Source organism: Mercenaria mercenaria, chromosome 2 (assembly GCF_021730395.1).
Source record: "Mercenaria mercenaria strain notata chromosome 2, MADL_Memer_1, whole genome shotgun sequence".
In the NCBI taxonomy this organism is placed as follows: Eukaryota; Metazoa; Mollusca; class Bivalvia; order Venerida; family Veneridae; genus Mercenaria; species Mercenaria mercenaria.
The window spans coordinates 80,776,697-80,838,463 of NC_069362.1; the positions used below are offsets into that span (position 1 = coordinate 80,776,697).

The window sequence follows — 61,767 nt, forward strand, 5'->3', positions numbered from 1 at the left end:
ATGGTCATGTTGAGAAACTAAACAGTACCAATAACACGACATAAAAGTCGTGCTGAACGATCTGAGAAGATCGAAATATAACAGCCTTGACATAAGACATGTAATGGCATTACACGAAGTTGCTGGCAGGCAAGTTGGCAATGCCTGTACCTGCAGGCAAGTTGGCAATGCCTGTACCTGCAAACTTGTGCAGAGTGTTTGCTCATTTAATGGAATCATCCATACTAACAATAGAAGATATAAACTGTACATACCTGGGATCACTTCGAGCTTCAGCATATGTGCCAGTGCATCAGGCATTTTCAGACAGTTCCGGCGTGATCGTCCTGGTGGTGGTGCAGAGCTCTATCCATTCCAGCAGGACGTTTCAGGGAGACAGTGCGTGCCTTTGAAGAGAGATTAACGCACGACGAACTTGAACTTATTGCATGTTAGCACGTGGGCACCCTTTAACATATAGAAGATTTGAGAGAATCTTGCGAAAATAAAACATTGTCATTGTCTCTCTATCTGGAGACTTCCTTTTTTATTTTATACTTACCCTACTTCCTGTCACCCAATCTGGATAATGTATCCTAAAATGGAGTGTCTCCCGATCAGGTTACATTACATTTAATATCTAATAAATGTAAGTCCTGATAAAAAATGTCTCCCAGTATGGAGACATTCACTCAATCGAGAGATTGTCTCCAATTTGGTGAATCTTCCTTAGTTGATTTTTTGTCGATTTGCCGTAAAAACCCAACTCAATTCAACACAACTCTGGAAAATTTTATTTAATAAAATCTGGAAAGTAGATCTTAAGTAAATCTTAAGCCTGGCACTGTCTACTCATTTTGATCATTTTAAAACACGCAATTATCTCGTCGGCATTTAGCAGATTGTAGATGAGTAATGTTGGGGCCTCAAAATAAGTATACGCATGCGCACTGAAAGCACTTGCAACTTCCCCCAGCGAGAGCTGTCACAACATTCCGTGAACAAATTTAAATTTTCCAATTTTGTAAGTTTTACTTACCGATTTGCAATTGTTGCGGTGGATTTGGCACATAAAGCAAGCGTCTGTGTACTTGTCAACAAATGATAAAAAAGAAAGCTGAAATAAGCGTTTATGCGACTGTCCGGGTTTCTGGGTCGTCCGAAATTCTGGGTCGCCAACCAGTACTAAATCTGGTTTAAAAACCTTAGTAATAATATTTATTTGTAATTTCATGCATTATCCTACCGTTAAATTGATGGTGACTGTTCATTTTCTGTATTACTTCAGGGCCGGAAGCAGAAATTTTTGACTGGGGTGGGACCAGTCTTCGTAAGATCCTGGGTCATGGTAATTTTCCAAATGTATTTGGTAAAATAATAAAACGTTTTATTTAAAGAGGTTACGACCCGACTGTTTTAAGACATACCGCATGTTTGGTGTTCAACCCGTTTACAGTTGGACACTACGCTTCCCTCTTTGATTGTGTCTGACGGAAGAGGGGGAGGACTCTATGATAAGCAGTTTTTAAATCCTACCAGGACTGAACTGTTTTGATATCTGTCTTCTGGCCTGTTTCGTCGGGACCTTAAGGGTGTTTCTCTTGTTGCTCTGTCTTCTGAAAAGGCATTGAGTACATACGTTTTTGGTCCTAAAGGTTTTCTTTTTATATATTTATACACGAGCATTTTAGTGTTTTACATGCCATGCCTTTTTGTTTCCATTACGTGTGTTAGAGATTCACCTGTAGGGGATTACTTTTATTTACACTGTCCCGTGTCTTTGGAACATGGTGGGGGTAAGAGTGAGGTTGGGTGCGCACCATAAACCGGTTTAAGCTCCCCAGTGGTGTTTTTGCCACTGACCGTTCCAAGGCGGTGCCCGCTGTGTTCCTATGTTTGTTCGTTTTGTCCTCATGTGTTGGCTTTGTGTGTGTGTGTGTGTGTGTGTGTTTGTGGTGTGCACGTCTGCGTGCTGTAGGTTTAGTTTTGGGGAGGCTACGATTTTGGTACGTGGCATTCCCTGTTTGATATTTGTCTTTGTTTTTTCGAACGTTGAACGAAGGCGCATAGCAAGGTATTGGAGGGGTGTGCCTTTGCACATGTTAGGGGAATCGGGGGGTCTTCTCCTGTTTTTTTAATACAGATATGAAATGGTATCCTCAGTTGCATTAATTGGTGGCTGTACTCCCTAATATTAGCGGGGTCAGGGGGCTCTCCCCCTGGAAAGTTTTTGAAATACAGGCATAAAATGGTGACCTCTGGTGCATTTTTAGGTATTGTAGGGGTGCGTTACTCCCCTCTTGATTGGGCTGTCAGGGGGCTCACCCCCTGGAAAATTTTGAAATACAGGTATGAAATGGTGGCCTCTGGTGCGTTTCTGGGTCTAAATTTTGAGAAAAAAATATTCCTTTGCCAAAATAGTAGGGTGAATCTTTGATAAGTATAGGTCACTTCTCAGCTAACTGGAGGGGGGGGGGGGCACGGCCCAGGCCTGTACTTGTATTTTTGACGTTCCAGGAAGTAAACATCCGCCATTTTGTATGCTAGTGATCCTGGCGTCATTCACGAAAAAAACAAAGACAAATATCAAACGGGGAATGTCACGCACCAAAATCACGAGTCTACTTTCCAGATTTTATTAAGTTATGACGTCATCATTTAATTAGATTTAATTCTAAGTATCTTTTTACTCACCACACGGTCCCTGGCTCATTATGTAACGCAAATAATTTTATTTTTTTAATGTAATAATTCATGTTTAGATCTATATTATACATTTTATGGTATTATTTTGAGAAGTAACTTATAGCTCTAGTGTCTGTAGGAAGGTGTCGGATCTGTAGGATTTTTTTCCTACAGTGGCGGATCCGTGTGGGAATCTTTGCTATATAAGCGCTGTTTTACTGTCGGTGTAAACAAAAGAGGTCAACCGTTATATTCAGTTCAAAAGTCGCATTTTTCATATAAACCCACTGGTAAATTTCATTAAATTATCTAAGATTATAGGGGAGACCGGGGCAAAGTGAAACACGGGGTAAAGTGAAATAGTCGCTGTAAAATATTGATGACGTCATGTATGACGTAATTAAACTCGTGCGCGCGCTTGCATGTCTTCAGCCGCCATATTGTAGGAGAGCAATAGCCTTTCTGGTTGTCAGATGCGTTTTTGATTGCAGATTGTTTTTTTAGCAACGTGAGTACATTTTTATATATTTTGTAAGAAAGAGTTGTGTTATTTTTATGCCCCCGAAGGGAGGCATATAGTTTTTGAACCGTCTGTCGGTCTGTCAGTCTGTCCGCAATTTTCGTGTCCGGTCCATATCTTTGTCATCCATGGATGGATTTTCAAATAACTTGGCATGAATGTGTACCACAGTAAGACGACATGTCGCGCGCAAGACCCAGGTCCGTAGCTCAAAGGTCAAGGTCACACTTAGACGTTAAAGGTCATTTTTCATGATAGTGCATTCGTGTCCGGTCCATATCTTTGTCATCCATGGATGGATTTTCAAATAAATGGATGGATTTTTAAATAACTTGGCATGAATGTGTACCACAGTAAGACGACGTGTCGCGCGCAAGACCCAGGTCCGTAGCTCAAAGGTCAAGTTCACACATAGACGTTAAATGTCAAATTTCATGATAGTGCATTGATGGGCGTGTCCGGTCCATATCTTTGTCATTCATGCATGGATTTTAAAATTATTGGGCATGAATGTGTACCACAGTAAGACGACGTGTCGCGCGCAAGACCCAGGTCCGTAGGTGAAAGGTCCTAAACTCTAACATCGGCCATAACTATGCATTCAAAGTGCCATCGGGGGCATGTGTCATCCTATGGAGACAGCTCTTGTTGTATCAGAAATCATTAAGATATAGTATGTAAAGGGAACAATAATAATAGATATGCCTGAAAAGGCAAAACTACCTGGACAATGAGTTGCCATTAGTTTAAGTTTGCAAGGGTGGCTGGGGCAAAGTGAAACAGCATGGCCGGGGCGAAACATGTTTCACTTTGCCCCAAATTGCTTTTGTCAATTCAGAATCTTATTCTTTTCATTTTAAATGTTTACGTCAAGAAAACCAATAAGGGAAAAGTGCCAGCAGATGTTATTAGACGGGCGATAGCATGTGTAAACACGTCTGGTCGATCCATAAGAGCAGTCGCAGAGCAATATGGTAAAATGCGTATGTCATAGGTTGGGAATAAATAAACAAATAAACTATATTGATGATACATATTGTCTATTATTTCGTTTCCATTTTAACTTCAATCTAATAAACACCTCTGATTCGTAAATGTAGTGTAGTAGTAGTACAACAGTAGCTTTTACTATAGTTTAGTAAAATTAGTCCTTGCTTCCCTTTGACCATAAACAGATACGTACTGTTGACCCTCTACTCGGACAGTTAAATCACATGACCTAAACTGACCATTCACAACAAGTAAACATTCGCATTCGCCATTTTAGCAAAACATCAATAACGCCATATTTTCCGTGCTAACAGAAATCCAATATTTTGTAGACATATATACATATTTCTGCAGGTAATTATTATAAACATGTACCGCTAGTTTTTATCTACAACTATATGTACTTATTTGTCGATTGATGTATTAGTAATTATAGAAATGGTCCGATTAATTGTTGACATTATTTCAATTGTCTATGTAAACGGTATTTATCGCGACCCTGTTATTGCTTGACCATCACTATGTTTCATGTATTGCCCAATACAGTACTTGTATTTTTATATCAGTAGCTATCTATTTATTATGGTATTTTGTATATGTTTCAGTTGATTGATGGTTGATCGATTGGTTGATTCATCGATATATATTGGTTTGAGACAATACATGTCAGAACAATTATGAGGTGTTCCTCTTCTATTGTCAAGCCCAAACCCCGACCAAACCCCTAACTGGCAGCCGGCGACACGTAGAAAATATTAATATAATAACATGTATAAAACCTATATTTCTCTGGGCTATATTATCATTCTGTGGGTTGCCAAATGTACCATTAAAACTGAACTTTTACTAACTGAACATTTTTTTATAGACATTATACTGTAGTAAGCTACTGTGAAATCAACAGTGTCATTCTTTTCAAGTTACGTTTACTGCACGATTAACAAATTTAAAAGTGGAACTTCATCTTTATCTTTAGTTAGTAAGATTCTATTACATAGCTACTGTTTTCTGTGAAAGTATGTTTTGTTTTGTCTCGCATATTATATGTTCTACTTTAAAACTTAATGTACGGTGTTTTACTTTGCAGAGTTGAGCCACGTGTCGCCTAGTCGCTATGTAAAGCGAGCAGAGCGAAGTGGTGGTGCCGAAAACATCGCATTTGTGTTAGGTCGTTTCCGCCAAGTATTCAGCAAAGACCAGGAAAACAGTCTAGCGGAATACCTGAAGACTGCAGCCAACATCTACTTTGGATTATCGCCGAAAGAAGTTCGCGTGCTAGCGTATGATTGCGCAACGGTTCATAAAATTCCCATTCCAGATTCATGGCATACAAACGAGCAAGCCGGTGAGGACTGGTTTAGCAATTTCATGAAGAGGCATCCGGACTTATCCATCCGGCAACCCGAAGCAACAAGCTTATCCAGGGCTACAAGTTTTAATAAAAATAACGTACAGTTATTTTTTGATAAATTGGCAGAGGTGGTGGATAGAGATAGCATCGGTTCGGCTGATATTTGGAACTGTGATGAAACTGGTGTCACCACCGTCCAAAGGCCATGAAACGCTGTTGCCCCCAAAGGAGTCAAACAAATCGGCCAACTTACCTCATCCGAGAGAGGCGCACACGTTACGATGTGTGCCGCAGTTGATGCGATTGGGAATAGCACCCCCCTCCATGTTTATATTCCCGAGGGTGAATTACCACGATCACTCCGTCAGGGATGGACCAGCCGGTTGCATTGGGGCATCCCAGCCCTCTAGTTGGATGACTGCTCCAAACTTTGTGAAGTTCCTCGCTCATTTTATAAGTTACGCAAAACCGACTACAGACCACAAAGTACTTCTTAGATAACCATGAAAGTCACATCAGCATTGAAGCCCTGGACCTTGCGAAAAGAAATGTTGTTGTAATGTTGTCCTTCCCGGCTCACTGTTCGCACAAGTTAAGCCGCTTGACAGGACAGTCTTTGGGCAATTGAAGAAATTGTGAACTCGGCCCAAGACTCCTGAATGAGAAAAAACCTAGGCCGCACTATGACAATCTATGACATACCAAGTCAGTTACGAGATTCCTGGCCGTTAGCCTCTACCCCCAACAATATTACAAGTGGATTCCGTGTAGCAGGAATATATCCTTACAATGGAAACGTGTTTGCTGACCATGAATTTGCTCCGTGTAGCGTTACTGACCGACCCGATCCAAATCTAGAATGTCCAGAGGAGGTTTCTAATCAGCCTAACCCATCGACTGGCGTGCAGTATACAATTCAAGAAGTAATGACCAATCTTGGCAGAGAAATAGTTTCAGTTCTTGGCGACGGGCATTGTCTTCTGCATGCGTTTCGGGCAACATTAATGTATGAAGGTATTTCGAACGTTTCTGACAGCGAGATATGAGAAAGGCTGTTGGATGAAGTCACTGAAAATATATAGACTATTATGATGACTTTGCGACCGAGCATCAGACAATTTTACCTGACATGGACACATACATCAAAGATAAGTTATACAACACAGACACGGCAGACAGTGTGCTGAATGCCTTGTGTAACTATGCTGGTGTCTCGGCTATTGTATATCGGCATGGTTCGGATGGAACAGATGACAATAGCGTACAGATACATGCCATCGCACCTGGAAGGCCTGGTGTCCTATTTAGGGGAGATGTACACCTTGTTCTGCGAGGCGATGGGGAGACTGCCCACTACAGTGCTACACGGAAAATACATACAGAGGATGTACGCCAAAACATAGAACAAAGTAGCCAAGCACCAGCAACACCAGAATTTTTAGCTAGGCCACTTTTTTCCCCTGAAAATGTACGACCACACCCCAAAGCAGGCCCTCGGAAGTCCAATAAAGGCAAGCCAAGGAGAAAAACAGCAGTATTAACTGACACTCCTGAAATGAAACTTATTGAGCAACAGTTTGAAAAAAAGCAAATGAAATCTGTCAAAAAGCCGATCGCAAAAAGCAAACCTGTAAAGCATGTAAAACCCTAAAAGTCCAAATCAAATAGAAAGGGGCAGTCGACGAAACAAAGAGATGCAACCACTTCAGACGAAGATGAAAGGTATTGCTTGATTTGTGTCGAGCCATACAGTAATAGCAGACCCCGTGAAGGCTGGGTTCAATGCGACATGTGTAAAGGATGGGCACACGAAGAGTGTGCAGGAACAACTAAAACTCAACTATTCATCTGTCACAAGTGTGATTCTGATGATGATGTGTTCCTCTGAATTCAAAGATTAAATTGACATTTAGAGTTGTATTGTAAAAACTTTATTCTTTGATATTCATACAAGGACTATAATTACATTATGCGTTTAATACAGGGACAATCGCTTATATTGCTATGACAGTCCATACACGGGAAACTACAATTTTATTTCTTTATTTCAACTATTTTTGCATAAATGTACATATAAAAGTCACTAAAATGAATTTATAGAACAAGTAATAATGTTGTCCATTGTCTATTTTTGTAATATTATCCAAAAAGATTCAGTGGTTCACTTTGCCCCGCCCTTTGTTACACTTTGCCCCGTGCACGGAGCAAAGTGAAACAGGCGACCAACGTTTTGTGGACGTCAATGTCAACAGTTTATTGACGTGCCTGATACAATTTATTAGATGAAAATTAAGGCGCACACATCAAACTGTATTGCAAAAAAAAATTAAAATTATGATACGGCCAGGAATATTGAAGATATTTTAAAATACGCACAAATGTGTTTCACTTTGCCCCGGTCTCCCTTACATATTAGATCTATTTCAGCTTGACAGTAAATAGAACTTCGTCGTTTTATTCAAGAACCTTAGCGTTCTTATGTAAAATTTCAGAAAGAAACTCTATTTATAGACAAGTAAATTCTTAAAGTAATAGTAGTTTACTGTTTTAATAAATTATTCAGTCGCCGACACCTAACCACACGCGTGGCTCGTGAATCTTAATTATTTCAAACTGTTTATAAAGAGTTTACGCCGTATTTTGCGTCATATTCGTTAATACAGATACATATCATCCGGAATATTGTTAGGGTGATTAAAAATAAAATACAGAAAACTTGAATAGATCTACGTTTTCCTTTATCTTTCACTTTTGCTTCTTTTGTATTAAATCATTATACCATTGGATAAAAAATTTGTCCCTTGTACTGCGAGTCATCCTTTGAACTTTTGGCCATCGACATTCTTGTCAAATGGTCATCAGAGCAAATCAATCTATCCTGATCGTTTGCGTTGAGTCTATCGGTCATTATGTTGCGGTATGGACTCTTTACATGGTAAAAGTACTTGTTTCATGGCTTCGCTATGCAGAAGGGACTGGAAAGTCTCTTGACCTGAATTTACTATTTCCAGGATCTTAACCTCGATAATCTCACAGTAGTATGACCAAAAGACATCTTCTGGGTCAGACGGCCACTCGGGTCCATTAGCCACGTTTTCAATGTGGTTAAAGATGGTTTGGAACATTCTTGGATCAGGCGAACCTTCATTCTTTAAGAATTCAGATTCAATGAGGTTAGGAAAAGCGAACATGCGGTTTTTGAAGGCCTGGGCTTCATTGGTGAAATTTGTCCAAGGTGCATTATTGCACGTTAAGAGGACTGGAGTTCGCTGCAGAACTCGGGGTTCTTTGTTCTTGATATTTAGCAAAGTGGGGATGCCCTCAAATATTTTCTTGGACTCCTCCACTTGGTCAGGCTTCACTAAGGTCATTTCAGGTATGAAGATAATTTCTTTGTTTAAACACATCTGATACGCAAAATCCGCTGATTGGACTGTTTGTCCAATGCAGTCGGCAAATGGAGTCAGTGCGCTGGTCCAGTAAGTCTTTCCGGCATTACTGGCTCCTTGCATCATATGGGAAAATTAGACCCATCGTGAAAATCACCACAAAAGCCGATAATACTTTTGGCCAGGTAAATCGGCTGTCGAGACTGTTCGCTAGTTTTCGGCCTACTCCGTATTTCAGGTCGATGTCTAACCCTTCTTCGCCAATGTACCGTTACATTAATACTTTTGATCATATGGATTTAGGGATATTGTTAAGTCTAATTTACAGTGATTGCAAAGATAGATTAGAAAATAGAAACCTAAATGGCTGTTGGTGGTTTAATCAGAAAATACCATTTATAACGGTATCCTCAACAAACACATTATTATAAAACCAAACAATGACTTTCCAAAAGTAATTTCTACTTTCTTACAATCAGATGGAAACTCGCTTTTATAATACTTTCTTTGATGTTCATGATTATGAAATAAAGATTTTAAGTACTTTTTTTATGTAATCAAATAACTGCACATTTTTTATTATGTCGTAAGCGGTGTCCAACTAGCTTAGAATTTTATGCCAGCTCGAAGATCGAAATTCAACTTCATAACTTATCGAATTTTGATCCTACGCTATACACCTGAAGATCGAAAAACGTCAAATTGCAAAATAGCTTTTAATTTCGGGCCAGCTCAATGATCGAAATTTATAATATTCCAAAAGCCAAATTTCGATTTCGTATTGAATGAACAGCCTGTTCCAAGATTGATATTTAAATGAAAAAGTCAAATATCGAACAAGCAATTAGTGTCGAGCCATCTCGAAATCGTACTTAAAAAGCTGAATTTCAGTATAATACTAGTCTGTGGTCAGACCCTATGTTTTGTTCACAGGAGATAACTCCTGAGGCTATACAAATTTTGTATCATTATGTCCCTTTTATTCTCAAAACATAAGATAAGACTGACGAAGTCCGAATATATAAAAGAATTATTTTTTCTAAAAAAAGATTATCTAGTCTGGAGCCAGACTAGTATAATACTGAAACTGCGATCTGCTCAAGATTCAAAGATTAAAAATCGTGCAAGATCGGATGTATTGAAATTCAAGTTTTTATGCCCCAAGCATCTACTGATTGTCCTGTTCGTTCGTCCGTCCGTCCATCCGTACGAGGTTAACAAAATGGGACCGTTTCGTCTAGCATTAATACCCCTAACTAGAATGACTTGATACTAATGCAGGAGTAACCTGTGACCATTCCTCATCATCAGACATCACCTGACCTCAGTTTGACCTTGACCTCGTTTAGGACTTAGGTTGTTTTGTATCGACAAGGATGCCACCGGAGGCATCGAGCGTTTATTGGACACAGCTCCTTGTTAAAAATCAAATAGATTATTCTCGGTATTATATTTCAAGCATGCTCGAATTTTCAAAGCAATCGAATTTAAAACTGGTATTGAATGTGAAACTATCTTTTAAACAGCCAGCTTCCGTGAAAACCCAGTACTGGCGTCATATGAGGTCATGGTCGTGACCCCTTTCACGGATGCTCGAACCCACGAACCATGGGTTGAGCGGCCGACACATTATTCACTGGACGACCGCTCCCCTCAAAATTTTTGAATTTCGGTCATCCTGCTGGATCTAATTTCAATTCTGCCTCGAAATTCGACGAATTCTGTTTATTTTAATTTCGATTTCCGAGTCTGTTCGAAATTCAATGTAAGCGAAATTCAACATCATCCTTTCAAAATTTGAATTTTGATTTTCTACTTCTAACTTGCCCAAAATATGCCGCCTAAAATTTCAAGGTTTCTTTTTTAAATTTTGAACTTCGATTCTCAAGCTGTTTAAAATTGACTATTGGCTGTAAACAAAACATATTATGGAGCGTCCACTAATTTATAAATCTGTACATGTGTGCTGTTTAGCGGGTGAGAAGATATCAGTCTTTACGGTTAAGGAGCTTAAATTCCGTAAGAATTGACGGAAACATACGAGAATGTTCGAGTCTTTCCGATAAGGAAAACAAAACTATACTAATCTGCAAAATGCTTAAAAAAGACCATTTTCTCCTTCAAAACTGAAATTAGTATGAAACAATAGCTAAATGAATACAGATTACTAAGTCGTTTGCAAAGGTCTTTAAGCACACATAAGAATCTATTTATTCTTTGTTAAACGGAAGAAATTTCAGCAAATTATCCATATTTTACTATATTTCTAATTGTAGATAGACAGACATAAAGTATACGCAAAAAAGACCATTTTCTTTTAAATTCATTTTTAAAATAAAATATTCATAAGAAAGACAATGCATTGAATATTATCACATCGTTTGCAAAGCTAAAATACCTATAATACATTTTCCTTGAATTTAAATAAAGTAAAGGGCTCCTTCTTTGCGCTATATAAAATATTTTCACTCGTGTGAAAAATCGATAGGTCTAATTTTCCCATATGCATAAGGCAATTTACCTTAGGGAACGACTGTGCCAAAATACAGTAAACTTTCAACAGAAAATTGCCTACCCCTATTCCTTGATGCTTACACCACTTTTGTAGGACCTCTGCAGTCCTGCTCTCTGACAATGTTCCAACTACTACTGGGCATTCTTCTATGAACTTACTAACATAATTGTAACCTGCTTGAATCTTTTCTATCATGTATTCTTGCATGGCTTGTGTGTTGATTGCATTGAAGTTGTTCGCTAATGTGACGGTTCTCCATTCGTCTAACTCTGCATCGTCTTTCTCAGTCATTGATTAATCTCTACTTGATCTACCTTTCCATATTTGTGCATAAACTTTTTTAGCGTATCTACTTTCTTAGCTGTTGCACTTGTCTGTAAACGTCTATCACCATCTGATTTACCTTTCACTATTTTATCAAAAGTGTTCTGCTCTTGTCTTAACTGTGCATTTTCCTCCTCATTGCGCTCGACCTGATCCTGAATAGAGCTAGTAAGAGCAACACTACCTGAACTACACTCTGCACTAGTACTACTGCTAACACTACTTGGTTTTTTGTACTGAATTACACTACTTTGAAAATTGCTGCCTGACATGGGTTTAACCATACCGTTTTCGTCAACACCTTCACAGTCTACGAGCATGTGTTCATCTAGCCTATGGTCTATAAGAGGCTTGGACTTCTCAGCCTTAATGAGTTTTGCACACAGTTCCGCATTATTGGAACCTATTAGTATGCGGGATGGGGTCTGTAAATGGGACAGGAGATTTAAAATAAACACAACTTTCTGGGATTTCACCTTTATACCAAATCCGCCTAGAGTGCCTCGGAATGACCTATATCTGCCCACGTCTGAGATCGGAGTTTCCAAAAGAACCACAGCGTGAAAATGCAAGCCGTTAAACTAGCATTTCGAATCCTGGTTTCCATTATGCCAAAATACGCATTAGGGTCTTTCATTGAACAAAGACTTCAGAGTGTTATTGACCTTTTTGGCGTCATCATTGAGTTGGTTGTACACATCTATCGGAGTGGTAAAAGAATGTGTAGGTTTATTACTGCTCATGAACAGACTCAATCAGACTGAGTCTGCAATTTTCACTGTTTGCCTTGTTCTCGGTGCTTCCGAGGGATCTACTTTTCAGATTTAATACCTTATACCTCCTTCTGACTTGTAATCTTCCTCTGTAGCATACTTGCTAAACGGTGTCCCTTGACCTGATTCCATGATTTTCCCGTTCTTATCGTATTGATAAATTTTGTTTTGTAAAGTGTCTGGCGTAATCAGCTCATGGAGATCATATACAACGATTGAATATCCCTGCCCGTCTTTCTAGGGTTGTTGCAGTATCTCTTTCGGATTAAACTGATAATGCTTTATTTTCTATTGTTGTATAATTCTGCTTAAATAAATCATCTGATTGTCGTAATAACATTTTATTTACTAGTTGAAATGGTAGAAGTCCTAAAACATCTTCTGTTGTACCTTCCATTACTGCTAGCCGGCTGGCTAAACCAGATAAACTGTTAATGCTACGAAAAGTCATAATTATTTTGTTAACTTACTTCTTCCAAAATTGATTCTGTTGATTGTACATATCCTGATACTCCTTTTGGACCTTTCTTCTGTCTTTTATGTGGTGGTATATTGTAAATGATGTCTGGACTATTTGGGTCGATATCTTCTATCAGGTCTCCCTCGCCCCAGTTAGCTGCAATCTCAAACGTACTTTTCTGACTTGCTGTCAAATCTACAGGTTTTGTTGGTCCGGTGATAGGTCCTCTAACCTGTAATGGTATTGTTGGAAAATTGTTATTTAACTTTGAACCTGGAGAAGGAGGTATTATATATCTTTCTTCTAAATTCCTCCTTAAAGTATTGGCTATGTTTATTGCTTCGATCTTTGGCATAGGTGCTTTTTATTTAATTCTTTAACTGCCTCTACATCGTAAATTTTGCACAGTCCACGTCCGTAAGTTTTTCCATATTAAGGCCAGGGAATATATCGTTTTCCGTCGTTTTTAGACCACACTGGCGGGTCTTTAGCTCCTAATAGTCTCCATGCTTGTGTGGGTTTTAGATAACGCCTATTTTCTACCTCAGTGAGTGAGTGAGTTGGGTTTTACGGCGAATCGACACAAAATGGTCATATATCGCCGAGAAGTCGTATTGCAAACGCCAACTGTAAAGCATAAACATTGATGTAAGCATGTAAAGCATACCAAAAAACATCCATGTAAAAATGTAAAGAACACTATGAGTAATGTAAAGCATATCTAAAAACATCCAGGTAAAAATGTAAAGCATATCTAAAAACAGTTATGTAAAAATGTATATACGTGTGTGTTAAAATATCAGCTGCAAACATGATAATATTACAAGATGTAAACAAAAATATGAAATGTTAGATTTATTTGATATATTCCTATCTGCTTTAAAAACGATGAAATATTTCCGACTGAAACGTTTTCAAATAACTCTTTCAAAGATTGAACGTCATAATATGTACCGCGTTGTGTAGCAAAGTCCACACAGTCGATTAAAATATGTTTAATAGTTAGCGGTGTTTGACATGGTACACATTCGGATTGATATTTATTTAAAAGATAAAAATGAGTCAAACGGATATGACCTATTCGACAGCGAGAAAGAACAACTTCCTCCCTTGGTGCCATTCCCCTAGAGTAGGTTTAATATCATAAAAGTTTATTGAATGAAGCATTGTTCCATGACGTTCAATCTTTGAAAGAGTTATTTGAAAACGTTTCAGTCGGAAATATTTTATCGTTTCTGAAGCAGATAGGAATATATCAAAAAATCTAACATTTCATATTTTATTTACATCTTGCAATATTATTATGTTTGCGGCTGATATTTTAATACACACTCATATACATTTTTACATAACTGATTTTAGATATGCTTTACATTTTTACTTGAATGTTTTTAGATATGTTTTACATTACTCATTGTGTTCTTTACATTTTTACATGGGTGTTTTAGGTATGCTTACATTTTTACATCAATGTTTATGCTTTACAGTTGGCGTTTGCAATATGACTTCTTCTCGTCCATATATGACCATTTTGTGTCGATTCGCCGTAAAACCCAACTCACTCACTCACTTACAACAGTGTTTGAATAAAGTCCAAATTTGGGCCATGGAAAATGAGTTTAAATTTTCCCAATCGAAAACTCAATGTGTCCACTTTTGCCATTTACGGAAACATTGTGACCCTGAGCTCAAAAATACCCGTTGTTGATGAAGCAAAATTTCTTGGTGTTATCTTTGATAAAAAGCTTTCGTTTGTGCCGCATATAAAATACTTGAAAGCCAAATGTCTGAAGTCATTGAATCTTTTAAAGGTAATTTCAAATACTGATTGGGGAGCCGATCGCACGGTTTTATTAAGACTTTATAGGGCTTTAATTAGATCTAAGCTAGATTACGGTTGTATTGTTTATGGTTCCGCAAGAAAATCTTATTTACAAATGCTAGATACCATCCATAATCAAGGTCTTCGTATTGCTCTTGGTGCATTCCGAACATCGCCAGTTGAAAGTTTATATGCTGAAGCAAACGAACCATCTCTTTACACACGCCAAGAAAAACTTTCATTGCAATATGCTTTAAGAGTGGCTGCCAACAAATCCAATCCTGCTCATGAAATTATTTTTAAACCAAGTACTCCGATTCATATGAGGAAAAACCAAAACAAATCAAACCGTTTGGATTTCGCATACAGTCTTCTATGAATGAAACTGACTTCAAATTCGATGGTATTAAGAAAATTCAAGTCCAGATACACCACCATGGACCCTCCATACCCCTACAGTTCTTTTCGATTTGAAAACTGCCTTTAGAAAGTCTGAAACAAACCCTGAAATATTCAAGTCGAAATATCATGAAATCAAATCAACTTACAAGGACTATTTTGCAATTTACACAGACGGTTCAAAAGCTGAATCAAAGGTTGGCTGTGCTGCCGTCAGCCTCCTTCATCAATCAAAATTACGTTTGCCAAATAATAATGCAACAATATTTTCAGCCGAGGCCAAAACTATTGATTTAGCTCTAAATTTTATATCAAAAAATAGTGCAGAAAAATTTATTATCTTTTCCGACTCGCTTTCTGTTTTACAGTCAATTCATAACCGAAATATGGAAAATCCATTCATTCAAAATATTCTTCTCAGGCTTCATGAACTATCTTTAAAAAAGTTTATCATATTTTGTTGGATTCCTAGTCATGTTGGTATTCATGGAAACGAGGATGCTGATATTGCAGCAAAGAAATTCCTTTTATTATCACAATCTAATTTGAAATTACCACATACCGATTTTAGGCCCAATATAAAGAAATACATTTAATCTAAATGGCAATCGTCATGGAACAGTGCTTCATTTAATAAACTTCATGATATCAAACCTACTCTAGGGGAATGGCACCAAGGGAACAGATCTGTTCGCAGGGAGGAAGTTGTTCTTTCTCGCTGTCAAATAGGTCATACCCGTTTGACTCACTCTTATCTTTTGAATAAAGAATATCAACCCGAATGTGTACCATGTCAAACACCGCTAACTATTAAACATATTTTAATCGACTGTGTGGAATTTGCTACACAACGCAGTACACATTATGACGTTTAATCTTTGAAAGAGTTATTTGACAACGTTTCAGTCGGAAATATTTTATCGTTTTTAAAGCAAATAGAAATATATCAAAAAATCTAACATTTCATATTTTTATTTACATCTTGCAATATTATTATGTTTGAAGCTGATATTTTAACACACACGTACATACATTTTTACATTACTGTTTTTAGATATGCTTTACATTTTTACATGGATCTTTTTAGATACGTTTTACATTATTCATAGTGTTCTTTACATTTTTACATGGATGTTTTTAGGTATGCTTTACATTTTTACATCAATGTTACATGCTTTACGGTTGGTGTTTGCAATTTGACTTCTTCTCGGCGATATATGATCATTTTGTGTCGATTCGCCGTAAAACCCAACTCACTCACTCACTCACTCATACGGCTCGCAACAATGTCTTTCTTTGTTCAGCCTGGCCTATATGTGTTGGCTTTGTGTGTGTGTGGTGTGCACGTCTGCGTGCTGTGGGTTTCGTTTTGGGGAGGCTGCGTTTTTGGTACGTGGCATTCCCTGTTTGATATTTGTCTTTGTTTTTTCCTACGAGACAGTGCACAGCGATATACACAATATATAAATAAACAGTTCAAGAAGGTAATTTATTTAATGTTCCAGATTCACAATATTTACTCTAGTTACAAGTATTCACTGTTCATATGATTTCAGCTTATCATGATGAACCACACATGCTTTCTCGCGAAAACCCAGTATTCTGAACAGCATATCACTAATTTTAGTAACCACTTTATATGGACCTTTCCACTGTCTAGAAAGTTTACCACTTTGACCAACTTTACGTGTTGGATTGGTCACCAACTTTACGTGTTGGATTGGTCACCTTCTGAATACTTTATAACATGACAATTTAAATCATAACTCTTTTTCATAGTTTCACTTGAAGGTGAAACCTTGTTTCTTGCATAATCATAAACTTCAGATGTTTCAACATAATCGGGGCCATATTTCTTTTCATGTTTGTCTATTTCAGGTTTACCAAAAACCAGATCCATTGGAAGTCTGATTTCGGTTCAAACATCATGCTTGCTGGTGTGACCCAAATAGATTCATGAACAGATGAGCGAAATGCCATTAAGCAGAAAGTTATATATTTATCCCGATCGTTTCCATGTTCAGAAACAAAGGCTGTTAGCATAAAGAGGAAATTCCTGTTTGCACATTCAGTGAAAAATCCACCTTTTGGCCTAAAAGCTGTGTTTCTTGTCTACCTAATAACGTACATAATTTTTTAAAAGGATTGCGTTTATATTCTGTTGCCAATGCGTATGTTATGGTTTCACCTGGCAGGGATAACTTTTATTTACACTGTCCTGTGACTTTGGAACATGGAGGCGGTAAGAGTGAGGTTAGGTGCACCATAAACCGGTTTAAGTTCCTCAGTGGTGGTTGTGCCACTGACTGTTCCAAGGCGGTGCCCCACTGTGTTCCTTCATTTGTTTTGTTTTGTCCTTGTGTGTTTGCTTTGTGTGTGGTGTGCGTTTGTTGGTCGTGTGGGCGTTTTTGGAACGTGGCTTTCCCTGTTGGATATTTTTCCTTGTTTTTAAATAGCTTCGACTAAAATACAGATACGCCGAATCGGGAGATTGTTCCACCAGAGCATAGGCAGCGGAGACGGTTAGGGAATCGCTTCAGTCAAGCTTTAAAAGGTTTTTTGGCATTTTTCGAGAAGCACAAACTACACTTTTTGCAATAGTCTTCCACATCTTTCCTTAAACGATACATGGGCCATTGTGATCGAGTGGTTGTGATCACTGACTTCAAATCACTTGCCCCTCATCGATGTGGGTTCGAGCCTCACTTGGGGCGTTGAAATCTCTTCATGTGAGGAAGCCATCCAGCTGGCTTACGGAAGATCGGTGGTTCTACCCAGGTGCCCGCTCGTGGTGAAATAATGCGCGGAGGGGCACCTGGGGGTCTTCTTCCACCATCAAAGCTGGAAAGTAGCCACATGACCTACAATTGTGTCGCTTAAAAATTTTCGCCTTTCTGTATTTTCGTAACATACAAGCCCACTTGTCAGTGTAAATGTAGTAATACACACCGTATTTAATATTGTGGTAACACAGTTTGATATTGGGTAGTGTTGTCTCTTTCACTTACCCTCTTTTGTTGCAAGACATTATTTTTAATGTCAAAAGATTCTCAACTGTACCAGAAATATTTTATCTGGCCATTCAATATATACTAGTACTATACAAACAACCTTTGACATCTCCCGTTGACTAGTACTAGTATCACTTCTCATCTGTTGGAAGTTTCTTATCAGGATTAGTGTTACTTTTGCTGTTAAGACCCTGTTTACTCCACAACTTGTCGAGACTCTGTTTACACAACAACATAAGTCAGTGATTACATTATGACCCGAGACACTGTTTTCGCGACATAATCTAAGTACCAAATATGGTAAGAACAATATCATAACCATTGGTAACCCCCGCCCACATAGCTCAGTAGGGAGAGTGTTGCTCTACGGATCGCGGGGTCGTGAGTTCAATCCATGGGCGGGGCGTATCTTCTCCGTGACGATTTGATTAAAGACGTTGTGTCTGAAATCAATCGTCATCCACCTCTGATTCATGTTGGGAAGTTGGCAGTTACTTGCGGAGAACAGGTTTGTATTGGTACAGAATCCAGGAACACTGTTCGGTTAACTGCCCACCGTTACATGACTGAAATACTGTTGAAAAGTGGCGTTAAACCTAATCTTCAACTAAATTTTCTTTTGGATCATTTCGAATCTCAGATACAGATTGGACATTAACATTGGCAAATGCTTTCTACACGAGCTTCCACAACAAGATCGTCTGCTAAGGGCATCGGTATTGTCGTGTACTCAACCAGTTCGATCGATTATTTCATAGTCATAGTTATCTAATATATTGACCCATCTAATTAACTGTCCTTCAAGATTTTTGAAATTTGCTAGCTTTTAAAGGCTTGCATGGTCACATCTGATTGTAAATTTTCCAACATACAGACAGTGGTGAAAATGCGTAACTAACGCTACCACAGCTAGAAACTCTTTCCTAGTTGTGCAATTACTGCGCTATGACCTTGAAAAACATCTCGAGTAATAGTCTGTAACCTTTTCATCTCCGTTTTGCACCGGGCATAAAGTTTCAGCTAATGCTGTGTTACATGCATCTGTATCAAGAATAAAATAGTCTTCGGACGTGGGTAAAGCCAAGCGCAGCTTCTAATTTCTGGAATGATTGCTCACATTCCACTCAAAATTGTGACTTCTTTTCTGAAAGTAGTGTAGAGGTTTCGCGATGGTTGAAAATGCTGGAACATATTTGCGATAAAGTGACATTAAAGATATGAAGCTTTTTACGTTCTTAGCTGATCGATATCTAGGTCATTCCTTTACACTCTACCTTATCCGGACATGCGGATAAACCATTTTCGCTAATAATATGACCTAAGAATGTAGCTTCTTTTTGAAAGAAATTGCACTTTTTGAACATTTTGTGTCGTAAAACAAAGTTTTTGTACACTATTTTAAAGGCATTCAGCATTTTAACACCCATTTTGTATGTTTTGATAATTTAATTTGTTGTCTCCAAGCACGTTACATTCTATGTTAAAATAACGTTTATCAATAAAATGTACACAGTAAAGCGCTGTTTTCATTTTCTGTTTAGAAAAAAACAACAACAGAAAATATCATGTTGAAAAATGACATGCAATCTGAGCTTGTAATCCAGTAACATATTATCTGACAGATTCTTGAATTAAATACATTGGACACATTCTTTTCAATATTCTCATTTGCCGTTATATGTATAAAATTGCCATTTTCGCTGATGAACACACAATACATTCTATTTTTATTACCATACTATTGTGACGGTAATTTGTGAAGTGATTTACTTAATGGAAATACAGTGCCAGACATTGTTTTCTGACTCGTATAATACGTCTGTAAGGAAACATATATAATAATAATGTAGAGATTCACGGCAAATAAATGACCCTTGTGCTAATATTTTCACGAAAGTCGGAAATATTTCCGTGATATAAGCCATACAAGTTTACAATACTTTAGAATTGTGAATTAACTTATTTATTATACCGAAAATAAGTGCTGTACTCAAAAAGCCCGCCCAGTCTTGACGTGAGAGGAGCTGATGATTAGCGATATCCAAGGTTATACAAAAAATTTTTGGAGATGATCAACTTGAAGACAGCAACAGGTGACTGGATTCGAAACTCAGTTTCATGACATTGGGCCTGGACCTGTTAAACGCCATCAATTTATCAGATTTGCCTTTTTTTAATCCGATTATTTTTTCAAAAGCGGACTAACTTCCTAACCTAATAATGTTCACATTATTGTTCTGTCTTAGCCGAGTTTCACATTGGAATGTAACTAGCAAATTTTACTAGATTTTAATTTCAATTGAGACTGACCATAACTACTAGATGACCTTTGAAAGTAGTAATTTACTTGATATTTAATTCAAGATTTTACATATAAATGACAAATTGTCCAATCATTAAACACAGAGGAGACTGAAAATGTTTTATATACGAGGCCAGGATTCTGTAACAATTTTGACAATGGCCTGTTATCCGCAAATAGCTGACAACCGGAAGTAGAGCTCGATTGACTTCCAGTGATTATTGCAGGTCTGCGTCCTGCGTCTTATACACATAAAATTCGCCGATGACGCAAGGTGTTAAGGTTAGAACGTCTCAATTGTGCAAGTGCATAGGACAAAAAGCAAATCCGTCCGACGTGACGTCATTGAGGAAAAGTATCATGCAGCTATAAACAGCCGGTATTGACTGTTTTCATAAAATTGTGATTTTGACTTCATAAAATTTTGTTTTGAATTTTTGTTACGTTCTAATGTAGCATTCGCAATCTGCTCCACTGTGTGTGTGCGAATTATGTACAAATGTATGTAAATAGGAACGATTGGTAAACCCCATATTTTCAATACTAGGCCTACTAGTAATAGACCTAAATATTTCTATTCGTATGACCACCCGAAACACTAATAAGTATGTCCTGCATTTAACAAAGATCGTGTCTTGTGGTAAAAATGTTTTAAAGTATTTATGTTCAGCTTTTTGTAGTTTTCACAATGTAGGGTGCAGATAGTGAATATTTAGTTTACCTTCTTGCTGATGGTCGTAGTTGCGATGAAATTTGCATTTGCTCAATCTCACTAGTTCATATCACATAAACGCACATAGTCAGGATGATACTATTTAAGATTCCTTCTTCTGTTTCGTATTACGCACACTCTTAGAAGCATTTGCGTCCTCTTCTGTGACTGCTTGGACAAATTAATCAAATAATTAGAATCAAGTTTGAAATTCGGTTTTGATTTATGGTATCAATGTTTAAATGATTGTTCTTCATTAAATTTAGGTATCATACTGTTTCTCTATGACTTACAGATTCGAAAGTTGAGACATAAAAACTCGTTATTTGAAATTAGACTTCAGCTACTGTACAATTGTCTCATGTAAAACTGCCACGGAGGACATACATTTTTCCCCAAGGATCGACCTTGCGGCCTGTATTCATAGCCTTATGTTCTAATTAATAAGGCTACTGAACGGGACAAGTAATGAAGTATGTCAAAGGCAGCTGCGTGCTTTGAATGTGGCTTTTCCTGTTGTTTTTTTTTTTGTCCTTGTTTGTTTTGCCATTTTGAAGGCTATTATTGCAAGAAAGTTACGCGTTCAATTATTCCACCATTAATTATTAACTGCTGTGTCAGAACCTTTTAATAAGTTACCATATCAGGAAATTTCCAAATAAGGAGTTTCCTCATTATCTTCCTTACTGTTCCCTCAAATGCCAGCCTTTCTTATTATTCAAAGCTATTAGAATTCCAGTATTTTCTACTTTATGCAACCTCGAGTTCGTCTGCTCAAAAGTTCAAAGTATGAATGTAGATATATTTTCAAAAATAATTTACTTTTAAAATCTGATTTATTCTATTAGTTACGTTTTGAATGCATAAAAGGAGTCGGAAGTGCTGTCGGTTTATAACGAAATAATTGCACAAAAAGAGAACAAATGTCAAACACGAAAAGCCATATTTAAAGAATGCAGCCGCCCATACTGCATTTTACATGGAAACTCAAAGGCCTGTGAGCTTACATTTCCAATCTGATTTCAAAGATTGCTAAAATTTGCAAAGTTGAAAAAAAATGTCTTACGTTAAAAAGAGGCACAGGTAAAAGGTAGCGTAAATCAAGCTGGGAAGCGGTGGCCATGTAATTTTGGTCAGTCTCTGTTTATATTCTGATTTATAACGAATCCAATCCAATTTAGTTTGTTTGTTTCTTTCGTTTTGTTGACGTGCCTAAAAGTAAATCTAGGTAGGGAACAGGTAAGAATAAACAAGCCATAATCCCAACTGAATTACCAGATAACACACTGAAAAAGAACTCCAGGTTTTCCAGTAAAGTAATTATCAATAGTGTCTTTTGCAACCATTTTCCATTTCCCAGCCGTTTCAAGATCATTCATAAATGGATTCTGAAGCATTCAAGTATTCCTCCCTTATTGCAATGCAAATTATTCGTCACTGTGAAGTTAGCAGAATAGCAGAATAACTCGGTTAGAAACAGAACAATAACGTTGACTTAATTACCGAGTGGTTAGAAAACCACCGGACCCGTCATTTCCTTTTAGAATATCAAATATGTTAAGAGTTAACACCAAAGCGACAGTATTTTGGTTACGCCTTTAATGTTATGTTAAAATGAGATAAGCTGCTGTCCAAAGAGAGAATATTGTGAGGCATGAGGCCTCACGACCTTTTTTGATGCAATTGTTTTGCATTGTTTTTACGGCCTATGGGTAGTTTTTATTTTTGATGTTAAAATTGTCAGGCTATCTGTCAGCTACTTTTTAATCACAGTTCATTGTTCTGTAACATTTCCAGACATTGACTGATAACCAGTCGCATTGTTAAATTGTTGTTTACTAAATTATATTTCAAAATGTTAGAACTCTACTTATGTCATGCTTGTGTCAGTTAGTGAAACTGTAATTCTAGCTTTTTCACAGGGATTTTCTATAAAAGTACGCAATGTCAGCCTGAGTTATTCAACAGTTCAATCAACAATCACCTGCTGTATTAAATTAGATCGATGTTTTCATGTAATGTCCATTGTTGACTTTGTAAAACTTCATAAAAGTTTATGTCAGTTGAAATTTTGACAGTTGTCAACCATCTTGGATTTCTGTACGTATGCACCGGGTGACTAAATCTCTGTTTAGGCGGACCGAAATCGCTTCATATTCTGCAGAAATAGTTAACTTTTATTGTCAAGTATTTGATATTTAATACTTGGCATGTAGTGTTGATTCGTAGCGTTCTATATTTTCTATTATTTATTTTTGTCCGACTTTGTTTGTTTACACTAGTTTAGAGGTTAAGCTCCGCCTTATTTGCATATAAGGAAATGTTCGTATCCCGAATGACGTCATGGTCGGCCGAAGTAAGTTCGTAGCATCAACTCGGTTACGGACCTGTCCGGGTATTTCCGACTTTGACCTTATTCAGACTAATTTAGATTCTGGTATTCATCCTCATTTGCATACCATGCATACCACAAAGGTTAATTATTAGAACGCTAGAATCATCACTTTGCCTCCGTCTCTCGTACTGAAAGGCTGTTTGTCAGTTTGTTCTTAGACATTTTTTTATTTACGCTTCTAAAACCTATACGAATTATTCAAACTTTGAAACTGCACGGCACTTATTATCATTAAATTATACAGTTATATTTATTAGCAGTATTTGGCTGTTTTTCTCTTAGAAAACTCTGTAATTTTACAGTTGGTTCTCGGTCCGCCTGCTACACGACTTTTGCCTAATATTTTCATGGTTTATATTTCATTACTGATTATTTTATTCAGTTATAATTAATAGTTATTGTTAAGGCTTCCCATAAATAAAAGTTGTTTGAAGCCGAAAGGAACGTTGTCAGTAGTTTATTTTAAACTTTGAAATAAATTTGAACTCGGGCGCTACCAGCCTTTGAACTCGGGCGTTGCCAGCCTTTTAACTTGGGCGCTACCAGCCTTGTCTTGGGCGCTACCAGCCTATAGGGTCGCGACCAGACCCTAGTTTAGTCTACATATTGCTTATCCCTGAACAATGAATAACCTTACAGTATTGTAATTGGTGGACTCAGTCCACTGACTGTAGTCCCCTTGCCCTTGGTCTGTTTACATTTAACATTCTTTTTACCCTAACCCAAGTAAAGTACAGTGACCGGGGCGGGGGCACTACAATATGCATAATTAAATGGTTATAAAACAGGGTTCCCACGGTCAGGGAATAGTCAGGGAATTTTGTAAATAGTCAGGGAATTTTGTAATTGGTCAGGGAAATTTGAAAATTGGGCAAAAATCAGGGAATATGGAATTAGGGGTTGAGGATTTAGGAATCAGTTTGTAAAAAGCAGAAATAATGTAATAAAAGGCTATGACAGTTTCTTAAATTTAAATCTTTTACAAATATTTCAGTTAGCACTATAATATATTCTGTATTTTATATCCAGAAATTATAGTCCATCTATCTAGTGTAGAATTTTAACAAAAATTAAGACTGTAGAACATAATTCTTTAAGCAAGCTTATATCCCTTCTGTTTGCTTCGAACAGTGTCATGTTCTACAAGTGCTATGAAATGTGAAGACCTGCATAGTTGAAAAGTTATTTCATCGTAAAATATACTGACATAAAAGCCGTAACAGTTACTGTTCTTTTCTGTCATTTATGTACTGAGGAATGCTCATTACACATCATTCTTTAATACATGTTTATCATTTTCTTCTACTGCTTATAAATTATAATATTATATGGGATCAAAATGATTTAATACTTTGTTGGACTGAAGAGTATGACTGATGTTCAATGAGCTTGAATTGTATTGTATTTCCTAGTCTGTTCTATGTATTCTGATTGAAGTTCTGGATTTTCAGAGACACATTTTTTTTCTTTTTTTTTTTTTTTTTTTTTTTTGTGTAACGCCGTTTTCAACAGTTAACCTAACCAGTGTTCCTGGATTCTGTACCAGTACAAACCTGTTCTCCACAAGTAACTGCCAACTTCCCCACATGAATCAGAGGTGGAGGACTAATGATTTCAGGCACAATGTCGTTTATCAAACAGTCACGGAGAACATACGCCCGAGGATCGAACTCACGACCCCATGATCCGTAGACCATCTACCTACTGAGCTAATTCAGAGACACTAACCTAGTATATATAATCTGTTTTGCTCAACTCAGTCTTTGTATTTCCAGTGCAGAAGGTGAACAGTGTTTATGGAAGTTTAGTGTGGAAAAATTTGAATAGCTATGAAAATAATTAGTGGTGGATTTTGTTAAAAGTAAAAGGCCCTATGTCAGCATCATAATTTTACCCTGTAATACTGTAGAATTCAGCTAATAGAAGATCTGAAAGACAAGATTTCAGATAAACAAACTATGTATACTTAGGGAGGAATACTTAGAGTGGGTATTAGGACAAATTTTGGCATCATGGCTTCAAATCTAATATAATTGAGCTAATAAAAAGGAAAAATTAAACAAAAAAATTATCAAAACACTGCTACTCTCTTGTATATATAATAAGTGTAAGGAAAGTTCTTTTCAAATGAAATAGTAACTCAGCATTAGGAATGGTGGAAAACCTAGAATGTGTCTGTAGGACACAGTGTGTGCCCCCACTGGTACATTTGTTACAAGTAAGGGGCAATAATTCAAATGTTTGCAGTCTTAAGGGGGTATAGCCTCAACAGACATTTTATATAAAGGATTCATTATTCTAGGCCAAATACTTTTTGAGCTATGAGCATCACAAACAAATAATTCCACTATTTTGGCTATCTCAAGGGCCTTAACTCTGTAATTAGGGCTAAAATCTCAAGAAGAAAGCCAAGTGTGCAAGGTCACATCACGATAAAGACTCATGCAGGTTTCATGAATTTAAATCAAATACTTTTTGAGCTAGGCTCGTCATTAGATGAAAATGTGCATTTTTGACTATTTCAGGGGCCATTACTTTGGAACTAAGGGGTTGAGCCAGAGGAAAGATGAGAGATGCACACGTGTATATTATAATAAAGAGTCGTGCAAATTTTCATCAATTTATATCAAATACTTTTTGAACTAGGCACATCACAAGGTGAAAATGTGCATTTTTTACTATTTGGGAGCAATAGCTCTGCAAATAGGGGTTGGAGCTAGACGAAAAATGTGCATTTTTTGTATTATTTCAGTGGCCATAACTCTGGAAATAGGGGGCAGAGCCAGACGAAAAATAGAAGGTGCGCAAGTTCATATCATGATAAAGATTCATGCAAGGTTTCATCAATTTATATCAAACACTTTTTGAGCTAGGCGCATCACAAACGTTTTTTTGGATAGACAGACGGACAAGACCAAATCTTCATGTTCCCACCACTCATAGTGGGAGCACAGTAAAACATGTATAGTTTTTAATCATATTAAATGATGATATGTTTACATATTGCAATTGCAGCAGTTTGGTTAATTTCAGATATTCTTTTTGGTGAAAATATTTGCTCTATACACTAAGTTCAGAAATTTTTAACTTTTGAAAATAAACTGGCATGTCTTCTTTAATTGAGTTCATGACTGATCTTATATTACTATTTTTACACTGCAAACTGAACTACTGTAATATAAAACAAAACAGATTTCTTCTAAATATATTGCAGCATATTTGACTGTGTCAAGACAATGGTCTAATGACCACAGTAACATTAAATTTTAGTAAAAAAAAATGATATTTTCTATAAAAATGATGTATGAACGTGGGCAAATTTTCACAGAATGTCATACATTTTTCTGAACTTATCCAGTAGTAAAACCGAAAACATGATCATAGGTAGTCTTTCAGTGAATAGTATGGACCTTTCTTGTTGTCTGTTACATCTCACTAAAATAATACAGCAGTTTCTTTAACTAAAACACACTTTCTTTACATCTTTGTTAACATTATAACAAGAATGGTGGTAAAATTTAGATGACAGGGAGGATTGAGGCAAACATTTATCGAGCTATGACCAGCTAAGCTTCTGTGTCTTTTAGATATATAGTTACAACTCTGGAAACGGGTTACCTAATCCAAAATCATCATCATCTGTCATCTGTCAACACTTTCCCGGATAGAAGAACAGTCTCATTTGAAATAGGGTTGTTTTTTGGGGGGGACGGGGGTGGGGGGGAGTGAAGGTAGCTCTTTGTGATCGCCCTGTGTCCGTCGTCGTCCGTCCTTCGTCACAATTTTGGCCTAATCTTAATGAAACTTGGTCAGAATGTTACCCTTAATAAAATCTTGGATGAGTTCGATATTGGGTCACCTGGGGTCAAAAACTAGGTCACCAGGTCAAATCAAAGGAAAAGCTTGTTAATACTCTAGAGGTCACAATTTTGGTCCAATCTTAATTAAACTTAATCAGAATGTTACTCTCAATAAAATCTTGGACGATACAGGGTCATCTGGGATCAAAAACTAGGTCACCAGGTCAAATCTAAGGAAAAACTTGTTAACAAACTAGAGGCCACATTTATGACTGTATCTTCATGAAACATGGTCAGAATGTTAATCTTGATGATCTCTAGGTCAAGTTCGCATCTGGGTCAAGTGGGATCAAAAACTAAGTCACCGGGTTAAATCAAAGGAAAAGCTTGTTAACATTCTAGAGGCCACATTTATGACCATATCTTATTGAAACTTGGTCAGAATGTTAATCTTGATGATCTTAAGGTCAAGTTTCAATCTGGGTCAGGTGGGGTCAAAAACTAGGTCGCCAGGTCAGATCAAAGGTAGAGCTTGTTAACAATCTAAAGGCCACATTTATGACTGTATCTCCATGAAACTTGGTCAGAATGTTAATTTTTATGATCTTTAGGTCAAGGTCGAATCTGGGTCATGTGGGGTCAAAAACTAGGTCACTAGGTCAAATCAATGGAAAAGCTAGTAATCAGGGGCTAGAATTAGGCCAGGTGAGCGATACAGGGCCTTCAGGGCCCTCTTGTTTCAATATTTCAATTATGCTATCCTAACTAGCTTTCCTGATTCTGTACCAGTATAAATCTGTTCTCTGCCAACTTTCCCACAATGTGACATGAATCAGAGATGGAGGATGAATGATTTCAGACACAGTCATGAGTAATGGTGTCTACATCCATATATGACATCCATAGCTGTTGAGTCAAAGCTAGGGTATAGCAATACCTCATCAGAATTTTGTCACAATCGGATAAAGAAATTATTTTTAAATGTTTCATTTGAGACCGAAAACAAAGCAAATGTACTAAATGTAATCTGAAAAATTAAGCAGAATAACAAGGAAATGGTAACTTTCATCTAACATTTATTTACTAGTACAGTTAGTAACTGACACAAATAAATATACTTAACAACATAAAGATAACAAAACAAGGGAAAATGTGTATTACATTTGAATAATATGTACCATATATTTACTACCTATACTCAAAAACAGTACCAACATCCATACTAAAGTAACAAAATTAATTTAAACACAAAAAGTCCAACAATAAAATTATGGTGACATAACATCCATAGGGTATGCTAAAGCTTAAATTCCCATTTTCTGCTTTACTAAATGTCAAAAATAAAGAAAATGTAAATTATATAATTACAAAAAAATACTTGTTTAAACTTTAGACCAAAGAACATGGCCCATATTGTTCAACTTTTTACAACTTTGAGCTAAGAACTAGTCATAAGAAAGCCAAATCTTCAATTTGCAATGACTATGTTTTTTTTACAAATCAAATGTTATAAAATCTTACTGTGCTGTTTATAGATCAAGAAGACATATTCATGTAAAGTTTCATAACCTAGCATTGACAAGAGCAATGGACCCAGTATATGATGAAAACTTGATGTTTTTATATTTGACACTTCAGTTCTTTATTCAGTTTTTCTTTCCACTACCGATTTAAGTACAAATATGATATTTAGAGACTGATTTCAAGGGAGAATCTGAGTGGAGGACTCTAAAACATAAAACCTTTGAGGGTGTTTTTTTAACAGAAAATTAATTTTGCACAATTTTTTGATAAACATAAGTAAGATAAGTGTACTATCAATACTTAATTAGGACATACAAGTACGGATGTCATTTTTTATGATTATTTTATCCTGACTTAGGTAAGCATACACAAAACTTTGGTGCAGAATCAATCCTACATAACTGAGTTCAAGAAATAACATGAAAATTGTTATGGAATGAATAATACCAATTTTCTTTACTAGAATTCCTGACCTTTAACCCTTACCTGGCTAAATTTCTATAATGAACTAGTCTATCTTCCAATTTGGACAGTACCATTAACTGTTAAAAGGGGTGCTTACCAAAAGGATACTGGCTGAATAGCAAACTGCAGATCATGATCAGACTGCATGGATGAGCAGTCTGATCATGATCTACACTGCTCGATCCATGCAGTCTGATCATGATCTGCACTGGTCGCAAAGGCAAAATCAATCGTGTCCACCATGGTAAGGGTTAAAACCAACAATAGGTCCACTTCAATATTTTACAACAAAGTGATTTGTATTTATTTCCCCACATACCCCTTGTACCCTTCATTGTTAATTTTACCAAAATGCATAGGTATCTTTCAAAAATAGAATCAAATTAGCAGATGTTTAAAGATATCAATTAGTGTTTCTATATTTTTTTATTTACTTTACTTTAAATCTATGTGTTAGAAAGTAAAAACTGTCAAATTCATTTTTTTAGTTCTTAGTGTTTCAAACATGATACATAGAACATTAAAGTACAGCTTTTTTGCTTATAAAGAGTTCTGCTTAACTCAATGTTTGTTTCATGTAAATTGGTAACATGCTGACCGTGAAAAAACATTGTAAGCCAGTAAGAGGTACTAAACATGTAAAGGAAGAAATTATATTTACAATCAGAAAACTATAATTCATAGTCCTTTCAATGGTGATCTAATAAGCTGTTCCTATATAACATCTACATAGAGTTTTGACATTGGTAAATTGTAACTTTATAAACCATGAAAAAAATTAATGCCAACTGTTATAAGGAGAACTGACAATTGATGTCTTTAAACAACATATAGTAAAAGCTCTTAGCTATGTAAACAGTGTAAGAAATACAAAAGTATAAAAATAATATTTGGTCTGAAATTTACCTCCAGTGAGTTTCAACAATCAAATTTTTGAGACAACGCATTATATATTATTAAGTAGTTAATTCTGTATAGGACCTGTGGCTAGAAAGTCATACTGTATCTAATGACTTTTATGGCAATATTTTGTCTGATAAAACATTTTTCCAAATCCCTGAATCTTAAAAGTGTGAGCATTTGTGTAAAGTATAATATAATCGAGAAGGATTACAGCATTAGAAATTTGCCAATAAAATCAGATGGACAGGACAAATCAAGTTTCATGGATATCTAGTAAAAAATGTGGTTGTTAGAGTGTTATTCATGTTTTTCTATGATGTGACAAAGTTACTTGCTTTGTAAACTCCAACAACCCAGTTTCGAAATTGCTATAGACGAGCCTTCTGACCATATTTGAGCCGCGCCATGGGAAAACCAACATAGTGGGTTTGCGACCAGCATGGATCCAGACCAGCCTGCGCATCCGCGCAGTCTGGTCAGGATCCATGCTGTTCGCTTTCAAAGACTATTGTAATTAGAGAAACCATTAGCGAACAGCATGGATCCTGACCAGACTGTGCGGATGCGCAGGCTGGTCTGGATCCATGCTGGTCGCAAACCCACTATGTTGGTTTTCCCATGGCGCGGCTCATTTCATAAAGTTCAGGTAGAAAATATGACATACAGAGTCTTTGTAAGGACTTTTTAATGATATGGCATAGTGATCTGTACTTTTTACCCAAGCTTAGACAGTTTTTTTATTCATCTAAATAATATTAAACGGGCTGACCAGGTTTCAGGTAATTAACAAGAAATAAAACAATGACAAATGGGCAATACGTCCCTCATATGACCTTGTCTATTTGACCTTGACTATATGTAACATGAATGGTAACACTTGTTTCCATATACAAAACATGAAACAGGCTCCCATTTTAATAAATTTGAGACAGATTGCTATGGGCAAATCAAAATCAGCCAAGCAGTTCAAGGGAAACTGTCATTTAGAGATATTTCTATCTTTAGCTCTAATGACCTCTTTAAGGGGCAAAGTGCCCCCATCAGAAGGAATTTAACAAATGACTTTATGAGAATATTACAGAAGAAGATCTATCTAGAAGTTATTTAAAGGTATTTCTATTTGTTTCAGCTCTAGTGGCGTAATGAAGGGGTTAAATGCCCAGATCTCTACCAGATGAAGATAGGACCTTATAATGATGCTAAAAACCAAATTTGATGAAGATCCATCAAGCCATTCATAAAAGAAGTTGTTTATTGGTATTTCCAGTTTTAGGTGTAGCAGCCTTTAAAAGGGGCCGAGTGCACAATTTAAGGGAAACTACTCTCCGCGCTTACTATCTATCCTAAAATCTAAGATTGCCTTTACGTTCCGTAAAAGATCGAGTAGTTTATATTTCTTTAAAACACAATAAATTTCGTATAAATTTAATAATCTTTTGATGAAAGAAGTTTAAAACAAGAGCTGTTTCCATAGGATGACACATGCCCCCAATGGCACTTTGAATGAATAGTTATGGCCCATGTTAGAGTTTAGGACCTTTGACCTATGGACCTGGGTCTTGCGCGCGACACGTCGTCTTACTGTGGTACACATTCATGCCCAATAATTTTAAAATCCATGCATGAATGACAAAGATATGGACAGGACACGCCCATCAATGCACTTTCATGAAATATGACCTTTAACATCCAAGTGTGACCTTGACCTTTGAGCTACGGACCTGGGTCTTGCACGCGACACGTCGTCTTACTGTGGTACACATTCATGCCAAGTTATTTGAAAATCCATCCATGGATGACAAAGATATGGACCGGACACGAATGCACTATCATGAAAAATGACCTTTAACGTCTAAGTGTGACCTTGACCTTTGAGCTACGGACCTGGGTCTTGCGCGCGACACGTCGTCTTACTGTGGTACACATTCATGACAAGTTATTTGAAAATCCATCCATAGTAAAACAAAGATATGGACCAGACACGAAAATTGCGGACAGACCGACAGACTGACAGACTGTTCAAAAACTATATGCCTCCCTTCTGGGGCATAAAAATCACAAATACTATGCTACTAATTAGATATCGAGTATTATCTTTAACCGAGATCAAACTGTGAACAACAAAATTGACACAAGGTGACACGCTAATTGCCAATAATTACTGGCCATTTGATCTAACAAAAAGAGGATCACACCTTTGGTTATCACTTTTAATTGCGAAGCTCATCTCATTTTGTCATTCTTTTTGTGCAGTCACGCGAAACTTAACAATCACGCGTTTCTCAAAAATTGGGTATGTCAAGCAAAAACCCACAAGAGGTTCAAACAATCGCCATGACATGAGTAAGTGTAGCAAATGTGGACATACACAACACAGAACTGGAAATGTGTACCAATGTGCTACAGACAAAATTTTATGTACATGTAGATCCAACAAGTGGTTCATCAGAAGTTGTTTAAAGTTTTTTCTTTTTTTACATCTAACAGCCCCTCGAACAGGTTAAAAATTCCCTTTCTGAAATAAATGAGTGAAAACCTAGTAATGACGACACAAAAATCCTATAAAGATCTATCAAGCTGTTCATGAGGAAAGTTGTTTAAATTTATATTGATTTTTAGATCAATCAATCAACCACATAATTGATTTTTACATCTATCAATTCCTAAAAGGGGAGTGGACCTTTTAATGGTGCTACAGACCAAGTTTGACGAAGACCACCAAGCAGTTAATAAGAAGTTGTTTGAAGTTTTTTTTTCTATTTATACCACTAGCCATCTCTAAACAGGGTCAGGGGTAACAGTTTAAAAACACGTGATCGAGGATGCTACACAACAAATTTCATATACATTGTAATTTGGAACATCAATTTCAGAAAAGATGTTTCAGAGATGTTTTTACAAACTGAGCACGACATATGCCACATCATCCACCTATACTAATAGCTGACCCTGGCCAAAGTTCAGGTGAGCTAAAAACCAAGCCTTGAAATAGTAACCAATCACATCCAGAAGCATGTACAATATACATATTGTCTCCAGGATATTCGTTTACTTCAGTGAAAAAATGAATACTTTGAGAGTGAACATCAGACGCAATATTTTCATGAAGTGAAAATGTTAAATAATGTTAGATATGGTCATCACAACCACAGCAAAAAATAAAAATGTAACAGAAAAGGTATTTTGATCCTACTGTAAACCAAACAAATATTCTTATCTTATGTTCTTGCTACCTTTTACTCATTCAGTATTTTCCCTCCAGTTAAAAAATATCTATCTGTATTTTTCACTATAAACATAACAGATATTTTTCACTGTAATGTTCCAATAATTCCATGAAAACATGCAGTAAATATGTGCCTCTCATCTAAGCATCTAATTATCTTCTGTGATAAAAACTTTTCATTGATGTGATCTAGTTAAAAACAATGAACAAAACATAGAATTCTCCAAATGTATGTTTTTAATTTATTTCTTATTTAACTCTACCTTAATGGTACCTAAACAAACTACTGATCAAATTAAAGTTCATATGTATGCCCCTGAGATACAAAAAAAAACACACTGAAAGTGTTAAACAAATACCACCATCATTTTTAAATGCAGTACAGGTAGTATATTTTATATAAATCTGCTTTAATTTCAAGCTCATTTTGTTGGTATCCTACGTATTCGCAACAATATGCAAACATATTAACTCCTATGGTACAAGGGAAGAAACTCTTAGGAACTGTCGTGTCAAAGAATTAGATGAGTACATAAACTTGCCCTATAAAACAAAGTGTTTTACAGATCATTCTCAGTAAGTATATCACTAAAAACAATCCCAATTAAAAACTGAATTAAACAAGGAGCTGCGTTCAATAAACACTTGATTCCCCCGGTGGCATCCTTGTTGATACAAAGCAACCCAAGTCCAAAACGAGGTCAAGGTCAAACTGAGGTCAGGTGGTGTCTGAAGATGAGGAATGGTCACAGGTTACATCTGTATTAGTATCAATTCATTCTTGTAAGCGGTACTGATGCTAGACGAAACGGTCCCATTTGGTTAACCAAGAGATGGCCCAAATAAAGCAACCTAACTCCAAAATGAGGTCAAGGTCAAGGTCAAACTGAGGTCAGATGATGTTTGAAGATGAGGAATGGTCACAGGTTACATCTGTATTAGTATCAATTCATTCTTGTAAGCGGTATTGATGCTAGACGAAACGGTCCCATTTAGTTAACCAAGAGATGGCCCATATAAAGCAACCCAAGTCCAAAATGAGGTCAAGGTAAAGGTCAACTGAGGTCAGGTGATGTCTGACGATGAGGAATGGTCACAGGTTACATCTGCATTAGTATCAATTCATTCTAGTAAGGGGTATTGATTATAGACGAAACGGTCCCATTTGGTTAACCTCGTATGAACGGACAGGACAATCACTATATGCCTCCCGCATCAGTAGATGCTGGGGGCATAAAAAAGCTGCATATAACCAAGTTTAAAGAATTGCACTACTTACATAAACAACCATATACTACAGTCCTTAAGTCACCACTCTAAATGGCACATGTAAAAGCTCATTTTATGAACAGAACAAAGAGATAACAATACAATATATGTAATATAAATATATCTAAAATCCTACATAAGGTTCTAACTCTCTTTTTTTTTCATAAAACTTAATAAACAATTTCGTAAAACACTATTTCAAACAAGAGGGTAATGGTAGCCGTAGATCGCTCACCTGAGTTACACCTCTTTGTAGATCGTTATGGAAGGAAAGTGTGAAATTATTTTGACAAGGATATTTTTATGCCCTCTGAAGGCAATGTTTTTTGACAAATCTGAACAATTTAAACAATCTAAGTAGAAGGTCACACAAGGACCATTTGTGTGAAATCATTTTAACGTCAGGCAAGCAGTTTCATACAAGAAGATGTTTAAAGTTTCTACTATATACATATCTATAGGGGAAAAAGACCACGCCCCTGCTGGCCATGTTTCTTTTTTGACGAATGGGAATAACGTGAACAATCTTGGTTGAGGGTTACACAAAGACCATTTGTGTGAAATTATTTCAAAATCTAAAAGTTTCCAATGAGATGTTGTTTGAAGAAAAGTGATGGACGTAAGGACTACAGACGGTGCATGGTCACAATAGCTCACCTGTGCTCGGGTGAGTTAATAAAATTCCTAAAACAGTACATGGAAAAACAAGATATACTAAATTTCATGCAGTCCACTGAAAAAGAATTATGCAGAATTTTTGTACTTGACATTTTTTCTCTAACTAACATAAGAACAAATTAACTTTGTATTTTGACATTAATGAATCCTTAAAATCATGTGTTTCTGTACATGTAAGTAAACAAGACATACGGTATTAATCTTTTGTTTCATTTTTATGCCTCACAATATCTACCAAAATAATGTTTTTACATCTTATGTTCAGACAAAATAAGATTTTGGAAAAAAACATTTTTGCAAATTTATGTGCATCACATAAAAGATTAAACCCCTTGTACCCTTATTCTTCAACTATCCGACACCTTTCTTTTACATTGTTTACATAATAATCAACCTGCATCTTGTTGATTTCATATACCTTTTTTTCACTCCAGTATCAATATCAATAAGTAGATGGCCTACTTTACGTCGTGCGGCTCTTGGTGTGCATGTACTCTAAACGCTCACAGAGATTTAAGTTTAGTTTAAACTAATTTATTTTAGCTTCCTATATAACCGGTACTGGTGTCATACAGAGATTTTGCTCGCACTGTTTAGCCCTCTTTTTGGGTCTCCGGATGCATGCCGTCCAATCGTCGTCCATAAATTGCTCCAGAAATTTTCTCATGAAGCGATTGATGAAATAATAAAATAATGAAGCTACAATATGTCTCATTATTATTCTACATCTTGTAGCTTTGTTAACTGAACAAGACTTGTCTGTAAAACACATATGCACCCCAAAGATTGCCCTGCTGGACGTAATAAGTTGAATATCATAGACTTACATTTATTTTCAAGTTTTATGAACCTGTCAGATCTCAAAGTATTGTAGTAAGTAATACCCACAAAAATATACAGTTAATACCTAAAACACAATGCTACAAAATAACATCAACTTTAGAATCATACACGTGTACAGAGAAGTACTAATCTTACAAAATATGTGTAAATTCTTTATTACGGTATCAAGTTTTCCTTCAGTTTATAATTGACCTTAATGGAACAGCATTTGTTCTTTTGAGATAAGCACATGTATGTTATTAAAATATTATAATTGGAAAATGTATCACCTTTCTAAGTATGTTACTTCTAAGCATGCTGACAAAATTGAAAATTTGCAGTATTGTTTATATAAACATGAGAAATACAAGTCAAGAGGGAAAACTGTTTTACGAACTTTAATTTGGTACAAAACTGTACTTTTCAAAGTGTTAAAAATCTGTTTTAATATGGAATCATGATTATGTCAATCATATAGTATGTTTCATACTACTTTATATAACACATGGCAAATTATGCTGTGTTATTCCTCTAAATGAACCATACATTATTCTCTGCAGCTTCTTTTTCAAGTTTAATCCATAATTTCCAAATTCCAAACAAATCTTTTCCAAGGTTAAAAGATAATGTTTCTAAACCAGTCTAATACTGCAATCTTGCCACTCCATTCTCCAAAATATAACAATAAATACTGAACCCTGACCTTACAAGAGCAGATGCAGTGGTCAAGGCTGGAGAGAAACTGCTAACTTCTTACAGAAAATGCTATTTATCTAGAGCATGTATTGCTTACAATTAATCTTTATGGTATATATACCTAACTATAGAGCCGTAAAGCAAACAAAATTATTGCTAGAAAGTATGAGGGATCTCAAGGTAGTATTTTTATTTCATGATGTACAGTCAGTTCTTTCCTGTACCACTTGAGAGTGAGCCAAGAATATTCATACTGACACTGATAAACAACCTGCAGAATATCTACCAATATTATTACATTTTGGTTTGGTTTTGCCAGGTGTATTGTCACAGGACACTATTATAGTTGATATGGTGACTTTCAAGCTTTTAACAGAGGAAGACACAAAGTGCCCTCCGAGCAGTATTTCAGACATCAGCTGGCAGCTTGGTAGAACCAATAACTCTCAGTAAGCAAGCAGAATGGCTTCCTCAAATGAAAGAATTCTCCATTCAAAGTGAGTTTCAAAATCCACTGTGTTGAAAGGCAAGTGAATTGAAGTTGGTGACATACATAACTGCAAAACACACTGTTCTGTGTCATAGATTTAAACAAGACTTTTACAATACTTGCTTCAGACTGCAAAACAGATCTCATTTTTTTGTGAATACTGCTTAAAACTATCTCAAATTTCAGAATCACTGACACGCCAATAATAACTGACAAGGTTTACAGTTTACATGATACAAGATACAACACTCTTTATTCTAAGCTGGATAGAGTATAACAATACAACGAAAATTCTTACTCTGAATACAGGCCTATTTCACAATGTAGTACAACACAGACATGAGCTTACTTTTCATAAAAATGTATAAAAGTAATAACTTACAATTTAATGATAGGCATGCAGAAAAAAATATTTTTCATTACTAAACAAGAGCTGTCTCCATAGGATGACACATGCCCCCGATGGCACTTTGAATGAATAGTTATGGCCGATGTTAGAGTTTAGGACCTTTGACCTAGGGAGCTGGGTCTTGCACGCGACACGTCGTCTTACTGTGCCACACATTCATGCGTAGTTATTTTAAAATCCATGCATGAATGACAAAGATATGGACCGGACACGCCCATCAATGCACTATCATGGAAAATGACCTAAGTGTGACCTTTACCTTTGAGCTACGGACCTGGGTCTTGCAAGCGACACGTCGTCTTACTGTGGTACACATTCATGCCAAGTTATTTGAAAATCCATCCATGGATGACAAAGATATGGACCGGACACGCCCATCAATGCACTATCCTTTAACGTCTAAATGTGACCTTGACCTTTGAGCTATGGACCTGGGTCTTGCGCGCGACACGTCGTCTTACTGTGGTACACATTCATGCCAGCCAAGTTATTTGAAAATCCATCCATGGATGACAAAGATATGGACCGGACACGCCCATCAATGCACTATCCTTTAACGTCTAAGTGTGACCTTGACCTTTGAGCTACGGACCTGGGTCTTGCGCGCGACACGTCGTCTTACTGTGGTTCACATTCATGCCAAGTTATTTGAAAATCCATCCATCGATGACAAAGATATGGACCGATATGGACCAGACACGAAAATTGTGGACAGACTGACAGACGGACAGACGGTTCAAAAACTTATATGGAACAAAAGTTAGAAAACCATTTAGTTCAAAAACAATATAAACACATTTATACTTAATTGCAATTTGTAATACACTGAGAACTGTTCAGTTTAAATTTTCATTTGAGAAAAAAATCTGTTAGCCTGTAATCAAACCTTCTTGTTTTTAAGTCCTCACATTTGATCCATAGAAGAATTTTGATTGTATACAGAGAAGTCAATTGGTGGTATGCGATACATGTTAGCATTTGCAGGAAAATTAGAATGGTGGGACATCATTGGTGCATTGACAAGGGTATACACAAAGGAGTCTGCTACATTTTGTGAAGATGGCATAGGAGCAGCTTTCTCCAGAAAATGACGTTGATTTTCAACAATACTGTTGTCTGAAGAAGAGGATGCTGGATAACCCGTTTCCTGTGCTGACCCCATTTCTATTTGTGAGGCATGATATTCACTATTCCCTGATCTGGATCTGCTATTTTTCTTCTCATTCCTGATATTGCTTTCAACTCCTACAATCTGGCCACTTTTGAGGTTTTTATATTTTGCTTTCATTTCCACACTGTGTCGTGTCACCACCTCCAGTTTATGTACACTTCTCTGGTGCTTGATGAGATTACCCCTGAAGAATGTGCTGTATTCACATAGGTGACACTTCTCATGCTTCTCACCCTGAAACACAGCAGTTTCAGAATAAGAGGCCATCATGGCTGTATGCACTTGAAACATCTATTGGCCATGTTTCAGAAAAAGCCACATGGCTGCATGTAGAAACAGACTACCCTAGTGCCATGTTTTAAAACTGAATACTTGAACAAAGTGTCACTAAAGAAACATTTCTGTGATATAATTTAAAGCAGATTTCATAGAGACAAACATTCTGATCATGTTCTATGTAATTCAGGCAGATCAAGTTTTTTCCTGTGACCTAGTTTTTCCTATTATCTGACCTAGTGACCTAGTTTTGACAAAGATTACCCAGTAACAAACTCATCCAACATTGTAATGAGCATACAAATAAAGGAGTTAGTCACATCATCACTTTACAGTTTTATCACAAAAGTATAAAAATATTTTGAACAAAACCTTTACCTTCTGAGTATGTTGATTTTCAATGTGATTTTTTAGGTGACAGTTTTTCAGTGCCTTGTAGGTACAGTCATCAAAAGGACACGGTATACGGCTGGCTGTAAAAGATAGACAAATACAGTAACATTACAACTACATCTTGTGACAACATGCTTTCATTTACCAAAAATAACTTTATAGGCCACATCAATTTTTAGGTTGTACTGCGAACATATATGGTAACAGAGTCTGATACAATCTTTTAAGCTACTGTCTAAGTGTCTATTAATGTACATAAAGTACTGAAATATCATCTAGTCATCTATCTTAAGCAACCAGGAAAGGGAAAGATATAATCTGGCTGTTTAAGGAAGGTGGTTCCTTAAAACAAAATGAAATTAGAACATAAAGTGTACGTGGGTAGTTAGCTGAATGGCTACTTAAGTGGTTACTTACTACAGGTGGCCACTAAAATAAGCAATATGAAAATGAAACAAGAGCACCGCCTTGCGGGAGCAGACGCTCATCTGATTTTTTTGTCTCTGTATAATAGAAATATTGTCTTACCCATGATTTTCTAAGCCCAAAAGGGGGCCATAATTCTTGCAAAAAAGCAATGTAGAGTTACTGTACTTGCTGTGCAGGGTCAGCTTTTAATGGCGAATAACTGCTCCAAGTTTTAAAGCAATAGCTTTGACCGTTAAGGAGAAAAGTTTTCCTAAACGCAAACCTTAACCAAGAAATCTGATATTTTCTAAGTCCAAAAGGGGCCATAATTCTTGCAAAAAGCAAGTTGGAGTTATATTTCTTGCTGTACAGAGTCAGCTACTGATGGTGAACAAGTGTTGCATGTTATAAAGCAATAGCTTCGATAGTTTAGGAGAAAAGCTGACCTTAACACAAAACTTAACCAAGAAAGTCCAAAGGGGCCATAATTCTTGCAAAAAGCAGGATGGAGTTATGTTTCTTGCTGTACAGAGTCAGCTACTGAAGGTGAACAAGTGTTGCAAGTTTTAAAGCAATAGCTTTGATAGTTTAGGAGAAAAGTTGACCTAACGCAAAACTTAACCATGAAATCTGATATTTTCTAAGTCCAAAAGGGACCATAATTCTTGCAAAAAGCAAGATGGAGTTATGTTTCTTGCTGTACAAAGTCAGCTACTGATGGTGAACAAGCGTTGCAATTTTAAAGCAATAGCTTTGATAGTTTAGGAGAAAAGCTGACCTAAACATAAAACTTAACCAGGCAATGCAGACGCCGACGCCAATCAAGTGATGACAATAACTCATCATTATTTTTTCAAAAAATCAGACGAGCTAAAAATGGCTTTTTTTTTGCAAATAAGGAGAGTGTGTTTTTGAGGGAAAATGGAGCATTTATACAGGGGTATATGGTAGTACATGTATGTCCTAATGCAGTTCTGTAGTTTCTGATAGTCCCTTAAATTTTTTTATAGAATTACCTTGTGTAATAAAATACAGCATTTTACAAAATTTCAAAGAGGGGGATAAAAATTAGCAGGGGCCCAGTAGCCCACAGCCCCTAGATTTTGGGCTGGGCCCCTAAATTGTTGGGAGAATATGCACATATACCTAATGTTACACATTTATTTTTGACAGTCTGGGCCCCTAAATAAAAATAGCTAGTTTATATCCATGATTAAAGGGCATTTACTCCTAAATCAGACAAGGTACATGTACATCCTGACAACATGTATAAGTTCACGTGATATAGTTTTGAAGGTTTGGGCTCGAACCCTTGAAATTTGAAAAAAGAAGAATTATTCAGACAAGGATTAAATCACTATTGGGCGATATACAACATTAACTGTAAGATTTCCTGCAGGCCGAAACTACTTAAACAGGTAAGGTATATTCACTTCCTGACGATAAGTTCATTTCATAGAAAAATCCCTTGAAAACAGTAGGTTAATCCATGTCTTGACAATGTGCTCAAGTTCACTTCATAGTAATACATTTCTATAAATTCAGACTAAATCCCTTAAAAACTGTTGAAGAGGTTATCTTGACAAAGTTCTGGTACAGATAGGTCAATACTGCAAATACATGCCCCTCAAGGTTTTCAGGGAGCAAAAAAATAGTTAAAATACTTTACATACATGTATGTACAATCATGTGAGTGCTAAGACTGTTTTTGGTCTTGAATGCTTTGGAACAGATCTCACAGTGCCATTCTCTCTTGTCTGAAAACATAAATATCAGAAATGAAAAACATGTAATCAACAACAACAACAACAACAATTTTAATGTAAAAGTGATCTCTGTCTCATAAGCACTGTTTAGCCCTTACCCTGCTAAATTTCTATAACAAGCTTGTCCATCTGTCAATTTGGAAATTACCATCAGCTGTTAAAAGGTGTGCTTACCAAAAAGATACTGACTGAATGGTGAACAGTGCAGATCTTGATCAGACTGCATGGATGTGCAGGCTGATCATGATCTACATTGTTCGTAAGGGCAGAATCAGTCGTGTCCAGCATGGCAAAGGTTAAAAATAAGTAAGGGGGTCATGATGGCCAAATATATCACTCACCTGAGTTTAGTTGCTTGCTTAAACAAATTTCTTTGCTTAAGCTCCACTAACAAAAACTAGGTGAGTAGGACATGGTAATGATTATTCAAGATAACTACTGAAATCTGTTTAGAAATTAAACTGGTGGTCCAAATTTCTTTGCTGTAGCTTCAAAAACAAGAAAGTAGGTCAGTAGTTCAGGGTTAAGAATATTAAAGATGAGTATTGAAATCCGTATCAGAAGTTATAAACGTGGTCCAAATTTCTAAAATATACCTTCAAAAACAAGAAAGTAGGTCAGTAGGTCATGATTAGGACAATTCAAGATGAATATTGAAATCCGTATCAAACATTATGCTTGTGGTCCAAATTTCTTTGCCACTGCTTCAAAACAAATAAGTCTATGTAAAACAAGGGACAACCCGGCCTGGCCTATACTGACCCCAGGGTCATGATTTGAACAATCTTGGTAGAGAACCACTAGAGCATAACACATACTAAATATCTAAGCTCCGTGCCTTATGGTTTAAGACAAGAATTTTTTAAAGGGTTTTCACTGTACAAGTCTATTTAAAACATGTGCACCCCTGAGATGGAGCCATATTTGACCCTAAAGGGATCATTTGAAAAAATTTGGTAGAGTACTAGATGATGCTACATACCAAATATCAAAGCTCTAGGCCCTGTGGTTTAAGCTAAGAAGATTTTCAGAGTTTTTTCCTATGTAAGTCTATGTAAACCATGTGACCTCCGGGGCGGGGCCACATTTGAATCTTGGGGGATAATTTGAACAATCTTGGTAGAGGACCACTAGATGATGCTACATACCAAATATCAAAGCCCTAGGCCCTGTGGTTTTGGACAGGATGATTTTCAAAGTTTTTCCCTATATAAGAGCTTAAGTCTATATAAACCATGTGACCCCTGGGGCGGGGCCATATTTGAACCTAGGGGGATAATTTGAACAAACTTGGTAGAGGGCCACTAGATGATGCTACATACCAAATATCAAATCCCTAGGCCCTGTGGTTTAAGCTAAGCAGATTTTCAGAGTTGTTCCCTATATAAGTCTATGTAAACCATGTGACCTCCAGGGCAGGGCCATATTTGAAACTAGGGGGATAATTTGAACAATCTTGGTAGAGGACCACTAGATGATGCTATATACCAAATATCAAAGCCCTAGGCCCTGTGGTTTTGGACAAGAAGATTTTTAAAGTTTTTCCCTACATAAGAGTTTAAGTCTATATAAACCATGTGACCTCTGGGGCGGGGCCATATTTGACCCTAGGGGGATAATTTGAACAATCTTGGTAGAGGACCACTAGATGATAATACATACCAAATATCAAAGCCCTAGGCCCTGTGGATTTGGACAAGAAGATTTTCAAAGTTTTTCCCTATATAAGTCTATATAAACCAGGTGACCCCCAGGGCTGGGCCATATTTGACCCTAGGGGGATAATTTGAACAATCTTGGTAGAGGACCACTAGATGATGCTACCTACCAAATATCAAAGCCCTAGGCCCTGTGGTTTAAGCCAAGAAGATTTTCAGAGTTTTTCCCTATATACGTCAATGTAAACCATGTGACCCCAGGGCGGGGCTATATTTGACCCTAGGGGGATAATTTGAACAATCTTGGTAGAGGACTACTAGACCATGTGGTTTAACATGAAGCCCTAGACCATGTGGTTTAAGCCAAGAAGATTTTCAGAGTTTTTCCCTATATACGTCTATATAAACCATGTGACCCCAGGGCGGGGCCATATTTGACCCTAGGGGGATAATTTGAACAATCTTGGTAGAGGACCACAAGATGATGCTACATACCAAATATAAAAGTTCTATGACCTGTGGTTTTGGACAAGACATTTTTTAAGTTTTTCCTTTCGGTTGCAATGGCAACCAGAGTTCTGTATGAATTTCAATTCTTTGATCAATTTTTAAAGATGACTATCCAAGGAACATCCCTGTGAAGTTTCATCAAAATTGACCTAGTGGTTTAGGAGTAGGTGTTGTTTAAAGGAAAGTGTGGCCGGACGCCCAACTGACGGACGAGCGATCACAATAGCAAACCCTGAGCACTTTGTACTCAGGTGAGCTAATAAAAACGAAGACTCTTACTGTCTGTTACTGGAACACCTGAGCAGATTTTGTGAAAGATTTGTCTCAAAAAGAAAAACACAATACCATGACTTTATCTATAAATGTCGCCTTCCATAATACGATATTGAATTCACGTCAAAGACACTTAATCTACTTCTACAATGAACCTCTGTATCTATTGCAGCTGTCTCTAAAGGCCTTCACATCCTTATAATTACCATAGTACATTGCTCCAATTCACAGCAGTAGAACAATGAGGGCATAAGCTTAAGTACTTACATATCAAAAACATGAGCCCTGACAATTAAGATGATAAATCACAAGTAGGCATTGCTCATTTTTACTGTTGCATGTTCATTGTAACATATGTGATAAAAATTACGATTCATTTATTAATCTAAGTGGTATTGAACTGGACATCACAATGCTGTCTTCATGCCAGTCAACCATTGTTTATTTTAGAATATACAATGCTTGTATTTCCTCTTTGTTTAAATGACAAACAATCAAGCCATGTTAGAATGATGATTAGAAAATAGATATTTTAGTGGTATTGGTTATCTACAGATTTAAGAGTTGTAAAATGCAGTTTTACCTTCATGAAGAAACATATGCTTGTCAAAAAATCTTTTGTTGTTATGGCAATAATCACATCTGGGGCATCGGTATCTAAAACAGACCAAACATCAAAAAGTGTGACATTTTAAACAACTAATTTTCTGAAAATCTAATACTGGGATGAGAGAATGGAGTTGACATTTCAATCAGACTGTCATAAAACAAATATTATATGAGCCGCACCATGAGAAAACCAAAATAGTGCGTTTTGCGACCAGCATGGATCCAGACCAGCCTGCGCATCCGTGCAGTCTGGTCAGGGTCCATGCTGTTTGCCTTCAAAGCCTATTGCACTTACAGAAACAGTTAGTGAACAGCATAGATCTTGACCAGACTGCACGGATGCACAGGCTGGTCTGGATCCATGCTGGTCGCAAATGCACTATGTTGGTTATCAAGTGTATTTTATGCGCCAGGTGTAGGCTGCATTTTTCAGTGCTCTCAAATATTGATAGTTTTCTGACATTTATACTTTGTTCAGAATTCTGAAAATTGGATATATTGGATATCATCTAGTCGTGGTTGGAATGTTGTAAATTTAAGGTGAATTATAATTGTGATTTTGAAGTTATTTTGATTTTTAAAAAAAATCATTATTGCAATTAAATTGCCAAACTTTCATATATCAGCATAGCCTGCAGCAATAATGTGTTTCAGTAAGCGAATGTCACCGAGGATTATTTATAAAAGATCAGAGTTGCACAATATTGGACAATTACCAAGTGCACAAAAGAGACCTAATCCCATGATTATCAAAAGATTGAAAGAGTTTCGATTAATTCAATATAGAGGGACTCGAGGTGGGAAAAACCAGATTAGACGAGCATGGGACACTAACAATGGGGTAAATAATAACAACTTGATACGGATAAAACCTGAAAACTGTACATTAGTTCAGGGGCAGAAAAACATCAAAATTTGCTCCGTCAATACACGATCAGTGAAAAATAAAACACTCTCCATATGTGACTTCATCCTTACAAATGAATTCGATATTTGTGCCATAACTGAAACATGGCTCGGTAGCTCTGTTGACAAAGCGTGCATCGGCGAACTCGTGCCCGACTGTTACAAAATGAAACATGTCCCTCGTAGTGGTAGGCGCGGTGGGGGCGTAGCAATTATTCACAAGAGAGCCATACAAGTGAACATTGTCACATCAAGCAAAGACAACGAATTTTCCCAATTTGAGTATATGGATTGCAATGTAGTTACAGGCGGACACTCCATAGGCCTACGGCTTGCCATTATATACCGGCCACCCCCTTCCAAAGAAAACGGTTTAAACACAAATATTTTCCTGGAGCAAGAATGGCCCAATTTCTTAACTAAATATGCTACAATTGACAAGACCACCATCATTGTAGGGGACCTTAACTTCCATCTTGATTTACCGGAAAATAGTGACACAAAAAAGTTTATAAGCAGTCTAGATGCATGTGGCATGCGTCAACATGTACTGGAACCAACATATGTAGCTGGGCATACGTTGGATGTAGTGATAACCAGAGATAATGATGTCACGGTTTCAAATATCGAGGTCATAGATCCTGGACTCTCTGATTCAAATGGAAAGATGTCACGTGATCATTTTGCTGTGATATTTGACGCTAAAGCTTCCAAACCACCCCCAGTACGAAAAACTGTGTCGTACAGGAAATTACGTTCGATCGACATTGACTCATTTCGAGAAGACATACGAAGAATAGATTTCTTTAACACACAATGCACTCCATCCAATACTGATATCGATGAATTTGTGGAGGAATATTCAAATCAGTTAATTTCTATAGTAGACAAACACGCCCCTTTGACTACCAAGACTATTGTGTTAAGACCTTCATATCCTTGGTATACCGAGCAACTCCACAAAGCAAAACATCAGAAACGAAAATTAGAACGGAAATGGCGTGAAAGTAAGCTCACAATCGATCACCAAATTTACCGAACACAGTGTGCTGAAGTGAATAAGATGCTAAAACAAGCTCGTGTTGAATACTATACAGGCAAAATTGACTCATGTGGCAGTGATCATAAGAGTTTATCAAAGATTACCAAAAATCTTCTTGGCGATACAAATCAGGTGATTTTACCATCACAATCATCTCCACAGCATCTCGCACAAGATTTCAGTGACTTCTTTATTGGAAAGATCGAAACAATCAGAAACGATATAGCATCGCAAACACAATCTGTATCTGATTTAGATGACATAGAAACTGAATACACAGGTGTCAATTATGTAGAGTTTACTCAAGCCTCAGAAGACGAAGTGAAATCAATTATCAAAAGTCAGCGAACAAATCATGCGAACTAGATCCTATCCCAACATGGTTATTAAAAGAATGTCTTGACGAACTAACACCAGTGATAACAACAATTATGAATGCATCTCTAGATGCTGCGTATGTGCCCAAAGCGTTCAAACATTCACGAATAAGACCTCTTCTAAAAAAGCCAAGCCTAGATTCTAATGTCCTAAAAAACTATAGACCTGTGTCAAACTTGCCGTTTCTGTCTAAAATCTTAGAAAAAGTGGTAGATGTTCGAATTGAAAATCATCTGAGGAACAACGAACTTCATGAAGTTAATCAATCTGCTTATAAAAAATTCCACTCAACCGAAACCGCCCTATTAAAAGTTCAAAATGACATTCTTCAATCGTTGGATAAGAACAATGTGACTATTCTTGTGATGCTTGATCTCTCTGCAGCATTTGACACTATTGACCACGGGACGTTGATTCATCGCCTTGAACGTCACTTTGGTGTTACAGGCAAGCCACTCGCATGGATGATGTCATACCTTAGTGACCGCTACCAGACCGTATGCATAGATGGCGAGCTATCACAACCAGTGCTAATGAAGTACAGTGTACCCCAAGGGTCTGTCCTGGGGCCAAAGAACTACACAATGTACACAAAACCAGTCGGAGCTATCTGCAGAAAGCACGGACTGAACAATCATTTCTATGCGGACGATTCGCAGTTATATCAATCCTTCAAACCAATAAATAAAATGTCTATTGAGGAGACCATTCATCGCGTTGAAAGTTGTTTAAAGGATATAGTAAGTTGGATGAATACTAACATGTTGAAACTCAATGCTGAAAAAACAGAATTAATCATATTTTCATCTGAACACAAGACACAATCTGTTTCAAACATATCTGTGAAAGTGGACGGCTCTGAAATCAAACAATCAGGCAGTGTCAGGAACCTCGGTGCTTTCCTGGATTCGAACATGAGGATGGAGCAACATGTGAATAGTGTGTGTAGGAATTCCTATGCACAGTTGCGACAAATTAGTCACATCAGACAATATATAACCGCAAACGCAACCAAATCTCTAATCAACTCTCTTGTTACATCACGTTTGGATTATTGCAACTCTCTTCTATATGGAATTCCAAAACGTCAATGAACAAACTGCAATATGTCCAAAACACGGCAGCTAGAATCGTAACCAGAACATCCAGATACGACCATATAACGCCTGTTCTGCGTGAACTCCATTGGCTTCCTGTGCAATGTAGGGTAGAATACAAAATTATAACACATACATATAAGGCACTCAAAGATCAATCACCAGCTTATGTAGCGAACATGCTAGAAATATATACACCATCCAGAAATCTGAGATCGCAGAATAATGCATTAAAACTAGTGGTGCCCAAATGTCGAACAATACGATTTGGTGACAGGAGCTTTTAGACAGCTGCTGCGAGGTTATGGAATGCCCTCCCATCTGGCATAAGAGAGTGCAAGACCGTGCAAAGTTTCAAAAAAGCGCTAAAGACGCATTATTTCATACAATTCTTTGGCAACTAACATCTCACTGATTACCTGATTTATAATGTAGGTACTTTGCCGGCCAATTAATTACTTTAATTAAGAACTCCAGTGTGACAGAATAATGTTGGCGGTGTTTTTTTTCTGTGGGATGTATCATGGATGTTCTCCGGACCGTTTAGGTAGGGATTGACCCAATCATCCGGGTCGGTTTGCATGCTGTGATGCATTTCGCAGACATCATACTGTTTAATTCTGTCTGTTCAAAATGTAAGATATCTTCTGTTCTATTCTGCTCTGACCTGTGTCTTTGATAGGTCAGTTAATGTTTTATGATATTGTATTTTTGTTTCATGTTTTGATCTGCCTAACTTCCAATTTAAAATGCTTGGTATCTCATTACCGTAATGTAATTTTAATTTCTTCTATAATAGTTCAATTCCCATTTTTTATTGAACATTATATAAATGTTTTTATGTAAAGCACTTTTGAACGTATTTTTATATGAAAAGAGTGCTATATAAATGTGGTATATAATAATAATAATAATTGGTTTTCTCATGGTGCGGCTCAATTATGCCTTATAGGAATGAATATTAAACCACCCAAGCCATCAGTAGTTAACTTAGTGACTTCCTGCCTTCTGAAAATAAATCATAACATTTTACTAATACAGGGCTAAGATTAGATTTTTATGAAAGTTTCAAAATTTTTCTCCACTTTTGATAATTTCTTTTGAGAATTTTTATAACTGGTATTAAGGGCAACAAGAGCTAATAGCAAACAAATAGGATAAAACTTACACAGTAAAGCCTTCAGGCAGAGGTTGCTCGTGTACTTTATACAGATGGAATGTGAGATCACTAGATGTCCTATAAGTCTGAGAACATATATGACACATCATCAAGTTGTGTAGATTCTCTCCTCTGTGCCGCAGTCGAATATGGTGCTGTAAATAAAAGTAGTCACAACTTATTACATGGCAACATAAATTTTGATTCCAAGAAATTTTACAGATAGCATGCCATGTAAATCTGGTATAATAATAATAATGCCATGTCATATTTTTGGTATCACACGAGTGATATAGAATATTGATACTGATGTCATCTCTAGTATAGAAGATGTTGAGTGAACTTACTTTGTCTATAAAAGAGACAGATGAAATTTCAATGCTTGAGCAGAAAAAGCTAGTATTAATTCTAAACATAGTACTCTGGATTTGATTACCTCTATCAGGCTTCAGCTAGATGTTATCATTATATGGAATCATTGCAGCACATGCCATCAGTTTTTAGACGAAATAGAAGCTATGAACAGGTTTGTATATGAGCAAAAATTACAAATAGGCCTTTTCAAAGCTGTGCAAAAGGTGCAACCAAATGTAATACTGACTTAAAAATTAGGAATGTATTCCATATTTATAAAATATGACTGTGCATTTGAGGTATAAGTAACATACAAAGACCCATTGCAAATGGATGTATCTCTTACTTTATTTTATATAAGTTACAACACACTTCATTCCATTCTGACTTTTGTCACAAAGTATGTTATATATAGACAGAAAGATGGCTTACTTTCAGTCCTTTCGGTCCTTTAAGGCTTTTTCCACATTCTTCACAAGTCAACATTGGCTGAACATCAGTATGCATCAGTTCCTAAAATAAAACAAAGACGCATTCACAGAAAATATTCATGTAATTAAAAAACTTCATAGAACTGATATTGATCATATACCTGAAGCAATTAAATCTTAAAGTTACTGGCTTGGTCCACATCAAGGTGCACTGAGTAACAAAATGTTGCCTTGAGAACAGTCTCAAATTTCCAGTATTTTGAGCTCAGAAATGAAACTGGTCAGTGGCAAGGCTACATTCTGAGACAGTTTTATAACCTTGTACCCAAATGAGCTCATGTGACAGCTGTAGTTTCTTGGAATCAGACAAAATTTCCACTTCCATCAATCAGTATAAACAAGTTCTCCAAGGTTCAAGTCAATAGCTTGAATAGTGTTTTACGTTGTGCTGTGAACAAGAAATATGCCAGACAGATTTGACTTTGTGCCCAATTTATGGCTAAACATTTGACCTAATTACCCAGTCCATGTGCTCTGCACAGCCTCTCTTTGCCACTGACTATATGCCAAGTTTGAAGTTAATACCTTGAATGTTTTTTAAGTTATGCTCTGGTCACAAAACATAGCGTAAGATATTGAGCTCAACTGGTGACCTTAATTTTGACTATAGACAGGATAATTGTCCAAACACTATCTACCTATCTGCCTAGTTTAAAGTCAATATTATCAGTGACTTCTAATAGTTTTGTCAATAATCGTGTCAATGCCTGATGCACAATCTATTCATCATGACAAATTAGCACATCATTACTCAACAAGTTTTGATTTCAGCATACCTTAGTTAAAAACATATCAGTGGACAAACTAGCTTATAATACTATAACTTATATAAATATATATGTCTATTTTTCTAACAAAATTTTCAGTAGAACAAATCTATGTTATCTCTGATCAGTATCTTACAATTTGGATAGTTAAATAATTCTTACCTTGTGTTTTTTCAAGGTTTTCTCGTTTTTGTAGGAGTTCCCACACATGTCACAGATCGGTTCTTGCCCCTTATTACAGGACACTAACTTGTGGTGATGTAACTTCCACGGATTCATTGACCAATAATTACAATACTGTAATAGAGACATTTAATTTAATTTTAATACAAACATTTTGCTAAGCACAATCTTTCAATGATAAAAATGATATATATCAATGCAAATTATAATGGCAGATTTGAGATCTAAACTGTTAAGATAGCAAAATTATAATGCTTTGTGAAATTTACTTGTTAAAAGTTCCAAAGGTTGTTTCTTTTTGCATCATACCATGCAAATACATAAACCTATACATTTTTAGAAAGGTTACCATATTTAAATCTCCAGACAGACTGATCATCTAGCCTGATAAACTAAAACTAATGTAAACAAACCAGTCAAAGAGAACTGATATTGAATTTATAAATAAATTAAACCATATTTTAAAACAAGAGAAAACAAAATTACCTCACAATACAAATCAGGCCATTTTTCTTTGTCATATTGTATTTCATGGGCCAAAAACTCATGCTCAATCTGATCTGCCAATCGACGAAACTTTCTCGGACAAGCACAGCAACAATACTTTCTCCTCATCTCAAACCTTTTCTGTTTTCTAATTATCAGCTTTTCCTGTCGCAGTGCTATACATCTCTCATCATTGTTTCTGTGGTCCATATATTCTTCTGTTGATTCAAAGTTCACATGACAGGTAACACACTTACGTCTCTGGCGATTATTTTTACCTGTACATTTATTTCTATGCCCTGTGAGTTCATATTGAAAATAAAAACTTTTCCCACATTTGTCACACTCTCCTCCATTTCCAGTCCCAATGTCTAAAGGTAACTTTTCTTTATTTTTGTCAGAATTTACCTGATTATAATCTGCCTCCCTGATACTTTCATCAACAACAGTTTCTACAGACAAAGAATGATTTTCTTCTACCTTGTTTTCACTTTCAGCAACAATCTTATCATTGCTTTTGCATGTTTTTTCTTTACTTCTCACTTTATTTTCTTTTTTCTTTTTCTCTTTCTTCACAATTTTCTTCTTTGCTTTAAGTTTGGCACCTTTTCTTTTTAATTTGCTTTTCTTGTTGAAGTTTTGTTTTTCAAAATACGAATCGGTGTCTTCCCCTGAATCATCAATGCCTACCTTCCACTCATCATCAGCATCATCATTCATTTCATCTTCAAAGTCTGAACTGTAAACAGTTTCAGTTTTTGCACTGTCTTCAAGTGTGTTATCTTTTTTAACAACTTCAAAGGTGTTTTCTGAAGTTTCAACTTTCACTATGACATTGTTTTCCTCCTCAGTAGTTGCTTCATTTACACTCAAATTTTGCTTTGATACTTTTGCTTTGGTGCCTGAACTCTTTACTGTTTTAATTTTCCTTTTCCTTGATTTCTCATCTACTGAATCAAAATCTGTTTTCAACTTTGAAGCTCCCTTAGTGTTGTTCGTACTCTTTTCAACACTTCTTTTTTCTTTTTCCTCTGATAAAAGTACTGTAACTGTCTCTAAATCAATAGAACAAGGTTCTGAATTCAATTTCTTATGCAAGTCATTCAAACCTAGGGCTTTACAATGTTTGCTAAAATGTTTTGTGTCTTTTTCTGAAACCTCAACAGACCCTGTATATAAGAATGTAACAATTTTTTCCAAAGCCCATAAAGGAACTTCTTTAAAATCTAAATCTGTCACACTGTTTATATCAGTAACAGTTTTCACTTTCTGTTTATATTTCTTGTGCAGTAATGGACTGGCTGCAATTATTACAACTGAGTGAGCTAGAACACTACCATCAATAGCACAAATCTTCACATCACAATACTTTCCAACCTTTTGTAGTTTATGAAGATTCTTGAACATTTCTTCAAAATGAGAATCATTATGAATAATTCTGATTCTTTCATTACTTTTCTTTGAAGATTTTAGTTTTCTAGATTGCCTTGTTTGAGTTGTTTTCATATTATCTGTAGCTGTTATTTCAAAAAGGGATTCTGAATCCCAAAGTTCACTTTCGTCATAGTTTACTTGACTGCTTCTTTTACGCTTAGGTCTTCTAATTGCTGTAAACTCCTCAGCAACATTTTCTTGTTTCACTGTTATTTTAGGATCTTCAGAATGTGTTGGTGCTTCATTCTCATACTTATCATCTGTCATATCATGTGAAACCTTTCCTTCACAACTATCATATACACTTATTTCTGATATTTCTTCATTGACAGCTACTTCTTGTTGTGCATCAGTGAAATCTTGAATGCTTCTTACTGCCTTAGGTTTAACTTCTAAAGCATTCTCAGTGTCTACAACAGGCTCATTTTCAATGTCTATAGATGGTTTACTACCAGATGGTAACAAAGAGCCATGATCACTTTCCTCTGCTTGATTTCTTGTAGCTGGGAATTCTTGACTGCTAGAATACTTCCAGTAAGTTACCCCATCAGAGATTTTATGTACTTCATTTGGTTTTGCTACATCAATACATGAATTAGTCCCTCTTTTCACACATTCATTTGTCCTTAAGTCGATGATTTGATCTGCCTGACTGGATGGGGAAGTATAATCAAGTTCATGGACACTGATTGTCCGTCTTCTTACAGCCTTTTCTTCCTCAGAACATCCATCTGGACTGTGTATCAAGTCTTTCTCAGCACATGCTTTTCCTTCAGCATCTGTTTCATCATAACTTTTGAATGTTTCATTTTCCACTACAATGAATTCAGATATATTTTTGTTTACCATAGTATTAGAATCTTTTTCATGGTCTGTATCTGAAAAGTCTGATCTGTGATCGGATGTATCGTTTTCAGTTCCAGTATCTTGTTCTGCAACAATCTGTTCATCCTCTTTATCTACACTATAAACATCATTATCAGGTTCTTCTGTATTCTCCATGGAAACTTACTAGAATACTCTCACTACAGTTCAGATATTGCTAATCATACTTCATTTCCATATACCAGCTGATAACTGATGTTTCTCCTTTAAGATTTCAAACACTGTAGGCTGAAAGAAAATCAGAATTAGACTGTTGTTTAATAAAGTTCTATTTTCAACTAAAAAGTATAGTAATGTAGAAATGTTTGTGCCACCTGCAAATTCTCTTATTAATTTTGAAATAAACAGATTTTATTTAACAAGTCTTGAAACTCTTTCCCCATGGCTGTGTTAAGTAATCATAGTTGTCTGCATGTTTGCGGGATGTTGGCAGACATTTGTTTGTGGGAAAATGTGCAGTAACTAGTTCAAAACAAGGTCGAAACAACTTGTTTGCTGATTGTTAACAACTCTGTTTGGAGCAAATCTAATCTGTGTACATTTGTATATGGAATAAGTACACCATACGAAAATCCATCTATCAGTGTATCTATTCAATCGAAAGTGTTTGCGGAATGTTTACCTGATATTTATAGCATAATCACAAAAATTGAAAGCGGCAAATTATAATAATTCTTTAAGGGCTGTGTTAGTCGTCACTAAGTAATAAACCTTAATTCAGGAGGTTGGCTAATTTCAATCTGCCATATCTATAAGTTCATTGAACTAATCTAATAAATGACTTTGGACACACATTATTATTGCAAGATGGCTTTTTCTTTGTTCATGTATCCGACGAGAATCCAAGAATGAATGAAAATAATTTAAGCAAACCAGGGCTTGGCATTAACTTTAATTTACACTTCTCCAGACAGACTGACAGACAGGTACTCTCTGAAAGTACTTGCCCTGACCAGAAACTAACCTATCCTGACCTCTACAAACAAATCTGTTATATGTGCAATAATCATTGCTCTTAGGAGTTTTCTTCTTTTCCCTTTGATGCATTCTGTTGTTTAAGAGCTTCAAAACCCATACCGAAATAAGCCTGACATCATTGCTGATGTAAATAATCACAAAATTATACATAAGGAAACCTGATGTTTAAAAATTTATTACAGCAGTTGTCAAGTTATCACTGACATTTTACAACTTTTATCATAAAACCTGTTGTGCGCGCCCTTTTGCAGTTTCTAGGACCAAAGTTGGTTTGTTTACAAAATCTATTACAGATATAGGAAGTTGAGATCGCAGGTGAATAAATTCAATTATAACCATAGATGATATCATCTGTGTCCTGGTTCTGTTGGTAAATTTAACTGCACAACACCAACCAAACTTAGGCTGCTTCATGTATTCCTCGGACAAGCAAACAATCTGTGTTGAAACGCTCGGAGTAAGTACAACACAGGAAGGACCTTTTCTGTGGTGACCCTTCCGTGGCGATTTTTGTATTTATCACATTTTAACTATTAAAATTTAAAAATATTAGTGAAATTTTAAGATTCTTGGAAAGAATATCCATTTTTTGCTTCCATTCAATTGATGTTTAACAGTTTATGTGAATAAACAGCAAAACACGAATTTGTCACTGATTTAAACAACACACCCTAAAGTTTACACACATATTACATGTCTCCGCTTCGCATATATGGCCCAAAAAGTGCACCTCTAATGCCTTTGCACAGAAGTGCACATTCCTGGCCATGTCTACTTCGTGTCACGTGATCGATCACGACCAACTGCACTGTCAGCTGTACTGTGTGTAATTGCGTACATGTAAATACAATGCAAATGAAACATATAGTGTTAACGCTTTATTAACGTGTTTTACTGTTATGTTTAAACCATAAAATGATTCAGTTTTATTCTGTTTTAAGATTTCATCGTTTAAGTATATTGCCTGATCGTATTTACATATATCTATTTTCACCACAGGAAAGGTCTATAATGGTTTTGTCGTAAAGAGAGGGATTCCGCCCTATCATGAAAATATCTCAGAATCAGTTTTGACATCAAATTATTTGGACTAGTGTCTGTGGTATGATACTGAAATTGAATTGTGACTATTTTATTTTTTTCGAGAGAACTTTTAACGTTGGACAACTATCTTTCAACCATTACTTGTCCGGTCATAGGTTTTACTTGTCTAGGACAATCAGGCATTTATTTAGATATCTTAATATCAATATCTATAATCAAAGAGCTATTAAAATAAATAGATCGGCAACTTGAAAGGCATATAGAGCAAATCTTCCCAACATCCTGTGACAACTAAATGAGATCTCGTTTACCGGAAGTGACGCGTTCTCCACGCGCCATTTTGTATGCGAAATCGGTAAATTGATTATCACCGTATGACCACACTTCTTTTAATGGCAAGAAACGTGTACTTTGTGTCTTAAGACTATTTCACATTAAACTAATGTTGTTTTAGAAGCTAACATGTATTTTAAATGTAGTTTTAAAGGTACAAATTATAACTCCATGCTCATCCATGTTTGTTTTTACTAAGATTACGCCGATTCACGCACTGACACGAGATCACGCGAGATTACAGCCAGTTGCCATTCTGTGTATTTTATACTTCTTTGCTATAATGTCGAGCCCTGCAAACGTTCACTTTTGTTTGGGTGCATTTTTCATTAAATAACTCCTCGCACGCAGTACGCCGAGATCAACTGAATGGTCATATTTACCTTTCATACTTGTTGTTTGATTATGCATAAATCTCAGTATGTTGCGCAAGGTCCTGTGCAGAATAACGACTAAAATTAAGGTTTTTTGGTAAAAATTGGAGTTTTTCAATGATCATGGTTGGTACGCGATTGCATTCGAAATCTAAGCGCCGCAGTGATACAATATGAAAGTTTAATTGACGACTTTTATTCAGTATGCGGTTCAAGAACGGGTGCGAAAAAAGGACTCCTGCAAAAAGGCGTTTTGTATGCGAAAAGGAGTTATATTTCTCTAATTACTAAATAAAATACTTTTCTCTTCTTCTTCTTCTTCTTCTGAACAGATCTACTACACTCCCTCATAATAATGAAGAATTTGTGTAGGCGCTGGTGAATTGAAAACAACTAAATACAGTATAGTGTTTGTGTGTTTGTGACACTTTATTTACCGTGACCTGAAAGCTCCTTTTATGGAAATTCTGAGAAAAGGAGTTATATTTTTTAATTACTGTGTGTAATGTAGTTTTTTTTTCCAACACAATATGAATACAAATATAAAATTGCATTCATAAACCAAAAAAAGAAGTAAATTTTGATGTAATGGGAAAATATCTTGATCAAATTTGATATCGTTATGTGGAAAAGAAACAAAATAAAAAACAAGGACAAAAGTACAACTGAAACAGCCATATTCAAAGAACGCAGCCACCCATACCTGTAGCACTCCACATGGAAATATACGTACGCACACATGCAGTAACTGAGCACATGCACATAGCAACACACTTTTAACGAACGCATTAATAACAAAGGATTGACAAGCACACATAAAAACATACATGAAGAAGGTACACAGTAGGGTACCGCGTGGCAAAACACCACTTGGGAGTTTAAACTAGTTTACTGGCGCCAAACCTCACTCTTTAAGCCCTACCATGTTCCTATGACAAGGTAATGTTTACATAAATGAAATTGCTCCCCGCCAGATGAATCTCTGAACCACAGGAATTAACACATCGTAAAACACAAAATTTGCTTATGTAAAGATATATATAAATCAAAATCCATGGAACCATAAACATATGTACTCAATGACTTGGCAGAAGCCAGAGCACCAAGGGAAACACCATTAAGGGCACGACGAAGCAGGACAGGGGACAGATATCAAACCAGTCCGTCCCAAGTGTGGGATTTAAGAGCTAGCTACCGTGGAGTCCCCACCCCCACCCCCACCTCCACCCCTACCCCCACCTGTCCCGTTATCGCACCAGCAAAGCCTCGATAACCCGCTTTGAGTGCGGGAGGTCGTGGGTTCGATCCCCGGCCGCGTCATACCAAAGACGTGAAAAATGGTACCAGCAGTAGCTCCCTTTCCTGGCGCTCAGCATTATAAATGAAACTGGCTTCTCTTCTCTCATACCCTCGTGGCGATGGATTCCATCAGGAATGGGGTATCGAGAGTGATTAATATATGTTGTAGAACTTGCTTCACCATCGACCTAAATAAATAAGTATAAACTAAAGAGGAAAGCGTATTGACCAACTGTAAAAGGGCTGAAAACTAAACATGCAGTGTGTCTGAGAACAATACGATCATAACCTCTAGCAATAAAACTTTTGATAATTTTAATAAATAATGGTTGGAAATGGCTTTGCCCTAGAATTTTATGAAGTTTGTAAATGACATCTAAATAAAAAAAAAATAGGTTGTGAAATACCTTGTCGCAGAAGAGTCTTAAGATTACTTTTGAATTCAATCACTAATTCCGAATTACGGTGACGATTTACGAAGTTTATGATAACGGTAGCCCTGGTGAAGAAGCTTTCTGGTAATAGCTATATTACATAGATTGAAATCTTCAATATGACTACAAGCTCTGGCAACTCTTATTAGCTGAGAAATATAAACCCCATAAAATGTGACACGGAGTACATCTTCATCAAGGTGAGGAAAATTGACAATATCAAAATTAAAGTAATCTCTCTTATCATATATTTTTGTAGGTAAATACCATTATTAATGGAGAAATGTAAATCTAAAATCGAAGCAATGGTATCATCGTTGTTGGCTTTATTCAACTGAAGCTCGCTAGGATATATATTAGCAACCATAGGAGCAAAGTATAGATGTTTAACATATCGTCCAGATAGCGTGAAGTGCTGTTAAAGGCATTGATGATATCTGCCTGCGTATCTGGCGATAAACTTAACATAAAATCTCTTTCATAGCAATATAAAAACAAGTCTGTGACAAGGGGCGCGCAAGTAGTTCCCATAAGAATACGAATAACCTGTCTGAAACAGTATTCCCAAACCTGACTAAAATGTTGTCTAATAAAAAGGAGATGGTCTGATAAACAACGTCAAAAGTCCACATTTTTTAACGTTTAACAATACTACTAGTAAAAATGCTCTGTCTTTATTACAAGCCAAAACCATGCATTTCGAGCAAATGCTTTTTTGATAAATTCTGCAAGAAAAGGAGTTTTGTTTTTGGTGTTGTTTTCTTTTTTTTAAAAAAAAAAGCTTATTTTGATGCAACTGATTTTTTTCAAACAGTATGAATACTATGATAACATTCCTCCCATAAAACAAAAGGAAAAACAAATTCTGATAAGAAAGTAAAATATCCTATGTTTGATATCGAAAACTCCCTTCCACATGTGGAAAAACTCCTTTTCGCATATGTAAATTCTTCTCAAAAAGGATAACTATTTTTCTAATTACTGAATATAGTGTTGTTTTTTTTTTTTTCAATACAGTTTAAATTTTTCGATAAAACCATATAAATAACTTAAACATGGAACGATTTAAAATTTACGTTGATAATCTTTAGCAAATTTATTATCATAGTATGGCAAATTCCTTTGTGCATATGGAAAATCGACGTGAAAATGACTGGTCTTTTCCCCTGTATTGATTATAATAATAGAATTGTAATGTTTATATATATATATATAAACATTACAATTCTATTATTATAATCAATACAGGGGAAATAAACATTACAATTCTATTATTATAATCAATACAGGGGAAAAGACCAGTCATTTTCACGTCGATTTTCCATATGCACAAAGGAATTTGCCATACTATGTATATATATATACGTTTATAAACTTGTATAACGATAAAAAAATTTCTGGATGCACAGATATAAATGCTTATGGACTAATGGCAAGAAAGGATTCTTTATATTCAATGCAAATGATGGGAAACAGAAGCACTTGTAATCATTTAATCCAGAGAATAACACGATCGTAAACTTGAGGAATAATTAATCATAATTAGCCATTTGTACGTAGTAATAGAATCTTTTATTTTTTGTTTTGTGTTTTCTCAAGACTGAAGGGATAAAATAATAAACTTAGTTTTCTCTGTAGTATTTTAGACTTTGACTGTGCTCAAAATTGCTGAATTCGTTTTACTGCTAAAGTAAACAACATAGACTAACGGAAATCGCCGTTTAAATTTCATATTCAATATGTCTCCAACCCAAGTTAGAGCTATTTATAAAGAAAATAGTGACCAAAAACTACGTTTTTGACAAATAATAATAGCCTTTCCACCGACATTAATCATATACACAGGTAACAGTACATAACGGACCACTAGCCAGTTTCCAAATAAGAAACGGTGCAAGAAAGACAAATTGAAAAGCTTTTCCAGTTAAGGAATAGCGAACATCTAGAACTCTATATCACCAGCTGATCAATTCAAGAACACCTTGGAAATAGATGTTTACATTCACACATGATACAAATAATACTCTTGGTTTAAAGGTAAATAAAGGTTAATGTAATACTTAATTACCACCGCCTTGTGAAACAATAAACATAAGCTCTGTAGAGCTTTTGAGTGACCATATTTTAAGAACAGTTAAAACCAATAATTCCTTATCCCCAGCAATTTGATGTTATCCATTTACAACTGGGTCGACTGAGGCAATCGCGATAAAGTGCCTTGCCCAAGGACACACTGCCATGGGAATACCCAGGAATCTAACCAGAAATTATGAAATAAACAATACTCTGTGTTTATTAAATAGAGACAACTATATATAGGCTGAACAGCGTGCGACCTCAACCTACAGATGTAAGATATGGCAGCTACATGTATAACAAACCAAACAGTATAAAAGGACAGTATATAAAGGTATATGTGAGATTCTAAGAATCACGAAGCTGGCCTCACTACAATATGAACAGTAACAATATATTGTCAAAGGTGGAATAACAATAAATAAGACGGAAGGGTAAATTTAATTGACAACATAAAAGATGGCAGTTATAAATAATTTATGAGAATATTCATGTAGATTATTTGCATATAGACCATGATCATATGTTTGCAAACGAAAACTTGAATTTTATCAACATGGACTATCTCGTTTAGTCATTAGTTAATATACATCAGTCGCAAACCTTTGAAAGAGTTGATAATAAATACTCCCTTAAAATAACTATTTAACACGATTGAACTTTTAAAGTCAACGGAATTAATCATCAAATTTAATGCATTCTCATTACATAAATAGCAATCCCTAAGATTTATATCTACATTAAACAATCTTCTTTTTCAATAGAATCTGCTTCCGTAATAAAAGAGGATCTTCCGGTCTGTCCCTCTGTTTTCCCAAAATATAGGTTTTTTACCAGTGAAAATCACAGCAAAAATTGAAGAAATCGCAGACCATAGCAACAAAAAATCAAAACTTTTATTATACTCTTGCTCGTATTTGAAATAATTTATTCATACGTAAAGATTGCTTTTCAGTTCTCACATTTTGTTCGTAGTACGAACAGCCCAGATTTGTTCGTACGTACGAACAATATTCCAAATTGCATAAAGAATCTCTTTCAGTTCTTACATTTGTTCGTACGTACGAACAGCCC

General features: G+C 36.2%; 1 protein-coding gene across 1 annotated transcript; it reads right to left on the minus strand.

The window, feature by feature from the left end:
- Positions 1–38,607: 38,607 nt before the first annotated feature.
- LOC123564403 (zinc finger and BTB domain-containing protein 41-like) lies at positions 38,608–57,033 on the minus strand. The gene is made up of 9 exons (XM_045357954.2): positions 56,894–57,033; positions 51,837–54,383; positions 51,330–51,464; positions 50,342–50,422; positions 49,565–49,710; positions 44,948–45,021; positions 41,831–41,914; positions 39,735–39,829; positions 38,608–39,314 (listed from the first exon to the last, which is right to left on the minus strand). Exons 2-9 carry the CDS (start codon positions 54,270–54,272, stop codon positions 38,814–38,816), a joined length of 3,552 nt encoding a protein of 1,183 aa, XP_045213889.2. The 5' UTR covers positions 54,273–54,383; positions 56,894–57,033; the 3' UTR covers positions 38,608–38,813.
- Positions 57,034–61,767: the final 4,734 nt, after the last annotated feature.

Coding starts and splice junctions, on each gene's coding strand:
- LOC123564403 (XM_045357954.2), bottom strand. CDS start 54,272: ATGGAGAATACAGAAGAACCTGATAATGATGTTTATAGTGTAGATAAA. Junction 49,711..50,341: donor AAGGACCGAAAGGACTGAAA/GTAAGCCATCTT, acceptor TTTTATTTACAG/CACCATATTCGACTGCGGCA. Junction 39,830..41,830: donor TCACATGATTGTACATACAT/GTATGTAAAGTA, acceptor TATCTTTTACAG/CCAGCCGTATACCGTGTCCT.